This window comes from Eulemur rufifrons, chromosome 3, assembly GCF_041146395.1.
Source record: "Eulemur rufifrons isolate Redbay chromosome 3, OSU_ERuf_1, whole genome shotgun sequence".
Taxonomy (NCBI): domain Eukaryota; kingdom Metazoa; phylum Chordata; class Mammalia; order Primates; family Lemuridae; genus Eulemur; species Eulemur rufifrons.
The window spans coordinates 33,450,187-33,522,275 of record NC_090985.1 but is presented as its reverse complement, the minus strand read 5'-3'; the positions used below and the strand labels follow the sequence as shown (position 1 = coordinate 33,522,275).

General features: G+C 40.7%; 1 protein-coding gene across 1 annotated transcript; it reads right to left on the bottom strand.

Moving 5' to 3' along the window:
• Window positions 1–21,469: 21,469 nt before the first annotated feature.
• TMEM71 (transmembrane protein 71) lies at window positions 21,470–71,656 on the bottom strand. Its single transcript, XM_069465596.1, has 10 exons — window positions 71,617–71,656; window positions 70,318–70,378; window positions 65,332–65,544; window positions 63,101–63,273; window positions 48,942–49,127; window positions 44,918–44,993; window positions 39,013–39,074; window positions 38,851–38,911; window positions 31,609–31,811; window positions 21,470–21,744 (listed from the first exon to the last, which is right to left on the bottom strand). Exons 1-10 carry the CDS (start codon window positions 71,654–71,656, stop codon window positions 21,470–21,472), a joined length of 1,350 nt encoding a protein of 449 aa, XP_069321697.1.
• Window positions 71,657–72,089: the final 433 nt, after the last annotated feature.

Here is a 72,089-nt window from a genome sequence, read left to right as displayed (position 1 = left end):
TTACAAATCAAAGAATCTTTAAACCCACCTATAACCTGTAACCCTCTCCCACAATGCTCCCCCTCCCCCACTTTGGAATAGCCCACCTTTTCGGGCCAAACCAATGTATGCCTTTCGTGTATTGATTTATGACTTTCCCTGTAACCCCGTCTCTCTGACATGTATAAAATCAAACTGCAACCCAACCACAGTGAGTCCAGAGTTTGGCTTCTTTTGCAATGACAGTAAGAATGTTGTGGCATAGCAAGAGAGAACCCTCTTCTTCCCCCCATATCTCTCAAATCTGTCCTCTTTGCCTTGGTCCCGAAGGAGGCAGTGTGCGGGGGTAATGTGGGATTCAGTGGATATCTTCACGGCTTCAGTGCCCAGCCCTGACAGTTACTGTGTGATTTACTCTCTGTGCCTCAGTCAGCTCACCTAAAAAATGCAGATAATAGTAATCCCTCTCTGCCTTTAAAGGCCTGGGGAAGATTAAACAAGAGAACGCATGTAAAGCACTCTAACCAGGCCTGGCACATCAGAGTTACTCACGGGAGGAGTACTTTTTATTTCTCTATCCTGCTGCCGCAACGTCGTTTCAGATTGTTATCTTCCACTTGAACTCCTACATGGCCAAGTCATGCCTGTGAGCAAATCCTTTTGGCTTCGCCACGGCTCTTTTGACAGATTTCTAAATTCTTAGTACAAAACCTATATGATCTGATCCCTGCTTACTCGTCTCTCAGGACTTCCTTCTCTCTTCATCCTGCATCCCTTATTTCTGTCCCTCCACCCACCCCCCTCCAGTTAGTGACAATTTGCCTTCAAGGGTTCCTGCTCTTTCTCACCTCTAGGCACTCACAGGACTTCCTGTTTTCTTTCCAGACAACACTTCTTACTCAGAGAAGCCCCCACCTTTCCTGGGGTTAAGTCCCCTGCCTGCCGCTCAGGGCTCAGGCACCCCTCTCCCACCTGGCTGTAACCACTATACTAAGTGTTCCCCTTCTCTCTCACTAGGGAGGTTGACCCACCTCTGTCTTGCTCCTCACCGTGTTCTCCATGCCTGACTCAGGATAGGCACTCCAATACACGTTCGATAAGTTAATATGTCAGCCAAAAAGGAAAAAAAAAAAAAAAAGTGGGCAGGATTCAGAGAAGGAGGGTGAAGGATAATCCACAGAGAAAGTTTTAAAAGAAACAAACAAACAAACTAGGGTGAGGCCAGGGGATGGGGAAGAAGCCCTCACAGGAAATGTAAGTAACTAGTTTTGGAAGGAGTTTTAACATTTACAAATCACTGCTTCCGCCCCCCCCCGCCCCCCCCCCCCCCGCCACTACCCGGGGCTGTGAGGTCCTCCAAGGCAGAACTCCAATCATCTGACATAGTCTCTTGATGGAAAAATATTAATTATGACATTTTTACAATGTAAGTGATAAATTCGGTGGAAGTATACAAAACTGCCATTTGGGGAGGTCAAAAACGTTGTTGACATCTGAACAGTCAAACGAATATAAATGTTAGTCGCATTACCTTGCAGTCTCTTAGTACATTTTTAAACAAACACTTTTACAACACTTAAAACAATGCTACTATTGCCTTCATTTTCCAGATGAAGACGCTAGGACCCAAAGGCGTGAAGTCATTCAGCTCAAAGTCACAGAGTTAGCAGGTGGAGGAGGGAGGATTTAAACCCTGCCTCTGGAGTGTCACCCTCTATCTCCAGGCTACACCGCCTCCTGACAAGCCTGAAAGTGGCGGCTCAGATACAGAGACAGCCCACGACCGCGAGGCATGAGGGAGACTCGCGGGCCGGAACCCAGTGCGTCTGATGCCGAACCCACGCACTTTCCACTTTTCATCAAGTCCAAGGCCTTTCTGTCCCCTGCTCCCCGACCTCCAGCCCATTTTACAGATGAGGGACCCGAGCCTCGAAAAGGCCCGGCTGCCTGGCCACTCTGCGCGGGAGCTGCAGAGGGTCTGCGGAGGGCGAAGGCCCGGGCACGACTGGGCAGGAAGGGGCAGCGGTGGCTGGTGCCCGCAGCGAGGGTCCCAGGACCCGGGACGCCGCCCGCAAGGCGGATGATCGAGGGCGGAAAGTGGGAGGGGGAGCTTACTCCGGCCCATGGCGTCTCTCGGGTTTGCTGACCTCTCAAGTCTGACCGGGACCGCACCCCAGAGGACTCCTTAAGCCCTTCTCAGCCGCGCCTCCGAGCGTCCCCGTCGGAATTCGGGCGCCATGGCAACGGGGACTCTAAGGCGGCCGCGCAGGGTCAGAAGGCACCGCGTCTCTTAAACTCGGGAGAAGCGAGGCAGTGAGACTGCCGTGGAGGGGGCTCTGGAGGGGAGACAGGTGGCTCTCCCCAACCCAAACTTAGTCTTCGTTGGCGTCCCCACCCTCGACCTTCCGCAGACTGCTTCCCTGTCCCCAAATCCATAGTCCAGACTGAACAAAATCACGGGACGCTCTTATTTCCTGATGGGATCTGCCTCCTGGGCGTGCCTTTCAGACTGCCCTCTACGCTTTTTTTTTCCTCTTTGTTTTTTTATCTAAGGCTTCCAGAGCCAGGAGATCGGGATTTGACCCCCACTCTACCAGCAGTGTGACCTTAAACTTCCTTAGCCTCAGTTTCCACATCTGTAGGATGAGTAATAATAACCTCAGAGGAGTGTTGTGAATCTTTAATGAGATCATTTGAATGCATGAAAGACTTTGAAAACCACAGGCACCGTATAAAGGGCAGATATCATTGCTATATTCCACCTCTTTAAAGTCACCTCCCCACACCAGTCAATTTCCTGCCAACAAGTTTTGTAAAGTCACCACCCATTATCCCCTCCACCAATTTCCCTACCTAGGGAAACTAGGAAGGACATCAGCAAGCTCAGATGTTAAGGTGTTAGCACTTTAATGCATTACACCTCCCAAGAATTTTTGATGTATTATTATTACAAAAGCAATTACTCTGTACCCATTTTAAAAAAAAAATAAAGTGTGATATGTAAAAAATAAAACCTCCTCCCTTCAGTCATAGTAAACAGTATGGAGTGCATGCTTATTATCGTATGTGTACGGTATTATCTTTGCATTTTAAAAGAAGACTCATAGAGCAATGCTGAATGCAAAGAAATTCTTTCAGCAGATAGCTGTTAAACATTTACTGTTGGCAACTACTAGGGTTTGCCAGGTGGAGATGGGGTCATGAACTTGGGCAGAGAGTCAGGAAAGTCAAATACAGTGGAGTGAGGGAGGGGTTGGGGACGCTAACCAGTTTGACAGTGTAGAAAACTGCATGGAAGAGAGTTTTGAGCAGCAGTAAGCCTGAGAGATCACATCCAGGTAATGGAGGCCCTAAATGCCAGGCTGAAGGAACTAAACTGAAATGGTGGAATTCCAGACACTGTGTCCCCACAGGGGGAGAAATATTTGGAGTTCCAAGGAGTTCTTCAAAGCCACCCAAACTATAAACTTAAGCGATATCCACTATTTAACTTTCTTTTTGAAAGCAGGACAGTGTGAGGTGAAGAGTAGGATCTCTGGCGTTGGAAATGTGATTCAAATACACAGATTTATTACTGAGTGGCGTTGGACAGATGACTGCACCTTTCAGAGCTGAAACTTCTTCATTTCCACATGAAGATGACAATATGGACAAATATCTATTGCTGTGTCACTAAAAGGTCTGAATGCAAGTGTCTGATTATTCATGTGGGAGAGTAAATGCCATGAACAGAAGGTGCGTTTAGCAAATTTGCCTGTGCTTTAACTTTTGCATTTTGACAGAAGGGGGATCATGGAAACTAGAAAAAGACATAGCTTCTGGGAAGAAGCAGGTACCAAGGGGTATTGCAGGTAGAAAAGTTAGTTTCTAAGTTTACGGAGGCATGTGGGCAAGCCCTGTATAAAGGATCTCAGCCTCTGGATCAGAAGAGACCAAGGGAGGCAGTCCAGGACCCTAAAACATTCTCAAGAGCAATTGCAACCCAGGCATCTGATAGGTTGGTTCTGAGCTTCTATCCTCCCCCTCAGACCTACTCATTCTTGAACTCTCAACCTAACTTTTAAACTGTCTAGTTGTCAAAGAGACTGCTATGCTTTGAATGTTTTTATCCCCTCCAAAATTCAAGTTGAAACTTAATCCCCTATGCAGCAGTACTAAGAGGTGTGGTCTTTGGGAGGTGATTGAGTCTTGAGGGCTCCACCTTCGTGAATGGGATTAGGCTCCCATATAAAAGGGCTTGGTTGAGGGAGTTTGCCCTTTTTAGCCCCTTCCGTCCCTTCTGCCATGCGAGGACACAGCATTCCTCCCTTCTGGAGAAAGCAGCAACAAGGTGCAATCTAGGAAGCAGAAACAAGACTTACCAGGTGCTGAACCTGCCAGTGCCTTGATTTTGGACTTCTAGCCTCCAGAATTATAAGATATAAACTTCTGTTCTTTATAAATTACACAGTCAGGCATTTTGTTATAACAGCACAAAGTAGGACAGGGTCCTTGGATTTTTCCTGTGACACTTAATATCTGTGGGACCAGCGTATTCTATTCATTTATTCATAAGTGAACAAACAATGAAGCTGTCATTCTTCTGGGTTAAAATCTCTAAGATGTTTTTAGACATGGTGTTCTCAACACTACCCACATGCTTTGAAAGCGCAAACCAAATTCTCACAGTAACCTTCGGGTCATGTTATCATCAACATACTACCAATAAGGAAACGGAAGTCCAGGGAGATTATATTACTAGAGCAGAGTGAGCCAGGATTTTGTACCCAAACCTGAATTCTTCACTGCATCATTTTCTATACTGATGGCTACTTGAGGGCAGAGAGGGAAGTGGTTTTGTTTTGTTTTGTTTTTCCATCTCTTAATCCTAGCTCTCAGCATAATTTCTGATACTGATTGGTTGCCCAATAAGTATTTGTTGAGCAATTAATGAATGAGTCAGTGAGCCAATCTCTCTGTGTGTAAGGACCACATCTTGTGACCTCAGTAGGGTCACCACAGAGATGTCCGTGTTGTAAGGAGATCTGGCAGGCTCCCCAGGAAGGGCGTCCTATTCTTCTGGTCATTGGACAGTTCCTCATCTTGGGAGGAACCAAAATGTAGGGTAAGATCTGGTTCCAGGGCAGAGTCTTGACAGACTGTCCCAACCTTCTGGTGGAGCAGGGGAAAACTTTGGATGATAAAGCAGAGAAACCAGGAATATCTTCTTTATAATTTGTCAGGGGCCAGGCTGGGCTGGTTATACTGTGTCCTTCCTTAACCCAACATCACAATCACCGTGTTTCTTAGAAACAGAACACCCATGGGGTATGAAGGACATGTGTGCAATGTGCTGTGATTGTTACAGTCCACTGACAGGAAGGAAAATTGGGAAATAAATCACAATGTGACAACTCCAAGTAGAGTCGAGTTCATTTCACTCAAAGTGAATGAAGTCGTTTAAAGTGTTATGATGTGTGTCTGTTTATGCAAATCATTGTTCCAGATAAAGTTGTTTCCTTAGCTCCTGGAACTATAACAAGATGAGCAGTGCTTCCTAAGAAAACTGCTGCAACATTTTTGTGTATATAAGTAGAAGAAATAAATCTTGAAGATAGTTTTTTTTTTTAATTCCAGTAATAGTAATATAGGCCTCTTACAGTCTTTTGTGCTGGTTAAATTCCAGGGACATTGACTTAGAAAGAGATTTGGTTCATTTTATTTTCACTGTTATATAAAATTTAGTATTTTATGATGTGTAACCAATACTAAGGTTACAATTCCATTGTACTTGCCTTAATTTACCTTTAGAAGGGTTTCTTTATTGCCACTTTATGACAAGTAAACCAAGCTCTCAAGTTTACCAGCACCTCTACAATGTCAATTTATTCCTTCCATCTCTCTCCCTCCCTCCCTTCCTTCCTCCCTTCCATCCATCAGCAAGTATCCAGTGTCTTCCATATACCAGGCACTGTGAGGACAAATTGACACAGTACACATGAAACCCTTAGAAGAGTATTTGACATGTAGGAAGTACTCAGTATGAGCTAACTACTCATTTTTGGAAACAAACTAATCTCTTCCATAAATAGTAACCCTAAAAAGTGGATACCATTAGTATCCTTATTTTACAGATAAGAAAATTCTACTTTGTAGCACTCTAATGAAAAAGATTGGAGAAAATCAAACTAGACTGCTTTGCTTGTCTCAGGGGAGACTGGAGTAGGACAGCATCATTTAAGTTGGTCTGTTGGATCTGTCTGAGGAATGACTTCTTATCCCATCTGGTAATGACAAGAAATGAGAAGAGAGTTAGAATAGGAAAACTAGATAATTTTCCCAGAGTTTTGTTGACCCATTTCTATAGGAATGAATTTGTGTTATAAGATAAGAATTCTCCAAATATCAGACACTCTAATAATCAAATGGAAGTACAAAAGCACATCTCAAAAGTGTAAAATGAATTTTAAATGATTATTTTAATTTATTTGTCCAAATTTCTGCCCATCTCTATTAGTTTAATAAAGGCACAAGTTGACATATTAGGAAGGACTTTTACTATTATAATTTGAATGTACTCAGAGGAGAGTAACTAGGATGTCCCACTTCACCACTGGGGGATCAAGTACAGTGGCCTTAAGCAAATTACTTAACCTCATGGTGTCTCAGTTTCCTAATCTGTAGAATGGGAAAAATTAAAATGGATTTTAACAAGGTTTAAAAAAGATGATGTATAAAGTGTTTGCCCATAATAAGTGTTTAATACATCTTGGTTTGAGATGTGAAGGTTTTAAAACACGACTACAAATTATTTGACATTCCACTCAATTGAATGATTATGGCTTTTCCCCTTTGCTTGAATCTGGAAATGCTTCTGAGCATTTTTACCAATAGCATACAAAGGAAGAAACACTGAGTGACTTGCAAAGCTAGTTCATAAAATCCTTGCAGCCTCTGCTTTGCTTAACACTGGCTCTTGGGGCTCTGAGCCACTGTGTCTGGAGAAGCAAAGTGTAGGTGCTCCCTCCAGCCAAGCCCCAGCCTTCCAGCCCTACCTGCACAGGCACCAGACACAGGAATGAGGTTGTCTTGCGCCCTCTAAACCAGCCCATCCATCAGCTGAATATCACTAAATGACTGACCTCCGCCAATGCCACATGAAACGGATGAATCACCCAGCTGATTCCTGCCAGAATTCCCGACCCACAAAATCATGACTATATTCAAATATTTGTTTCAAATTTGTAGATAGTTTTAATACAGCAAAAGGTAGCTGAAATGTTAGAACTGACTGCTGTTGGGAAGTGGACAAGTCCCTTTTACTACTGTGTTTAATGGGGTGAACCACCTCTGCAGGATGGTGATGCCTCATTTAGGTAGGAAGCCAGATTCAGATTCAGTTGTTTTTAAACTTTATCTTAGCAGTTGAAGTCTTTTGTACAAAATTACTGTCTTATGACAGTCTTACTCTGTCACCCTGGCTAGAGTGTAGTGCCATGATCATAGTTCACTGCAACCTTAAGCTCCTGGGCTCAAATAACTCAATTCTCCTTCTTTAGCCTCCCAAGTAGCTGGGACCATTCCTGGCTAATTTTTCTATTTTTTGTAGAGATGGGGTCTTGCTCTTGCTCAGGCTGGTCGTGAACTCCTGGCCTAAAGCAATCATTCCACCTCAGCCTTCCAGAGTGTTAGTATTACAGGTGTGAGCCACCACACCTGACCTACTTCCGTACAAATTCTAATACATAAGACTCATAAAAAGAGGATCTTGTCAGGTTGAAGCAGCTGTCAATGACCCTGAGCACCAACCTTAGGGGAGCTGAGACAATCCAATCCATTATTTGTCTGTGTAGACCTGGGAAAAGAATGGTATGAATTTGATTGTGTTTGATGTTGAAGGTAGAACACATGGTCCCAGCTCATGGGGAACTCCACAAAAGTAGGGCTTGAAAACCACTGAGCTAACATCTCCCTCAGACTCCCTCTGAGCCTACTGAGCCCATTCTCTATGTGTTCAGGGCAACCAGCTGGCATGCCCCGACCCCCAAGGTGGTCCCCAGAGTCCCTTCTCAGTCCAAAATTCCATAACTATAGATTCTCTTCCTGCTTAACTAAGTCAATAGTTATCGGCTGAAAAGCAGAACAGCATAAAATACTGGAGTATTAAATCCCATTAATTAGAATCCCATTAATTAAACTTAAACCCTTTACTGTCAAAGCAGATTATTACACTTCTGTTTGAGTAAATCCTCCATTACACCCCCACAACATTGCAGGGAAAAGGCTCAGACCCAGTTAGTCATTGCCAAAAGGAACAAACTCTTACTAGTGGTAAATCTCTAATGCACCCAGAGTCCAGGGGATGGGACAAATGTTTCACTTCCCATCAGGTCAGACTGTCTTGGATGGGCACCTGGAATGCCCTCTTCCCTTTTGGTCTCCCAACCTGTTTCTTTATTTGCTGGTCATCCCAGCCTTCTCCTCTGCCTCCCAGCTCCACCCCACCAGTGTCCCCAGGGATCAAGGCATTGGCTGTTCTGGCTCCTACCCAGCCTTGGTGGGAGATCAAGTCTTCAGATTCTTCTGAGAACAGCTAACACAGCATGGATTCTTGCTCTTGTTGATCATTTCTCACAGTGTTACTTTTGAAGTGGACATTTGCCATGTTTCCCGCATCTATTCCCTTGTGTCTTGTTGAAGGGCAATTCCAGTTACCAGTTTCCTACTACGGAAGCTGGAAGTGATCTACACTGTTTTTCTCCTACCCCAGAATAACAACAATATGGGGACACATGACCTAAATTTGCCCATATAGACCTTCTCCTGAGAGCACAGCTGTGCACAGAGACAGTAGGGGAGGCCATCGCCATGGTCCTGGCTGGACCATTTTTCCTGGAGAATGGTTTGCATGCTTCCTGCCTCTAGCTTCTCGGCACTCTAAAGTACCTCCAGTTTTCACCCATTGCAAATTTTGGTGACTTTATGGCAAATTGTTAAGGCCAACTACACACTTTTACAGGGAACTTTCTCCTCACAAGGCTGCCTTCACTTCTGACACCAACTATAAGTTCAGGGAGTTCCCCAAACCACTCTCAGTTTCAACAATTCATGAGAAGGACTCACAGAACTTACTGAAAGCTGTCATACTCACAGTTACCATTTATTACAGGGAAAGGATGCAATTTAAGATCAGCCAGAGGAAGAGACACATATGACAGAGTCCACAAGCTTTTGTTTTTCTCTCCCCATGAAGTCAGGGCATGTTACTCTCCCAACACCAATGTATAACTTACATATGGAGTACTTCCAACCAAGAAAGCTCACCTGAGCTTTGGTGTCCAGACTTTTTACTAGGGCTACTGGGGCTTCATAATGTTGGCATGGTTGACTGATTGCCCATGTGGTTAATCACAGTCTCTGGTCAACTGATACCATGTGACCCAGAGTCCCCATGCCCCCCACCAATTACAGTATTGGTCTTTCTGGCATGGACAGCCCCCACCGTAAGACTACATGGGGGTAGTCAGCCCCTGCTCTAAATCATATCGTTAGACTAACCACTGTGATCCAATGTTTCCAGAGAAACAAAAACTCCAGAGATTACCTCCCAAAAGCTGAGGACAGGTCAAGGCCAAATTCTTTACTACACACCTACTCTGAGTCTCATAATTCCTAGCTCTCCCCAGTATTTTTCCAATCCTTTTAATTCTGTTGCCAAGGCTGTTTTCGTTGCTAGCAACAAAGAATCCTAATTGATGAAACATTGATGCCTTATGGTACTAAAAGATACCCTCCCCATTGAAGGAGGAAGAGTAGAACCACAGGGTGAAGGAGATAGAGAATTCAATGCTGCCCCTGTTGCCAGGTGAAGTCTTACCCATTAGCACACGTTTCTGAAGACTCTACTGATCTGAGAAGGGTTTTCTTTGGTTAATTTATTTGCTTCAGGAGTTTCGTCATTTTCTCGCACTTCCTAGCAGACAAGTAGTAGCAGGTGCAGAAAGCCTAAAAAGTATTACAAGAGGAAAAAAAAAAAAACACCTTAAAAAATGTATCCACTAATTTTATTTTCTCTGAGAATTGAGTAAACAATGGCTTTATTCAGTTTTAGTGTTAGAACACCTGAGTCCAGCTCATAGAAAGCCTGGTATCCACAAGATTATTGTTTGAGACACATTGGGTTCTACTATGGATGGAGACATGAGTAAATGAAATCCACAAAAATTAAAACCGTGTCTCCAGAAACATTAAATCTTCCTAATATAATCTACTAGGATAAACTTGAAATGAAGCCTCTGGGGAAATTGCAAGTAACTGCCAATTTTGCTAATCATAATAAGTTTATTTTAATTGCTAATATATTCCTAATTACTCTGGTTCTAAAATGTTTACTTCACTGTCAGTCATCTTCTTTGATTTATGTTCTTTGTGAAAAGACTTTGTCATATCAATCAATCCTTTTCAAGTTTGGTGGCAGCTGCTGAAAATGATCTCACCTTTTTTGTCACACAGCTCTGCTGGGTAACATTTGTCCAAAACCAGAAAGCGGCCTTACCCACAAAATCTTTCAGAATTCACGATTGCCCCTTTTAGCTTAGAGAGAAGTTGTATTTTCAAGGCTTTGATTACATGCCTGAAGAGGACTGACATTGTCTGTTTGGAGCTCTATTTTTTATCTACCACTTGCCTTGTAGCTCACGTACCTGAATGTGTGTATGTGTGTGTATAAAAATAAAATCACATTTCCGGAGGATGATGTAGTTAGTGTAAAGGTTCCTAATTTGAGGTGGACATAAGAGTCTCATTAATCCGCTAACTTAATTTTTCTTTCAGCAAACAGTATGGGGCCCCCAGGGGTGGGGATAGAGTGGTGATCAAGATTGAAAAGATTTCAACCATTCTGGAACTTCTCCACCCATGGGGGAAACAGACAATAAACAAATAAATACTACATGAGGAGATTGCAGATTATGACATGGGCTAAGAAAGAAAAGTGGGGTGATAGAATAAGTGTGGAGGAGGGCTGCTTTGCGTAGTCAAAGTAGGTCATCAAATATCATCTTTGAAGAGGTGACATTGGGATGAGACCTGAGGAGAAAGAAACAGTTACATGCAAAGCTTAGGGAAGGTCTTTCCTAAGGAGATACAAATGCACAAGCTCTCAGACTGGGGAGAGCTTGAGCTACTCAAGGAGCAAAAAAGGGAGGCTGGCATGATGGGGCAGGTGAGCAGGGAGGAAGCTTAAGGGATAGTGGGGAGGCAAATAATCATGTTCATAAGGAGACAGGCATCATTCCAAATGGGATAGGAAGCCTTTACATGGCACACAGATGATTTGTTCAATTCACATCTTTAAAAGATTGTTTTGGCTGCAGGGTGGAAAATGGATCATGGTGGGGTGGGGCTGGGGGCAGCAAGCCTGGAAGCAGTGAAGGCGGGAAAGAAGCTTCTGCATGGATGATGAGGAAGATTATGGGCCGGCTACGAAGATAGCAGCGGGGATGGAGGGAAGTAGGCATGTTCAGGGCAGTTTTGGAAGAAGAGCTTCTGGAACTTACTGACAAGGGAAGGGGAGGAATTGATGATGCCTCCTAGTTTCTTGCTGATAGTGTTTACTGAAATGAGGAAGATTGAAGGGGAGGGATGGATTTGAGGGTGTAAAAATCTAGATTTTTGGCATGTTAAGTATGTGATGCCTACCTCTGTCCTCCCACCAGATCCCATATTGCTGTCCTTTTATGTAGCATGGGTCACATTTGTTTTATTAATTATCCCATGCCTAGTCTGTCTCTCCTGAGCTGTGAACTTCATGACAACAGAAACCATGTTTTTTTTTTTTTTTCCATTTTGTTTCCCGAGCACCTAGCACTGTGCCTCAAGAAATCAGGAAACATTTTTGAAACGAATAACTAAATAAAGGAATACTTAGAGTCTACTTCCAATTCTAGAATAACTGTTGCAAAGCAGAGATCAAGGAGGGAAAGTTGATAAAAATCACAAAGGATAATATACTGACAATATATTAAAACTTTGGGTATACATATTTGCTTAGGTATTTCCGTTTAGTGCCTGCCTACATTGGTGACCAGAAGTCAGAATGGAAATGATTCATTCAACAAATAGTTTTTGAGCCACTCCTATGTGCCAGGCTCCTCTGTGCTAATCACTTGGGTGAGTCGATGAAAAACGTGAAGACGGCTGCCCTGTAGAAGCTTATATTCTAGCAGAATAACGAGGTCACCATCCCCCTGCTCTCACCAGTGAATGTTTTTCTTATCATACCTAATGATGCCAGGGTGACTGTGCCTTTCCAGAGCAGGGGCTACCTCATTTCGTCTCTTTAGGCAGGCATCTGTGACAGACTGTCATTGGTAGATGGACCCACCCCTTCATTAAGTTCTTGCCAGGTGCTATGAGCTTCCCGTGCATTCTCCTATTTAATCCTCACCTGCCTAATACAATTGACGGTGTTGTCCCTATTTTATAGATGAGGAAATGGAACTGTGGGGATAAGTGACCTGCCGGAAATGGGAGCCCAGGGCCTGAATTCAAGTCTGCCTGACTCCCAAGCTCCTGCTCTCAATCCCTGAATTATGACAACACCCTCTTTTTGGAGGGTATTTAAGCCAGGTACAAATCATACAGGATATTAAGTTACTACTTCATTTTGATACTAAATGACTTCATGTAAACTATGGAACAATATAAAAATGTAACATCCCAATATCTACCCCAAACCAAACACACTTCTAATTCTATTTTTTCTAATTCCTGATATGATACAAAACATAAAGTTTTGGTTCAAATCTAGTTCAAATGCTTCGATAATGGCATTGATCCATAGAGCCCTCATAATCTGATGGGCTTTTTTTTTTTTTTTTTTTTTTTTGAGACAGAGTCTCACTCTGTTGCCCAGGCTAGAGTGCCATGGAGTCAGCCTAGCTCACAGCAACCTCAAACTCCTGGGCTCAAGCCATCCTCCTGCCTCAGCCTCCTGAGTAGCCTCCATGGCCGGCTAATTTTTTCTATATATATTTTTAGCTGTCCATATAGTTTCTTTCTACTTTTAGTAGAGATGGGGTCTCGCTCTTGCTCAGGCTAGTCTCGAACTCCTGAGCTCAAACAATCTGCCTGCCTCGGCCTCCCAGAGTGCTAGGCTGATGGCCTATTAAAAGTCCCACCTCTCAATGCCGTGGCATTGGGGACTAAGTTTCCAACATGTAAACTTTGGGGACACATTCAAATCATAGCACTTTCCCCTTCACAGCCTAGATATTACTCAACCTGAAACCCTAGACCTCTGGTTTTCTGTGGGGAACATTTTACATCCAGTACAGAAGGCATATTTTGGCTCTGCCTGGCCAGCATCCATTCTTTCCTCTTCTGGTAACAGCACCCTGAATTTTCACCAAGGGGCTTCCCTTCTGCTCTCCAGGGGTCCGGGTACAGCTGACTCCACCTCCAGGCTGCAGAATGATGCCATATCTGAGGTCTGGCCAATGAGAATTCTGCCTTCCTCTAACCACAGTGTTCGGTTCACGGATAAAAACATGACCCAAGATGGCCAACAAGTCAAACAATGACAACCAATGAGCATCAAAACCTACGACTACTGGCTAGAACTCTCAGAGACACTCTTATTTTCTGCGGAGATAGCTGGCAGTTCTCCAGCCACTGTACGAACTGTATTCGTGTTTACCACAGAACCCATTATACACCTATGGGGAGGAGCCTGAATGAGAATAAAGTAAATATCTGTGAGAAAGGAACAAAGAAGTGGAGAGAGATCCCTGAAGGCACAGTATGTGCATCTGGATCAAGCTGTACCTGAAAGTGGACCCTGGACTTTTTGTACGTATGAGACACTAATTTTCCTTTTCTTAAGCCAGCTTGAGTTAGATGTCACTTACTTGCAACTGACAGAACCCTTATTAATATACTCAAAAACACTTAAGTTAAAAGTAGTGTATAAAAGACTGGTGGATATATATTCTAATGCATGCAATTGGAACTAAGAGAGTTTTTGCTAATTTCCATACAATTTTAATTCAAGATAATTTAAAATAGTATGGCCTGTTTCCTCTAGAAGATTTTGAATCTGGCTCAAAAATCATTCTTTATATTCTGTTGTATAGGCTATAAGGAGGTATCCATGCCCAGGTAATGTGATCAGAGGGGAAGCATGGCACATGGCCCAAGACCTAAAGTCATTCCTCATTCTCCAGCTGATGTGCTGTGAAACTTAGAGCAAGCCCTTGAACAGCTCTTTGTCTCTTCTTTAAAATGGGATGATAATAAATGCTATCTTAAGAACTGCTTGAACATCAAACAAGAACATCTCTGTTAATGGGTTTTGGAATCTATGAAGCTCTTACAAGTATCAGCTGCTCTTATTCATACTTGAAATGCAAATGCCATAGATGTAAGCATGGAACTTTGGTGCCCAAACCTGATCTTCAGAATCATCAGAGTTTTGCTTTCTCTATTGACTTTAAAAATTTTATACTTGTTGTAGTGATATACTTGTGATATACTTGTTATACCATGTCAACCATAAAAAGATACATAAAGAAAAATTTAATAATGTCACCCCAGCAATCAAATGCCACTCCCTGAAATAAATGTCATTAGCAGTTTCTTGCACACTTGCCATACTCTTTTACGCTCATTCTTATATAAGTGTATTTTCTTTTTATTGCTTTTATAAAAATAGAAATATACTAAAGACATTGCTCTAAAATTTGCTTTTTTGAAAAATTAAGATATGCCATGACCATTCTCTGTGACAATAAATAGTGATTGGACTCATATTTTAAAAAAACTGCATAGTATGGGTTACCTAAATGATTTGGGAAATTTTTTTTAAATTGAACTTTTAATTTTTAGATTTTCAGTTTGAGATTTTCAGAAAAATTGTGAAGATAGTATAGAGAGTTCCCATGTACCCCATATCCAGTTTTCTCTATTGTTAGTATCTTACATCAGTGTGGTATATTTGTTACAAGCAAAGGATCAGTGTTCATATGCTATTAGAAGCAAAGACTATCATTTATTTAGATTTCCTTAGCTGTTACTTAATGTCCTTTTCCTATTCCAGGAGCCCATCCAGGACACCACATTGTATTTAGTCATCTCCTTAGGCTTCTCTTGGCTATGACAATTTCTCAGGCTCTCCTTGTTTTTGATGACTTTGACAATTTTGAAAAGTACTAGTCAGGTGTTTTGTAGAATGTCCTTCATTTGGGATGGTCTGTTCTTTTTTCTCATGATTAAACTGGAGTTATGGGTTTTTGAGAGGAAGCCTACAGAGATAAAGGGCCATTTTCATAACATCAAGGGTATGTGTTAGCCACGTGACGGATCACTGTTGATGTTAGCCTTGCTCGCCTGGCTGAACTAGTATTTTTTGGGTTTCAGCACTATACAATTACTCATTCCTCTTCCCCGCCCCCAGCCTTCTCTCCATTCTGTACTGTTTGGAAGTCATTTTGCGCAGCCCACACATAAGGAGTAGGGAGTTATGCGGATTATTTGGACTTCTTCTGCACAGGAGATTAGTGTATTCTCCTCCATTTATTTATTTATCCAATTGTTTATTTATATCAGTATGGATGCATGGATATTTATTTTATATTTTGGGTTAGAATCCAATATTATCTTATTTTCTTGCTCAAATTAGTTCAACTTTGGCCATTGGGAACTCTTTTTAGCTGATTCCTATGTCATTTTGACATACACCCATCATTGTGTTTTCTTATTTGATTTTTGGTTTTTTTTTTTTTTTTTTCAGCATGCCCCTAATTTCTGGCCTTGGCTCATATTGTATATTTTATATCCCTAGTCCTAGAATCGGTCATTCTCTAAGGAGCCCTGGTTCCTTTTACTGGATAATGATATTGGAAACCTAAATGGGTTTGAGGAAGGTTCATCCAGGGATTGACACACCCTAGTCATTAGGCAGCCAAAACCCAGCTCTGGCCCTCTGCCTCCTGAAGGCTCCCAAATCCTGGCACCTGATGGGTTTCTGTCTCCAACCGGGCCTGTCCCCAATTCCCAGGCACCCTGTTCTCAGGTCCTTTTATCAACCCTGACTTTGCCAAAGGCAAACTTCTTACTTGCCTCTCCTCCCTGTTTCCCTGGGGGAAAGAAGTTTCCCTTTGAACCCATCGTGTATGGGGGCAGAAGAACCAGGAAGAAGCTGAGATGATTACAACACATGAGCTTATTATGGCTCAGAAGCAAATAACTAAGCACCCCCTGTTTCTTCTCATCTACAAATATGTTCACATAAAAGGAACAGCTACCAATGATGAAAGATGGGCACATCAACATTCTAGAACAGAAGCACGGCACGCCCTGGTAACTGAAAGCCCATGATGCTGGCAAGTGAGACAAGTGGGGAAGAGTGTTTGCAGCAGGGGCCTGGAAGTGGCCTCCCTCCAGTAGCCAGTAGCCTGGCAGAACTGCAAAGGAGAGGGGAGGGAGAGAGGAGGAGCCAAGGGGACAGAGAGAAAGCAAGGCATGGGAAGTGAAGAAAAGTCGCAGCGTGAGAGTCAGAGTGAGAGGGGAGTCTGCACAGAAGAGAAAGTGTTTCATTACTATTGCTCCATTCTTTCCATATGGACAGATGCTATTACTCTGTTCAACAAATACAGAATGTATATATACATACACACACACATATATATATAAATGCATAGTATGAATATATACGTATATAAAAATAAACTTAATATATAAATACATATGTACATGTTTATATGTGAGTGTACATATGTGTGTGTGTTTGTACACATACTCATACTAGGTACTGAGCACTCTTTTTGGCGTTGGAGATAATGATAGTAAAACAACAACAGCAGCAACAAAAGAAAGTGCCTGCCCTCATGAAGCTTATATTCAAGTAGGAAGATACAGCAAACAAACCAATAAATAGGTAAATATATAGCACGTCAGGTAATACTAATTGATCTGGGGAGGGAAAGCAAGCAGAGGAAGGAGATGGGAGTGCTGAGGAAGGGTTGCTTCCTTATATGGGAGGAGATGACATTTGAGGGTGGACTGTGTGGATGTCCCAGGGGAGAGGGTTCCAGGCAGGGGAGCAGCAGGTGAGCATGGCAGATGAAGAGCGTGCTCAGCGGGGCCAGGAAGGCGCATGTGGTTGGAGAAGAGCAAGTGGGCAGGGGGTGAGGGCAGAGACAGAGCTGAGCCCACAGTGTGTGGAGACTTGGAGCCTGAGAGGAGAACTTTGTGGCTTTTCCTTGAGGGAGATGGGAGCAATTGGAGGGTTTTGAGCAAAGGAACGTCATACCTTGACTTTTAGTGTAACAGGACCACTGTGGCTACTGTGTTGACAGTAGGCTGTAGGAAAATAAGTCAGAAATGGGGACATTGGTTAAAGAGGCAATTGCAGTAAACTAGTAATAAGCAAGAGGGGATAATAACACTGAAGTTGGTAAGCAGGGGTCAAGCTTGAGCTGTATTTTGAAGGTGGACTCAACCGAAGGATCCTGCTGATAGAGAGCATGCAGATGGTAAGAGGTATCATCATGGATTCATTTGTGTCCTCCCCACTCGAATATATATTTGTATAGAGGTAATGAGGTTAAAGTGAGGTCATTAGGGCATGCCCTAATCCAATGTGACTGCTGTCCTCGTACGGAGGAGAAGTTTGGACACAGACACATAACAGGGATGATGACATAAAGACACAGAAAGAGAACAGCCATCCACAGGCCAAAGGGAGAGGCCTCAGAAGAAACCAGCTCTACTGACACCTCAATCTCATACTTCTATTCTTCAGAACTGTGAGACAATACATTTCTGTTGTTTAAGGCACTCAGTTTGTGGTACTTTGTGACAGTAACCTTAGCAAACTAATAAAGGAATCAAGGATGAGTTCTGGATTTTTTATTTGAAAAACTAAAAAGATGGCATTGCCATTAACTGTAAGATAGTAAAGACAGCAGAGGGACAGGTTTGGAAGAGGTAGGAATTATGAACTCTGTTTTGGATATGCTAAATCTGAGATATGTGTTAGACCCCAGGTGGAAGTTTTGAGAAGGCAGTTGGGTACATGCATGTGGAGCAAAGGTCCAGGCTGGAGATGTAGATGGAGAAGTCATGTCTTGCAGAGGTGTTTACACTCATGAGCATGGATGAGACCTCTCTAGGAGTGAGTGCAGACAGAGGAGAGGCCTAGCATACCCCAAAATTTCAACATTGATGAAAATGTGGAAGATTTAGCAAAGGAGACATAGACCCAATGAGGTAAACCAAGAAGCCAACTAGGAAAAGTGCTTTGAGAAGGAAGAGTGATGAACTGCATCAAATACTGCTGCAGGTCAGGTCAAATGAAGACTAAAAATTGATTGTTGGACTTAACAACATTGAAGGTTGTTGGCATCTTTGACATGGGCTATGTTGGTGGATGGTAGGAGTGACATCCTGATGGGGTGGGTTTGAGAAAGACTAGAAGGAGAAGAATTGGAGACAAATAAGCATAGAAGACAAATTCACCAAGGAATTTTGCTGTTATAATAAGCAGAGAAATGGAGGAGGGGAGTAGTTATAAGTGATGTGGAATCCAAAGAGACTCTTATTTAAGACAGGTGTTATTACAGCGTGCTGGCAGGCCGCTGCTGTGGGAGAAAAGGTACAATTCATGGAGCAATTTCCATAAGTAGAGAAGAGAGGGTGGGCTGCAATGCATGAGTGGTGAATTGGCCCTAGACAGCAGCAAAGACTCTCCTTCCATAGAAACAGGAAGGAAGGCAGAGTAGGAACAGATGCCCGTAGGTGGGATATATGTGGCAGCAACAGCTAGTTGTGTCTTCATAATTGCTTCTATTTTCTTAGTAAAATTGGAAGGAAGGACATCAGCTAAGAATGTACTGGGAGAGGATGTACTGAAGGTTGGAGGAGAAAGGAAAAGGTATGAGATAGTCACCTGGGGAATGGGAAAATGAATAAACAGGACTAGATAAGATATTGCCATGTACCACCAAACACATTTTGAGGCATGTGGTTATGAATTTAAAGGAAGGTTTGGATGTGTGTTTTTTCTCAAGCCATGCTCAGTGTGGGGGTGAAGTTGCATAATAGATATAATGTTAGATTCCACCAGAATTATAGTTTTATTAGGAAAGCACAATGAATGGAGAGAGGTGCATGGGAATGATTTTAATGATAGCCACGGAACCTAAGCTGAATAAAAACACAAATGAAGATATGATAGAGGACGAGTGAAAACGTGTCTGGATCAATAGAATTGATCCCAGTAGTTGAAAATTGTTGGAGGTGGAAAGGGAGTGAGCTGGAAAGATGGTAATGGTTAAGAGTGTTCAACATTGATAGTGCAGGGAAGGTATAGTTACTGGCAATGACAAGGTCCAGGGTTTGACTGTGAGAGTATATGTCTAATTTAGAGTGGAAGACAAGATCATAAGCAGAAAAGAATTAAAGAAAGTGGGTGGCCAGACCAGAAGCATGTGAAGAGTTACTCAACCCCGTTAGCCACCAGAGAAATACAAATGAAAACCACAATGAAATACCACTTCACACCCATGCAGAGCTGGCTGTAATAAAAAAGATAGACATTGTCAAGCATTGAAGAGGATATGGAGAAACTTGAACACTCATGTACTGCTGGTGAGAATATAAAATGGTACACCCACTTGGAAAAGCAGTTTGGCATTTTCTTAAAAAGTTAAACATACATTTATTTGATCTAGCAAATCCATTCCTGGGTAGCTACCCAAAAGAAATTAAAGTATATGTCTCCACAAAGTCTTCTATGTGAATTTCATACCAGCATTTTTCATAATAACCAAAGAGTAGAAACAACTCAAATGTCCATCAACGGGTAAATGGATAAACAAATGTGGTATATCCATATAGCAGAATATTATTCTACTATAAAAATGAATGAAGTAGTGATTCATGGTACAACATGGGTGAAACTTAAAAACATTATGAAAGAAGTCAGACACAAGACCACATATTTATGTGAAATGTCCAGAATGGGCAAATCTACAGAGACAGAAAGTAGATTAGTGGTTGCCTGGGGCTTAGGGATGGGAATAAGGAGTGACTGCAAATGGCAGGAGGGGTCTTTTCAGGGTAATATGAATGCTCTAAATTGGAATGTAGCAATGGTTGCATAACTTCGTAAATCTAAAATATCATCGAATTGTACACTTGAAACAAGTGCATGTTATCATATGTAAATTATAACTCAGTAAAGCTGTTGTTAAAAAAATATATATCCAAAAGTAAAAATAAAAGAAAGAAACTGATGGACCAGAGTATTGTTGAGATCATCAAGAAGAATGACAGGAGTTGTGCTGGAGAGAGTGACAATGACGGAGGTTCTAAAACTTTCAAGAAATGAGGAGACGGTAGTTGACCACACCAAGACGTGGCAGCAGATGGTACAGTCTGGTGTCATGAGCTCCAAAACTGGAGGTTTCAGGCAAGGAGAGAGGAACAATTTACCCAATGGCAGCAATAACAAGAAGCAAGGAGGACACCGATCCTGCCTTCAGGTCCAGTGATACAATGAGTATGAGAGAGAATACAGAATGTATGTGCTTATAGTTTATAATTATTTAACACAAAAAGGCAAGGAAGTGCAAGCAGAAAGTGTCCTGGCCTTAGATCTTGGCTCCTCCAATTGTTGAAAAAGTGACCTTGGGCAAGAAACTTACCCTCTTGGATACTCAACTGTCAAATGAGAGTAATAATCTCTGCCAACCTCACAGCACAATACAATGTGCATGAGAAACCTGAACTTCAGAGAAGTTAGGGGATTTGCCCAAAACCACACAGCACTGAAGGAGAACACAGGTCTTCTGACTCTTCCCAGCAATGGTGCTGCCTCCCCGTTGCAAAGCTGCCTCTTAGGAACAACTTTCTGAGGGTTTTTATGCTGACTTTGAGACAGAAATAGTAAGCAAGTATTCAGTTCCCTACAGTGCTATAAAACAGCGGTCCCCAACATTTTTGGCACCGGGGACTGTTTTCATGGAAGACAATTTTTCCACAGACTGGATGGGGGTGGGGGTGGTTTCAGGATGATTCAAGCGGATGATTCAAGTGCACTACATTTATTGTGCACTTTATTTCTATCAGTATTACATTGTAATATATAATGAAATAATTACACAATTCACCACAGGTTGGGCACCCCTGCTATAAAATAATCACACCAGAGAATTTCTAAAGCTAAATTAGGATGAGCCTGGTATAATGAGGGCATCTTGGAAAATCTGGACACTGTTGATATTTGCACCACACCTGTGCCCCTGAAGCTCTCTTTTTCTGCACTAGACACCACATATTCCCTGCCAGTTCTCCCGTGGGCCATGCCAGCCATGGGCTCATAAAAAATTGTTTATTGAGTATTTTCTATATGCCAGGCACTATTCTGGGCATTAGGGGGACTTATTTGTTGGGGCTTCTGTTCTGGTGAAGAAAAGAGGGAAGAGCAGAGAGAAACCAAAAGCAAAAACTAAATCAAACTAACAAAAATCACACTGCAAGCGAACAAGAAGGGTAATTTCTGATAATGAGATAGTTGAATGACAGGGGTGGTGACGGTGAATGCCCCTAAGGTGGTAGAAACAGCCTCTCTGTGGAGGTAGCGTTTGCACGGTAAGAGGAAGCTGGCCTTGACAAGTTCAGGGAGAAGAGTGTTTCCACCAGGGTGTCCCGCAGGTGCAAATGCCCTGAGGTGGAGCTGAGCTTGGCGCACTGTAGGAACAGAAAGGAGGGCAGCGTCGTGGCCTTAACACAGTGAGCAAGAGGCAATGTAGAGGGTTGGAGTGTACTTAGCAGGGAAGTGAAGAGACCTGATGTGCACTTTAGGAAGATCATTCTAGTTGCTGTGCAGAGACCGGACTGCAGCCTGGAAGAAAGTGGTAAGAGTGGAGTCCAGGTAGGAAAATTTCTCTGCCCCGGAATAAGCTGTTCCCTTTCCTTTAAATGTCCTTTTTTGTTTTCTTTACCTGCCAAACTCATACTTCTTCAAGAGCATTTCAGAACTATTCACAATAGCCAAAAGGTAGAAACAGCCCATGTGTCCATCAGCGAATGAAAGAATAAATAAGATGTGGTTTATCCCTACAGTGGAATGTCCTTCAGCCATAAAAAGGAATGAAGTGCTGGTACATGCTAGGGTGTGGATGAACCTTAAAAACATTGTGTAGAGGGAAAGAAACCAGACACGGAAGGTCACATATTGTATGATTCCAATGATATGAAATACCCAGAATAGGTCAATCCACAGAGACAGAAAGCAGACTAGTGGTTGCCAGGGGCCAGAGAAGGAAGGAATGGAGAGTGCTGCTAATGGGTACAGGGTGTTCTTTTCAGGTGATGACATTTTGGAGCTGGAGAGAGGTAATGGTGTACAACACTGTAACTGTGCTATATGCCATTGAATTGTACATTTTTGAGTGGTTAGTGCTATGTTATGTGAATTTCATCTCAATGAAAATTGTTAAAGAAAGAGGAATATACTAGGTATATATACATACAAGGGCTGCCCAGAAAGTATACAGTCATGTAACTATTCTCATTATATTAACAAAGGCTGGATACTTTCTGGGCAGTCCTTGTATTTTTTTTTCTTTTTTATAGCAAGCAAGATAAATTCAGTGTTCTGACTAAATTAAATTAAAAGGAGCAACCTATTGGAAAAGCACTGAGGTTCCTCAAAGATTCCCCGAAAGACCCGGACAACCAGGCTTTGGGGAAGCCAGCGGTAGGAGTGAGGCTGCGCTCAATCCCTGGGCTTACTCACAGCCTTCCTCCCAGCACCTTCTGTCCCTGGGGGAAAGAGAATCTGACTGGTCCAGCTTGTGTCTCATGCCTCCATTGTTCCCAGGGCTTGAGATCTGAGTTCAAGATGAGTAGCCCCACTAAAACCCAGGGACTGAGGGAGGGGTAATTACCCAAAGAAAGGGATGTTGTAGGCACCAGAATAGGGGAGGAAGGGACATTGAGTGTCATTGTCTGCTTTGTGCTGCTAGACAGAACACTATAGACCGTGTAAGTTATAGGTTTCCAATTCTGAAAGCTGAGAAGTCCAGGATCGAGGGGCTGGGATCTTTTGAGGACTTTCTTGCTCTGACATCCGTGGAGGAAGGTGGAAGGGTGAGAAAAAGCAAGAGGGGCCCAACTTGCCCTTTTATTATAGCACCAATTCCACCCCAAGAGTGGAGTCCTCAAGGCCTAATCCCCTTTTAAGCATCCCACCTCTTCATACTGTTAAAATGGCAATTAAATTTCAACATGAGTTTTGGAGGGGACAAACATTCAAACTATAGCATTAGAATACAGAATAAGAAAACAGCTGTTCACTACAAACACCACCCCGCTCATGTATTTTTTTCAGTGGCATCCATCTGGTCAACATTTACTGAGCACCTCCCCAGGGGCACTGGAGATAGAGTGACAGGCATGACTGTAGTGGTCTCTGCTCTCCTGGAGCTTGTAGTGGTGAGGAAAGACAGACACTGGACCTAGACCAGTAGGCTCAGTTCTGTGCAGGGAGGTAAAGGGGATGCCTGGGAAGCCTCTCTGCCTGCCTCTCGGTTATCCAGGCACAGGCGAAAATGGCCACCTCGAGTCGCCTCCTTCTTATTGCCTGTCACACTGATGTCACCTCTTTGACTACCTTGCTCTTAAGTCAGTGAGCCCCTGAGCTCCAGGGACCACAAAACTAATAACACAGCAGCTGAAAGAGGAAAGGAAGGAAAGGAGGGAGGGAGGTATACTGAATGCACTTGATTTTTGTTTGTTTCCTGCTTCCTGTGTGATAAAGTGTATTTAAAACTAACTTTCATTGTGTGTCCATCTTGCCCCCGTGTTGGGGGTGGGGAGTAGGATGACACTGGCACAGTGTGACAGCTGATGGCACTTCCCTTGCAATAAATCCTAGCAGGGGGCTGGGCCTGTCATCTGCTAGAGCCCCCCACTTCCAACAGGGCAATGGCCACATGATTGACCCCAGATGGTGGATGCTCCTATGCCCAAAGTTCTTCTCTCTAGGCGGCCTGCTTTCAAATCTCATCAACCTCACAACCAAGACCCTTTTCCTGGATGAACACCAAGATGTTGGCAGTGACTGTTCTTGAGTTGAGGCATGATGGGTAATTCTTTCTCTTTGCTTATTTGAATTTTCTCTTTTTGAGCAAATAAAATGATGAGTCACTTTCAAAATAAAGGAAATTGAATTAAAGAAGTTACTCTTAAAGTCAATCCTTTCCCATGCCTCTATATATGCTCACTTTCTCTTATTTGGTCTTCTCTATGACAATAAAGTTCTATGATGCCTCCATACTGTAGCTAGCACTTCAGAGAAGGCCACAAGATATGAAACCATGCTTGTTTTATAGATGAGAAAAATAAGGTTTAAAGAAGTTAGGTGGTAGGTTCAATATCACAAAGATAGAAATGGCAGAACAGCCAGAAGTCTATGTCTATGTCTATGTCTATGTCTATATCTGTGTCTGTGTCTATAGGTCTGTCTGACTTCAAAAAATCCATGTTTTTGCCTTTATACCACTCTGCCTTATGTTAAATATTGAAAGAAGTATATATTCAGCTAGATTAACACAGCCTTGGCCAAACCTCAGCCCACAGCTAGTTTCTCCCTTCTACCATCTCACCCAGTAAATGAAAAATTCCCAGTGTCCCCGGAAGTCATGAATAGTAACTACGACTTTTATCACCACTACTACAATGATAAAAATAGTAATAATAATAATAATAATAACAATGGCAGCTCCCACTTTGGAAGAGCTTACTATGAATATAGTACTCTGTTAAGTGTTAAGCACTTTGCTTGTATGGACTCATTTCATTCTCATAAAAATGCTATGAATTAAGTAATATATTTATCTCATTTTGAAGATCAGGCAATTAAGGCTTAGAAAGGTGAAATAGCTTATCCAAAGTGACGCAGCAGTTAAGCAGCTGGGTCACAGCCTAGCCGCAGGTCCAGTCTGACCCCAGAGCTGGAGTATCATGCCGCACTGTTATGCTTGTGTTCAAAGGAGGAGAACAAACAGGAGGAGAAGAAACAAGGAAGACGGGGAAGGGGGAAGGCTCTAGAATGTGGTTCTTGATTTTTTTTCTTTTACTGAAAAAAAAGGAAGAAAAAAAATAAAATGGAATTGCTGGCACTGAGTTTCAGCTATCTCCCCCACAGCAGATCATTTGCAGCCTGAACATGAGCTTCACCCACACAAAGGTATGCTGTTTCAATTTGGATTGGGCTGGAGGATGGAGATGTCTGCTCTCTCCACAATGCAAATGAACAATGTCATTTTGCATTGAAAATGCAAGTCCTGATACACCAGGCTTTGTTTTTCCTTTGCATTTTCTTTTCTTTTCTTAAAATTTCATTTATGGCTACAAAAAGATGAGAAAATTTTTGTAAAATGGTTGCCAGCTTTTAGCATCCACCTGCTAAATTGCCCCCCACTCCCAAGGTAGCCAGTCTGGCTCTCTAGCAGGTGTAGCTTGCAGCTGTAGCAGATTTCACCCAGCATGGGACAGATGGAGGGGATATAGTCAGCACAGTGGGATAGATTTTTTAAAAAAAATGCATGATCAGACCTTCATCAAGGCCTGGTAGGGAAATGTGGCATTGATACAAAGTATGCCAAGTTGGCAGGTGTCTGTGTCTGCTGCATCATGTGAGCAATATTGGGATTCCTTCTGGGGGTGGTGGTTGGCACCCCCTGCAGCACAGGCAGATCATTTTGCATCTGAGCTGTTTTGCAGTAACTACAGTAGATATCTGCTTGGAGAATCATTGCAGCGGAGGTGTAGAGGCAGGGCGGAAGTGGCCTTAGACACCTGGGGTGAAAAGCCCAGCTCCACCTTTTTTGAGTTGTATGATTTAGGGCAAGCTATGCATCCTTGCTGAGATTGCCTGCCTCATCTTTAAAATGGGGGTGGGTGTGGAAGAGCTGCTAAAGCTCTCCAGAGATCCATGTGCTTACCTACTTTCCCCACTGCCTTACAAAAGCGGGGTCATGTGACCAGCCCTGTAAGGAAAGAGACATGACACTCCCCAGTCTGAATCTGTTATGAGAGGGCACACCAGGCAAGCCAACGGCACGGTTACAGATGAAGGAGGGCTATCTGGTCCCCTCAGATATTATGTGGGTTTGCCTATTGCAGCAGCTGACCCAAACCAAGACTAGCCCTCAGTCAGACTATGGTGAGGACTGCAGGCAAGGAAGATAAAGCCTCTGGCATGTAGTAGATGCTCCATCAAACGGCAGCTCTCTTTATGAGCTGCTGTAGCTACATAAGCCTCTACAAGCAGAGATCCTAAAGCAGGCCGGACAATGTGAGAAGATTCCTCTCTTATTTTGCATCTTGTTCATGCCAAATCTCCAAGAAACTTGATTTGAGAACCTTGAGATACAAGACAAAAGGTAAAGGGCACCATCGTCTCCGAAAGATGGCCATTTTTATGTAATCTTTTGCCTCATGGAAAACGTTCTCCTGAGTTAACCATTTCTGGCAAGAGTGACTTGTGCAGCATTTTATCTTCACAGCACCAGGCCCCTCTCATGTAACCTCAGGAGCAATCAATAGTGGGAAAGCAAGGCCTGTGGGTTAGACAGACCAGGCTTTGAAGCCTGAATCTCCCACTTACCCCCTTGGGAAAGTTATTAAACCTCTGTAAGGTTATCTATTATTAGATATACAAAATGGCAATTATCATACCTGCTATATTAGTCATGATTCTGCAGAGACACAGACCCAGTAGAATATGTATGATACATTTATAATATATCATATATCCCATAGGTTCTAATATAATGTATTACAAATATATGCTTTATGTATATTACATGTATAATATACATATATCTACATCATATCATATATCCTATTGGTTCTGTTTCTCTGGAGAACCTTGACTAATACAGTATATATAGAGAGAGGGAGGGGTAGAGAGAGAGAGATTTTAAGGAATTGACTTACACAATGTGGGGGCTGCCAAGTCCAAAATCAGTAGAGCAATCTGGCAGCCTGGAGATTCAGGCAAGAGATGATGTTATAGATTTGAGTCCACAGGCTGGAAACTCAAGCAAAATGTTTATGTTGTAGTCTGGAGGCAGAATTCATTTTTCTTTGTTCAACCTCAATGTTTGCTCTTATGGCTTTCAACTGATTGGATGAGGCCCACCCACATTATGGGGGGTAACCTGTTTTATTTAACATCAACTGTTTGTAAACGTTAATCACATCTACAAAAAAAACCTTCACAGCAACATCTAGTGTTTAACTAAATAATTGGGCACCAGAGTATATCCAAGCTGACATCTAAAATTAACCATCACACCTGCCTAGAAGGGTTGTGATGCAGTTTAATAGAACTTGCAATGTGAAATTCACAGGGCAGGACTGCGTACAGACAGGTAAGTTCCCCAATGACTGTATTTCCTGTTACTGTTCACTTATTGCCACTGTGCTCATTTCTTCTATTTTCTCTTCCCCTCTCCCTGCTTTTGATACTTTTCTTTTTCTTTCATGCCTCATCTCCTTCTGTTCTCAAGAAGAGAATACAATACCACAATTCCTGTAAACCCAGAAAAAGAATTCATCTAAATTACTGAAAATTCTGACTTAGTAAATGTTTTCAAGGAAACGCATTTTTTTGGCTCCTAAGTATATTTGACACTTGCAATTACATGCTCAGCCAGTTCTCAGTCTGCCATGACATCTGCTCCTTGAGAATACGATTGTATTATTCCCTTCATTTAAAAAAATTCCTGGTTCCTAGCAAGTACCAGGTAATTATCAGGTGATCAATAATTATGATGATTGACAGAATTATGGATGGATGAATGAGCTACAAGTATAAATTATTTGTACTTTCTAGAACAACACAATAATATCTCTAATGAAAGTCTTTACAAGACCTGTAAATCAAAACTGTGATGTTCAGTTCAGCAAATATTGAATCTCTACCATGTACTGGGTGAACATTTTTTGTGAGTATTATGTACTGAATGTGTCCCCTCCCCAAATTCCTGTGTTGAAGCCCTAATCCCCAGTGTGACAGCATTTGGAGGTGAGGCTTTGGGAAATGATTAGGCCGGGAAGGTGGGGCCCATGAATGGGTTCACATCTTTATAAAAAGAGGAGGAGACACTGGATCTCTCTCTCCAATATGTGAAGATACAACCAGAAGACTGCCATCTGCAAACCAGGAAAATGGTCCTCACCAGACACTGAACCAGTCAGCGCTTTGATCTTGAACTTCCCAGCCTTCAGAACTGTGAGAAATAAATGTGCATTACTTAAGCCAAGAAAACTACAGTACTTTATTCTAGCAGCCCGTGCTGACCATGACAGTGGGTGAGTGGGAAACCTCTGTCCTCCTTCAGCACCTCCCATCAGTACTGGTCTTGTGGTTCTCACCCTTCTCGCTTTAGGTGACGCTTTGTTCCCCCTATTAGAGATCAAGTTTCTTGAGGGCAAGCACCAAATATTAGTACATCTGTACCTGGCTCAGTTTATATAGGTGATACGCTGTTAAAAATAAATGCAGGTTGAATTTTAAAAGTTGAGTTACTCTCTGTGCATTTTTTCAACACTTAACTTACTTTCCCAATCTTTTCATCATCTTGGTGAGATACAAAGTACATAGAGTTTGGGAGCTGGAAGGTATGATTTCTGAGCAAATCTGTATATGAAACATAGTTTCTTCATATATATAGAATGATGATGATACATAGCATCTTGGCCAGCTTTGAAAGAATAAACTAACTCCTTGCTTTGAAAATTCGTAAATAAAGGATAATCTCATCCTTCTTTTTCTTTTTTTTTTAATATTTTTTTTTCAGCTCATTATGGGGGTACAAAAGTTCAGGTTATATATATTCCCCATGTCTCCCCATCCCCCCAAGTCTGAGCTTCAAGTGGGTCCATTCCCCAGGCAGTGCGCATTGCACTCATCAAGTAGGTATACACCCATCCCTTCCCCCCAGCCCCTACCTCTGTCCGATACCCAATTGCTGTTATTCCCAAATGTGCACTCAGGGAAACCAGTTTGCTGGTGAGTACATGTGATGCTTATTTTTCCATTCTTGGGATACTTCACTTAATAGAATGGGTTCCAACTCTCTCCAGGTGAACCAAAGAGATGCCATATCGCCATTATTTCTAATAGCCGAGTAATAATCCATGGTATATATATACCACATTTTGCTAATCCATTCATGAATTGATGGGCATTTGAGTTGTTTCCACATCTTTGCAATTGTGAATTGTGCTGCTATAAACATGCGGGTGCAGGTGTCTTTTTTCTAGAATGACTTTTGTTCTTCTGGGTAGATGCCCAATAATGGGATTGCTGGATCGAATGGTAGGTCTACTTGAATCTGTTTAAGGTATCTCCACATTGCTTTCCACAGGGGTTGCACTAGTTTACAGTCCCACCAGCAGTGTATGAGTGTACCTGTCTCTCCGCATCCACACCAACATGTATTGTTTGGGGACTTTTTGATAAAGGCCATTCTCACTGGAGTTAAGTGATATCTCATTGTGGTTTTTTTTTTTTTTTTTTTGTTGAGACAGAGTCTCACTTTGTTGCCCAGGCTAGAGTGAGTGCCGTGGCGTCAGCTTAGCTCACAGCAACCTCAAACTCCTGGGCTTAAGCGATCCTACTGCCTCAGCCTCCCGAGTAGCTGGGACTACAGGCATGCGCCACTATGCCCGGCTAATTTTTTCTATATAGATTTTTAGGTGTCCATATAATGTCTTTCTATTTTTAGTAGAGACGAGGTCTCGCTCAGGCTGGTCTCGAACTCCTGACCTTGAGCAATCCACCCGCCTCGGCCTCCCAGAGTGCTAGGATTACAGGCGTGAGCCACCGCGCCCGGCCGTCATTGTGGTTTTGATTTGCATTTCCCTGATGATTAGAGATGTTGAACACTTTTTCATATGTTTGTTAGCCATTTTTATATCTTCTTTTGAAAAATTTCTATTCATGTCCATTGCCCACTTTTTGATAGGGTTGTTCCATTTTTTTCTTACTGATTTTCCTGACTTCTAAATAGATTCTTGTTATCAGTCCTTTATCTGATGTGCGTATGCGAAAATTTTTTCCCATTCTGTAGGTTGTCTGTTTACTCTCGTGACTGTTTCTTTGGCTGTGCAGAAGCTTTTTAATTTGTTCAGGTCCCATTTATTTATTTTTAATCATATGGCAGATATTTCTCTGTACAAACAAATAAATGATGACATGATGAAATTGGAATATCACCATTATTTAACCCCTAATAAATTAAAAATCTAAGCATTGAGCAGAAATAGCTGCTGACAACACAAAAAGATATTATGTCCAAAGACCATGACACCACCCATGAAGCAGTTATTCCTCATAAAGCTCAACACTAAAAATGATTAAGCCTCTATAATCTACCAGCAGTTGGCAGGAAATACAGAAGACTGAGGGAAACATTAAACTTTACCACAGGAATGCAATCAGCAAAATTCTGATGGAGTAAACTCTGCAAGACAAATGATCCAGTTTTCACAAGAAACAAACTTGAAAAGTCAGGGAGGGATGGACGTTGGAGGAAGAACCTATTCATTGAAAGAGACCCCAAAGACATATTAAACAAACAAACAAAAACAGGCAGAGCTATACTATAGTATTTACGAATGTACACTGGTAAAACAAAATTTACAAAGCAAGGTACAGAGGTGATTATCATAAAATCAGGAGAGTGGTTATTCTGAGAGTGGGAGAGTTGGGAGGGGCACCTGGAGGGCTCCTGGTATAGCCAGCAAGATTTTGTCTTTCTATTTTAATGTTTGTTCTTAAAAAAGACACGCTTTTTTGGTTTGAATGTGTTCCCCCAAGTTCGTGCTTTGGAAATTTAATCCCCAAGGCAACAGTGTTGAGAGGTGGGGTCTTTAAGAGGTGATTAGTTCATGAGGGCTCTGACCTCGTGAATAGATTAGTACCGTTATCATGGGATTGGGTTAGTTTTCACAGGAGTGGGTTCCTGATAGAAGCATGAGTTCAGCCGCCTTCCTCTCTCTCTCACCCTCTTGCCTTCAATAGTGGGATTATTCAGCAAGAAGGCCCTTGCCAGATCCGACAACTTGTTATGGGACTTCCCAGCCCCCAGAAATGTGATAAATACATTTCTTTTCCTTATAAATTACCCTGTCTATGGTATTCTGTTGTAGCAACACAAAACAGACCAAGATAGGGTATTTGCGTTATAATAATGTATTAAGTTCCATTTTTGTTTTACATCATTTTCTGTATTTTTGGTATTTTAACAATAAAAGTTTTTGCGTTTTTTTTTTTTTTTAATGGCTTCTTTGCCTATTTCACAGAGTTAAAGAAGTCTACATAAACATGATGTCTCATAAGTGCTGGAATCTCATCTTTCTTCATTGTTGTATCTCCAGGGCCTAGACTGGGTCTTGGCATGTGGTTGGACCAAACATGTATTTACTGAATGAATTAATAAGTGAAACTGTAGAATCAAATACACACATACTGTCATATTCTGATTATTACCATAAACTTCAGCGAAGTTACAGATTCCAGATCATTGGGAATTTCTTGTGTCCTTCAGACAAGTTTCTTTATACCCGTGTTGCCTGCTGAGAGGGCTGCAAAGACAAATAGGACCCTCCGAGGCTGGTCGTTGGCAGAGTGACGGCATCCAGTGATGCACAGTCTTCCCGGCTGCAGGTATGTAAGCAGTCTGTCACAGGGGGATCTGCAGAAGATCAAGGTCATAATAGCTGCTCCAGGTGGTGGGGCTCCAGAGTGGCCATCTGGCTGAAGGCCACTGCCAGGGGACAAGTCCTAAAACCATTTTTCACAGCAGCACACTTCGTGAGGTAATTTGCAGAGGGTTCACGGATATTGTGTTCGGTATCTACTCTAGAGTAACAGTATCAGCACAGCCTAGTAGCTTAGAACACACATTTATTATCTCACAGTTTCTGTGGGTTGGGACCACAGTTTAACTGGGGACTCTGCAAAGCTGCAAAACAAGGCATTGTCCAGGGATGGGCTCTCATATGAAGGCTCCACTAGGGAAGGCCTTAGCCATTGGGTCACAAGAACTGAATTCTAACGACCACGTGTGCTTGGAAGTGCATCCTTCCCCAGTTGAGCTTTTAGATGATGAGAACCCAGTCCTGACTGACCTCCATTGCAGCCTCATAGAGGATGCAACTAAGCTGTGTCCAGACTGCTGACTCACAGAACCGTGAGACAGTAAATTTGCTGTTTCAAGCTGCTAAGTTTATGCTTATGGGGAGGAGGTTAAAGCCATCTCCCAAAAAATACATTATCAATAATTCTCAGTGAAACTCTGTAAAGTAGAAATTTTTGTGTCTGTTTTATAGTTAAAGCAACTGAGGACTCAAATGTCACCAAGTAAGTGGAGAGCAGGATTCAATGCTAGCTTTGTGTCTCCACAAAGCCCATGTTCTTTTTATCTCAGGATTATGCCTCTTCACAAAGCTTTAAATGAATCTTAAATACTAAAGGAAAATTGTATTTCTCTACTTATAATGCTTCTGACACCAAATGTGTGCATTTTCCACACCAAACCATTTTCCAATTCTCTGTAGATACCTACTAGGTGTCCTACAATTTAGTTGCATTTTGGCACTAACTACCTGGAGTTCGCACAGATCCCACGGGGTAAGAGCTCAGTTCCACAAGACTGTCCTCCACCTCTGATGCCAGTCGCAAGCAGTTACCCAGTTACCCACACTTCTGTCTGACTCGGCAGCAAATTGAGGCTTGCTACAGCTCCCTCCACAGGTTCGGTAATTTGCTATGATGGCTCACAGAATTCAAGGAAACACTTCACTCACATTTACAAGTTTTATGATAAGGGATATTATAAAGGATATAAATGATCATGCAGATGAAGTGAGGTCTGGAAGGCTTCTGGCCCTGTGGAGTTGGGGTATACCACCCTCTCAGCATGCGAATGTGTTCACCAAACTGGAAGCTCTTCAAACCCCATAGCTTAGGAATTCTCATGAAAGCTCCATCATGCAGGCATGAGCAATTATTAACTCTATATCTAGCTCTTCTCCCCTTCCCAGAGGATGGAGAAAAGTTCCTTGCACACAATAAATTATTATAAGCATATAACTAATTATTATTATTTCAGCATCTTATTTTAAAAGACAGTTAAATCAAGTGACCCTGTAGAAAAATGTGTGCAACACAGACACAGGACACATAGCAATTGTCCATGGAAGCTCTCCTTATAGAGACCAAAGGAAAGGCTCTCTGTGCATTTAGTTCTCCAACAAACCCCTCTTCAAAGCATTTATAGATGTGGATTGAGGGTCACCTTCTTCTGATCTCTTATTAAAAAGGCAAATGTATGGAACACATCCCAGACCTACTAAATCACTGTACAAACCTATTTCAAATATGACTGTGGTAGGCTTACTAAGGGTCCCTGAAAATATCCAGGTTCTAATCACAGGAAACTATAAATGTTACTTCTATGGCAAAAGAGGCTTTGCACAAGTGATTAAGTCAAGGATTTTAGATGGGGAGATTACCTCGGATTATCAGAGTGGGTCCTAGATGTAATCTCAAGTGTCCATTAAAGAAGCACGCAGGGGGAGATTTGCCTGCAGAAGAGGAGAGGATGTGATGATAAAAGTAAGGGCTTGGAGTTGTGTGCTTTGAAAATAGAGGAAGGGGCCACGAGCCAAGGAATACAGGCAGCCACTGGCAGCTGAAAAAGGCAAAAAAGTGGATTCTTCCCTGAAGCCTCCAAAAGGAAAACAATTCTGTTGACATCTTGCTATTAGACTTCTGACCTCTAGAACTGTGAATAACTTTGTGTTGTTTTAAGCCGCCTGGTTTGTGGTGATTTGTTAAGGCAGCAACAGGAAAATAATAGTGTTCAATTAATGACTTTCCTCCATGATTGCTTATATATATATAATTTCTCCAAGACTCCATTTATTTATTAGTAAAATTTCTTTCAACCTCAAAGGCACTAGATACAAATGATATAAAAAGTGATATTTTGGGATTACCATTTTAAGCAAGGATAATTTTCTCCATACAGAATTTCTAGTCAGAGAATACCACATGGAGCAAATCTGAATTGCAGGCTGTGTTTGCTTTGTGAACAACGCTGAGTGAGAGGGATGGAAAAAGAGCACCATCTACAACCCTTCAGTAGTACACCTGCACCATTTTCACGCATTTCAAAGCACTCTGGTGTTTTGCCTTTATTTTGCCCTTAAAGCATTTCCTGTACTACATCTTTATTTTAATTGCAATTTGAATGAAAGGAATCATGAGCCCCAAGAAGGGTAAAAACCTGGTAAAGAAAATGGTTCAAAAGAAGAATATACCTTCCAGAAAACGACACTTTTCTGCCTATTTTCTATCAATCATCACCCACTGTCAGCACCTGATATTGAGCCACTACTTTTGGGGAAATAATGAACTTTTCCAACATGATATTTTATGTACAAACTGCATTTAATCATATTCGAGTTGATATCGATTACACAAACTTGATTTCATTGTTCAATTAAAGCAGTTCAGCAAGGGATGGGTACATGCGGGCAGGCCCAGGGATCTGCCCTGTTGCAAGTTTTTGGCAGAATTCTCTAATGAAAATTAACATCTGAGAACCACTGCCTTAGGGAATAATAGAGGAACTTGTACTCCAGTTGATCTATCCCATTCCTTAGGCCTTTCCCTTTCAACTGCTAGTGTTTGCAAAGGAAAGGCAAATTAATATTATTTTCATGAGAATATTACAATTATGAGCGAAAATTGAGATTTTTTTTTTAAATCACATAGTCAAATTAAATTTTTTTTCTCAATTATCCAGTTGCTCATTCCCTTCCAGTGAAGCAGTTGATTCCAAGTGGACTGCTAGTCGGACAATTTCTGGATATTCAGCTTGAAGGCATTCATCAGAGGCATTGCTAAATGGTTGTCAAATTTTAGCTAACCTAGATTAGAGAAAGGAGAAAAGAAATGCATAATTCATCCACATACACGTGAAATGCAGTGTCTAATCACTGCATGCACATGCGTACGCACACACAACTGGCTCAAATCATCACAACTAGGAAAAGTGGAGGCTCAAATTAGAGTAACTTTGTTTTTGTTTTTACCCCAGCAGTTCTTAGTGCTCGCTTTCTTCATCTGAAATGCTCTAGAGGTTGTAAGTTCTCAGCACCGTCTGGTACTTAGTTAACTACCATTTCATATCGTTTTCTCTTTCCCTCTATACCACCCCAAGGATAACAGTCTTTAGGGTAACACGTTGGTTTTCTCCATATTCTTATTCTCCAAAGTTTATTCATTCATTCACCAAGTATATGAACATCCATTCCTCCATCTAAGAGTAGAGAGAACAGGTGTTACCCATTTTGTTACTATGAAGTCAATGCATGTGCAAAGTGTGCACTACTGATGGTAGAACATTATTGGCAGCACGGGATATTTGTGGTGACTTTCATCTGTAAGAGGCACTCAGGGTGACAGTGAACAAGATTGGATAGTCCCTATGCTCACAGACTTCAAATTTAAGGAAGACAGTTGAAGAAGAATTGCATCAGGTTATAAAAAGGGATATGACTTGAGAGGTAAGAAATGTCAAAGAGGCACCTGATCTAACCTTACCCTTGCACAGTACAGGATGGGTGGGGGAGGCTGCTGCATTAATGTTTGCTGAACTGAAGTCAGCACTTGCTCTCCACTTCCTTAGAGTCTCATCACTGATTGTTAGAGACTCATGAGTCATTCTTGACTTTTGAGATGAATAACCATATCTTTGGCTTATTAGCTTCTGGATATGTTTATATAAGAGGGAGAATGTTGCAAAATCTTTAATATACGGCAGAGCTCCTGGCTATCAAGGAAGTACTTCAAGAAATGATGCAGCAAATATATTCAATTTAATGAATATGTATGAAGCACCTACTATTTTCAAGGCATTGAGGTGGATACAAAAATGAAGTCAATTGTCCTTGTTCTCACAGGTCTTAAATGCAAGTGTGGGTGTGTATATAACACTGGGTGGGCAGAAAACAGGAAAAATGGAGTGGGAACAAGAGAAGGACAAGTTAAAGTATGTACACAAAAAATCAAAGAAGGAATTTTCCTCCATAAATGAGGTGGTAGATGAGAGTGTTTATTTAGGAGAGAACAATGAGCTTGGAACAGTGGAAGGTGCTGAAAAAACAACATGTGATATGACCCCTGAAGGTCAGATATAGGCTCTTCCAAGAAGCCCTTCCTGCCCACAATCCCCACCTCTCCTAGTCTGGGGAAACCTCTCTCCTGGTGTTTCCCTGGCCTCTGTGCTAACCCTGTATTTGCATTTATCATATTAAACTGCAACTTCACCTTGCCTTTTGCATACCTGTTGCTCTAAGGAGACTCTTGACATGCCTTGGCATTACCACCCTGGCACCTAGCAAGGGTGTCTAACCTATGGTAGGTTACTCTTACTCACTTTTTAATGGGGTTGTTTGTTTTTTTCTTGCTGATTTACTTGAGTTCTTTGTAGATTCTGGTTATTAGCCCCTGATCAGATGTATAGCTTGCAAATATTTTCTCCCATTCTAAATGTTGTCTGTTCGATTTGTTGATTATTTCTTAGCTGTGCAGAAGCTTTTTAATTTAATCAAGTCCCATTTATCTATTTTTGTTGTTGCTGTGATTGCCATTGAGGTCTTCTTCAAAAACTCTTTGCCTAGCCCGATATCTAGAAGAGTTTTTCCAACATTTTCTTTTGGAATTCTTATGGTTTCATGCCTTACATTTAAGTCTTTTTTCTATCTTGAATTAATTTTTGTGAGTGGAGAAAGATATGGATCTTGTTGCATTCTTCTGCATGTGTCTATCCAATTCCCCCAGCACCATTTATTGAACAGGCCTTTTTTTCCCCAGTGTATATTGTTGTCTGCTTTGTCAAAGATCAGTTGGCTGTATGTGAATGGTTTTATATATGAGTTGTCTGCTCTGTTCCAGTGGTCTATGTCTCTACTTTTGTGCCAATACTATGCTGTTTTGATTACTATAGCCTTGTAGTATAGTTTGAAGTCTGGTAATGTGATGCCTCCAGATTTGTTCTTTTGGCTTATTGCTTTGGCTATTCAGGCCCTTTTCTATGAAGCATAGAATTATTTTTTCTAGATATGTGAAATATGACGTTGGTATTTTGATGAGGATTGCATTCAATATGTAAATCACTTTGGGTAGTATGGACATTTTAACAATGTTGATTTTACCAATTTATGAGCATGATATGTTTTTCCATCTGTTTGTGTCATCTATGATTTCTTTCCTCGGTGTTTCATAGTTCTCTTTGTAGAGGTCTTTCACCTCCTTGGTTAAGTATATTCCTAGGTATTTTATTTTTTTGTGGCTATTGTGAATGGTACTGAGTTTTTGATTTGACTCTCAGCTTGACTGTTACAGGCGTATAAGAATCCTACTGATTTGTGCACATTGATTTTGTAACCTGAGACTGCTGAATTTGTTTATCAACTCTACTCTCTTGATGGAGTCTTTGGGGTTTTCTAGATATGAGATCATATTGTCAGCAAAAAGTGACCTCCTCTTTCCTATTTGGATGCCCTTTATTTCTTTCTCTTGCCTGATTGCTCTGGTTGTATTTCTGATTAATTGTATATGCCCATCTTAAAACCCAGAGAGAAGGAATTTATGTAATTCACATTACCTGACAAACCATAATAATGTTTTCATTTCTGAAAGCTAGGTAACAAAATGGCTCTTTGGATGGAATTTTTTTTTACATTATTAGCCCAGTCCTGACTAGTATATTATCACAGCCCATGAAGCTAAGCACACATGCAAACCTGTAGTAATGTTGCATAAAATATGTCTGTAAGCCTCTGTACAGACCTAGGGAGCATCCTGTGTCTGGAGGGAGGGAAGTTGGTATCTTAGAAGAGTTTTAAATGCATGTCATTAATTTCAAAGGTCAAAGAATAAGTATTTCTGAGATTACCCCAAGATCCAATATTCTAAATATCAGGTTAAACAATACTTAGCTATATCAATGCCCATCACCAGAAAGCTGGAATATGTAGAAATTACAGGAAACATCACTCGAAGTGTAAGTCAATATTGACTAGAGTCCTAAACAAAATAAATCTTCACTAAACCCTGTTGTGATTTCAGAATTAACACAAAGATTTCATAAACAGGGAAACATAGTATCAAGAGTATCATAGTGAATTATAGACCTCGATTTCCAAGACAAGGGAGTTTGCCCCTGGAAGCCATATTGAAGTGAAGGTAACTAACACAGTTCATCTTGCAAGAGGATGGTGCCTTGCAGACTGTTTGAAATTCTGTGAGCATCTCACCCAGACCTCAATAACCCTTTGAAATATGCTGAACCATGGCACTCGGCACCCAGAGGGATCATAAAATGAGTAAGACAGGGCAGAGAAATCACAGTTTGTAACTGAGATCATTTCATTGGCAGTTTGCCAGCTATTTGGGAAACTATACCATAAAGATCTTCTTAATATGAGGTATTTATGAAATGCCGTACTATGAATCTATAAAAGCCCATTTAAAATGATTCGAAAGGACACTTCTTTTCTAAGTCCTGCTGCCTTAAAAATTAGTTCTATCTATTTTGATATAAGAATTTAGGATGCAGCATGATAATACTATTAGATTTTAGCAGTAACAGAAAGTAGTCTTTAGGATGAATGATCAGGACATTTCCTGTATGTAGTCATTGCCATCTATTATGCAGCAGAAACCATTCTCAGATATCAGATTATGGTCATCCTTGTCCAGACAATGATGATAACATAGGTAACACTTACCAAACACATGTGGTGACTTTCAAATAGCTGGCAAGGCTGAGAAACAATGATTTCATAGCATCTTAGGTGAGAAAAAGAAAATATTTAAAAATTATTTTAAAATGGCCAAAATTGGAACAAAATACAGGAATCATAGCAATATTTTTGGGAACAGTTACTTACAAGCTATAGTTATCAACAATGAGCATATGAAGACGCTGGCTAATATTCCTTCCATAAACCATCTGAAACAACAGGATTGCTCAAGTTTAGCATACTAATGATGCATTTCTAACCCATGCGATGTTCTTTTAGACTTACTATAGACTTATGATTTCAAGGTTTATTATAAAACTGCAGTAATGAAAGTAGTATGGTATTGACAAAATAACAGACATACAGATAAATGGAGGAGAATACGTAGCCCAGAAATAGACCCACCCAGACATAGTAAACTGATTTTTAACAGAGGTACAGGAGCAGTTCAAAGGAGAAAGGAAAGGTTTTTTAACAAATGGTATTGGAACAGATATTCATATGCAAAAGGATGAATCTGCACATATATATCATATCTTATACAAAACATAACTCAAAATAGGTCATAGACCAAAATGTAAACCATGAAAGTATAAAACTTCTAGAAGAAAACATAGGAGAAAAGTCTACATGCCTTTGTGTTTGGCAGTGGGTTTTAAAATATAGCACCAAATGCACAATCCATGAAAGAAAAAATTGATTAATTGGGCCTTATCAAAATTTTTTTTTAATTTTCACTGTGAAAGACACTGCCAAGAGAATGAGAAAACAAGGTATAGTCTGTGAGATATTTTCAAATCACATACCTGATAAAGAACTTCTATCCAGAATAGAAAAAGAACTCTTAAAACTCAACAATAAGAAAATAAGCAACCTACTTAAAAAATGAGCAAAAGATCTGAACAGACAGATACTTCACCAAAGAAGATATACAGATGGCGAATAAGTGTAAAAAACATATGTTCAACATTATTCATCATTAGAGTAATGCAAACTAAAATAGTGAGATACGATTACACACCCATTAGAATGGCTAAAACCCAAAAAGCTGACAATCCCAAATGCTAGGGAGGATGAGAGCAACAGGAACTCTCATTTGTTGCTGGTAGGAGTGAAAATTGTGCATTTTGGAAGATAGTTTGGCACTTCCTTACAAAGTTAAACATAAACTTACCATACAACCCAGCAATTGCAATTCCCTGGTATTTACCCAACTGAGTTGAAATGTTATGTCTATACAAAAACCTGCATGTGATTCTTCATGGAAGACTTGCCCAAAATTTTCAAAAACTGGAAACAACCAAAATGTCCTTCAACAGGTGAACGTATAAACAAACTGTGGTATATCCACGATGTTTTCAAGGTTCATCCACATTATAGCGTGTATCAGTACTTCATTTTTATGGCTGAATAATATTCCATTGTATAGATAGACCATATTTTTGCTATTTTATTTATTCATTCATCGGTTAACCATTGTTCCCACTATCAGACCGTTATGAATAATGCTGCTGTGAACACGGTTGTACAAGCTTTTGTGTGAACATACGCTTTCATTTCTCTTGGGTAAATACCTAGGAATGGAATTTTGGGGCATATGGTAACTCTCTGTTTAACATTTTTAGGAACTACTGAAATGCTTCCCAAAAGGACTGCACCATTTTACATTCCCACCAACAATTTATGAGGGATCCAAATTCTCTTCATCCTTAACAATACTTGTTGTTGTCTATATTTTTGGTTAGAGCTGTCCTAGTGGGGTGGTGTGAATATAGCATATTTCCAGCATCTTATATTGTTCCTTTCTCACTGTAGTTTTGATTTGCATTTCTCCAGAGGCTAATGATGTTGACCATCTTTTCATGCTAAGTGATTGAAACTAGACACAAAAGACCACATGTTGTACGCTTCCATTTACATGAACTATCCAGAATAGACAAATCTGTATGACAGAAAGTAGATTAGTGGTTTTCAGAGTTTTCTGTTGAGTGATGAGAGGGAATGGAGAGTAAGTACTAATGGGTATGGGGTTTCTTTTTTCAGTGATGAAATTGTTATGGAATTATAGTGGTGATAGTTGCACAGCTTTGTGAATATACTAAGAACCACTAAAAAGTATACTTTTAAAAAATAATTTTTTGAAAATATTTAAAATGCATCAAATACCTTCTACATGTCATTTCACAAATGTGCTAGTGTATGTGCAAGATGAATTCCTAGAAAGGGTATGGCCAGGTCAAAAAGGACATGCAATTTTAAATTTAGTAGAAATTGTCAAATCTCCATAGCTAGGGACCTTAATTATAAATTTTTAAAAATTTTACCAGCAATGAAGGAACATGTCTGCTACTTTACAACCTTGCCAAAAAAAGTGTGATATCAAATATTTGGATTTTTGCTGATCTGAAGGGTGATTTTCTCCACAAGGCAGATTACTTTTTTAAAAAAAGATGCTTCCCAAAAGGACTTTATTGTTTTTCCTTTCTTTTCTTTGTTTTTTAGGTCTTATGGGCTCTTTTTATTAGAATCTATATTCAGTTAACATTTGGTTATAATATGTTAAAAATAAATGTATTTAGAAAAAAAGAAGACTAAAAGGTAGAAAGTAATCTCATGAAGTTTATGATTGGTGGGAAGCAGGAAAGAAAACTATGAGATTCAAATCATTGAGAGGAACTTGACCTGTCATTCTTAGCTTTGGAGGGGGCCATGAGCCAAGAAATGCAGTGGCCTCTGGAAGCTTAGAACTACTCTTGGATGACAGACAGCAAGAAAACGGCAACCACAGTCCCACAATCACATGGAACTGAATTTTGCCAGAAGCCTAAATGAGCCCAGAAATTACTTCTTCTTCTCCTGACCCACTTTTGGTGCTTCCCATTGCTTCCCTGGTGAATCCCAGCCTTCTCTCCTGGATAATCTATTCGAAATGTGAGAATCTGCTTCCTCTCCATGGAGGAGGCACACACTACCTGTGTCTAGTTGGCCATCAGGATCCTATCTCTACTGACCAACTCTTTTTTTTTTTTTTTTATTTCAGGATATTGTGGGGGTATAAACATTTTGGTTACATGTTATGACTTTGCCACACCCAAACCATGATTTGAGGTGTGCCCTTTCCCCCTTACAATGCTCACCGGGTCCATTAGTTATGAGTTTACCAACCCCCAACCCCCAATCCCTGAAGAATGTTACTACCGTGTGAGCACCATAGTGTCGATCAGTTAGTGCCAATTTGATGGCGAGTACATGTGGTGCCTATTCTTCCATTCTTGTGTTTTTATTTTCAAAATATGAATCATTGAAAGATATTACAAATAAATAAAGAAGAGAAAGGAAAATATGATAAAGAAATCCCACCATCCATAAGCAGTAATTACTAAAATCTGATGAATATCCTTTTAGACATCTCTTTATGTGCAGCTTTAAAATTCTTTTTCTAAATTGAGCTCTAACATATGTACAATAAAGTATATAAAGTACACATACTGATTTTGATTTTTTTACATAAACCCCCATAATTGCCATATCAAGATATAGCATATTTCCAGAACCCTATATTGTTCCTTTGTTGTTTCTTCCAGTCTATACCCCTATAATTAACCACTATTCTTATACCTATAATAACTGATCAGTTTTGCCTTTTCTTGGAGCATCCCTAATCTGAAAATCTGAAATGCTCCAAAATTTAAAACTCTTTGAGTGCCAACATGATGCCACAAGTGGAAAGTTCCACACTTGACTTCATGTGACGGGTGCATAGAATTATTTAAAATGTTGTGTAAGATCACCTTCAGGCTAAGCGTATAAGGTACATGTAAAACATAAATGAATTTTGTGTTTAGACTTGGGTCCTGTCCCCATAAACATAAAATCATGTATATGTAAATATTCTAAAATTCAAAAAAAATCCAAAATCCCAAACATTTCTGGTCCCCACCATTTCAGGTAAGGGATACACAACCTCTGTGTGCAATCATACAGACCCTCGTGTCTGTCACCTGTCACTGACATATCTGTGAGAAAATTCCATGCTTTTATAATCTTTTTTACCTAAATAACCTTTTTATTTAGAGTAATTTAGATACGCAGAGAAATTGCAAAATATGGTGCAGAGGGTTCTCATGTGGGCCTCAGCCAGCTTCCTCCACTACCAGCACCTTATAATTACTGTGGGACATTTGTCACCATTAAGGAAACAACATTGGTGCATTACTGTTATCTCAGTTCTGTATTTCCTTTGGATTTTTCAGTTTTTTCCTTTTTCTGTTCCAGGATCCCACCCAGGCCACCACATTACAGTTAGTCATCCTGTCTCCTTAGGGTCCTCTAGGCTGTGACAGTTTGTCAGCCTCACCTTGGCTTTGATGATCCGGACAGTTTTGAAGAATTTTAATCAGATAATGTATTGAATGCCCCTCCATGTGGGTTTTTCTGCTGTTTTCCCCATGGTTGGACTGAGGTTTAGAAGACCACAAAGGTGAAGTGCAATACTCACCTTGTTACATCCAGGGTAATACAATCAGCATTACTGCTGATGCTGACCTGCTCACTGAGGTAGTATTTGCTCAGTTTCTCCACTGTGAGTTTACCTATTTCCCTCTGTTTCCACACTCTTTGGAAGAAAGTTTCTAAATGCAGCTCACACTCAAGGGATGGAGAGTTAAGCTCCACTGCATAAGGGGAGTATTTACAAAAACTAACCTGGGGAACATTTCATTAATTGTTGTGTGAAATAAAAGAGAGGGGTCCACGATCAACTTGGAGGTTTGGAAAACACTAAGTGAAATAAAGCTGACCATTTTCTTCACTACGCTCTTTCGCTGAGCCTCTATTATACTAACGCACATTATGATCGTCCAACTTGGAATATAGAATGCAGAATTTTGCAAATTTATTTTTAACCATAGGACCTCCCCCCTTTTGTTCTTTTGGTCCCATTGTGATCTAAAAATGCTTTTCAAACCCCATAATTATCTGGGAAGCTATTTTGAAGCACCGATTCTCACTAGATCTAAATTAATATCTCAAGAGATAGGATCTAGGACTTTGTATCTAAAAAAGCAACACCTCCAAGTGGTGCTGAGGTATTTGACCCTCAGAAGGTGGGATTCAGGCAGGTAGCGCTTGCTGGTGAGAGTTCCAGAACCATAAAGACCTCCGGACTGAACTACTTAGCCTTGTTTCATTGATGCAACAAGTATCAATGAACCCCAGCACTGAGGATAGAGCAGTGAGGGACACACACAATGTCTCTGCTCTCAGGTAGTTCACATCCTTGAAGGGAGAGCTAGATCTCTGATGTTTAAACAAGCAAACAGATAACAGGTTAGGGGTGATAAGTGCTCTGAAAAAAGGAAAAGCAAGGTATGTGTGACAAAGAGTGGTGTGCTATTTACAAAGAGTTGTCAGGAAAGGGCTCTCTGATGGTGTGACATTTGAACAGATTTCAGCAAGAAGTGGGGTCACATGTTTTGAGGCTATCTGCAGATGGCTTGTATGAGGCTCCGTAAGCAGCAAGTGCAAAGGCCCTGAGGCACGAGTGGGCTTAGCACCAAGGAGTATCATCACTGCCCTGGAGACTTGGGCAAGGAAAGGACAAGAAGGCAGAAGAAGGACATGAGGACAGAGGGGAAGGCAGAAACATGCTTATCATAAGCATAAGCATCATAAGGCATGAAGAGACACTTTACGTTAGGATATGCAAATATAGCGGGAAAGGTGGAGTCTCAGCAGGGACTCCAAGTGCCCTTGAACTCCAGACGGTGTGCTTAGACTGTACCTATAACAGGAGTCACTGAAGCCTTACTCAAAGGATGATACATGGTAAAATCCAATTTTAAGCAAAATGCACTGGCTTTTGTATGCTTTGTGAGAAGATAGGAGGAGGTTGATGTGAGATAAAGGGGTGCTTATCATGAACAGACAAATGAACCAATCTTCACAACATAGCTACCTAAAAATTTCTGTGGAAATATGCCAGGAAGTCATCAACCAATTACAACTTTGGTAAGTATGAAATCCCACTGCATGAAAACAAAATCTGAATTACCTTGCACATGCAAAAATGATTAAGCACACAGCAAGCAGGATTGCCTGAAAAGGGAGCTCTCGCAACAAACTGGTTTCTAATAGAAGAGGCAAAAATAAATGAATTAGAAATCATTGCTGGTTAAATAATCTTGGAATAACAAAGTAATACTAAAACTTACCTTCTACACACCAAAAAAAGTAGTTGTCAAATGTACTTCAATTTAAGCAATTTGGCGTAAATAACAAAAATAATATCACCTAATGTTATACAGGGTCATTCATCAGAAAATTTCCTCAATTTCTATCGATTTCTTCTACCACTATAAAATAAAAGACTATGCTATTTATACAGTTTGGGGCTTGCCTTTTGCTTTAGGGTTGGGGGAAAAGCTTTGTAGGGTTTATGCTAATGTCAGAAATCTAACTCTGATGAAGATGATAACAGTGACAATGATGTCTAAAATTTGTAGAGTGCCTTATAATTCGCAAAGAGCTTTCATACATGAGTTCGTTTAATCAGCACAGCAATGCTGTGAGGCAGATACCATTTTCTTCGTTTTGCAACTGAAATAGACCAAGACTGAGAGAAATGATGAAATTGTCTAAGGTCACACAGCTAGGAGGTGTGAGAGCCAAGATTTAAAAACCACATCTAGACGGAACATAATGTTTTGTCTGAAGTGGGGCAAGGATGGACAATTGCAACTTTGCATACCGGAAGTCTCTAAGGACCAAAAAAGAGAACATATATTATGAAATATTCCTCTTTGCAAAACTCTTTGCAATCAGTAAAATATTTCCGTGCTGTCAAGCTACAGTAGAAACGCCAAATCCTCCAGCAAGTATAAAAGTAAGAGTTAAACCAATAATGAACCTGAGTATTGGCTCTAATTACCTCAAAGAAATCAGAGCTGGCTTAAGGATTACCACATAAAGACCTAAAGAAGAGTATAAACGGACCTCAACTTAATTTTTGCCAAATGCTTCAAAAGCTCAATTTTGCAACAGTTCTTTAAAACTTGGAATGACTTTATGCTATGAATGCATTTATTTTTGCTATTTATGCTATGAATGAGGATTGAGTCAGCAAACAAAACCTATTTAGCCCACAATGCGGTTGGAATACCGAAGATTGGCAATTCAAAACATTGCCGTAGTAAATTATGTGACTGCAAATGTACAGTATTTCATGTACACTGTGAACTAAGTGTGTTATTGTGAGTTCAACTGAACATTCAACAACCCTTCTAAACTATGTGTCTATTCTTAGCCTCTCTCAATTTCATGTGGAATTTGGAAAACATTTCCTCATAGAAACAAATCCAGCTTGAAAAATTGCAAAGAGCACTAGACTTGGATAGTGAAGGATGAATGGGTTTAAATTTGAGTTCTACAAAGATATGAGTTGTGTGATTTTGGATGAGTTATTTGCTGATTCCTTCCTTCAGTAGCCATTTATTTATGACCTGTTGGGCTCAGCTCAAGTGTAACCTCCTTCGGGAAGCCTACCGTGATTCCTCCAGCTCCTCCATAGCTCTTTGCTGCTCCTCCCTTGTGCTGTCATTGTACCTTGCTCCTGTCTTCATTAGCTCTCTTTTCACACTGTTAAAATTTCTGTTGTGTTTCTCTATATTCCCCTACTAGACAGTAAGCTTGTTGGAAACAGCTATCTATTTCTTGTTCTCTGGTGGCAATGCCCATATATTCCTTGGGGAATCACCTCTCTCCCTTCTCTTTGTTCATGGTTTAGGTGGAGTGATTGATTTCTCTGATTTTCCTCCCAACATTTGATTCCTTCCAAGCCTTTTGGAGTTTCACATACTTATTGACAAAGGTTTGTCGATATCAATGGGGCACTGCCAGAGCTAATGAATCTCAATTCTGGGCCTCTTATTGTAAGTCTAGACAGATACAATCTCTTTCTGCTCAACTGGAAACTGGAAAGGCTGAAAGGTTTAGGCACAGAGCCACCAGAACCCACCATGGAGATATAGCCTTTTAAAAAGCAACATGACACATAAGACAAAAGGCAACAAAAGAGACTGACATGACTCTGAACTCTATACCTGGAATTTTCACTAATATGAGTCAATAAATTTGGCTATTGATTAATCCACTTTGAGATGAGTTTCCATCCATTGGAACTCACAAAGTCCTGACTGATATAGATGATGTTATACATGCCCATATGCTTAGCACCTGAAACATCACCTGGAACAGAAGAATACACACACAAAACCTACATGTGAAGGACTGAACCAAAGAGGGAGAGCTTGTCCACTCAGGACTTCAGAGCCTAGTGAGGAAGAGTGAAAGAAATAGTTTCAACAGAGGTACGTAAAGAGTGCAAAGGAGTCATGATAAGTAAAGTACTGCCTCCACCAGCCAGAAGAGGACAGAGCTGCCACGGAGGTGGTGCTGTTTAATTTGGGCCTTGAGGAAGAGTAGGGGCCATCCAGGTATAGCAGGTAGGTGGGAGAAACATTCAAGACAGAGCAAAGAGTGTGTATGTCTTCTTACAAAACTCTTTGCAAAGAGTACAAAGGCTTACTTGACCTGTCTGCATTTCAGTATTCTTATCTGTAAAATAGAGATAGCACACTTATTAACTGTTCCACCAATAATCTGCTCCGTGCCTATGTGGCAGTTTGGAATTCACAGATGACTTCCCTATAGTGCCCATTTTTAGGGAGCTCATGGCCTGATGGGAGAGACATGGAGGTAAACATGCAACAGCAGTGCAGACAGTGGGTGTGAGAGACAGAAGCCCTGAGAGCCAGAGAACACCAGGAAGGGTGGGCTCCCTGGAGGAGGTGGCTGTCAAGCCATCATAGGTGTTGATAACCCAGAAACTATCTAAACAATAAAATCTGCTTTCTGTGTCATCCCAACACCTGGAAAGGAAACTAAAAACATAACAAAACAAAAAACAACCTTTAATATTTATCTAGTAGCTATACTGGGGAAAAAAAGATACAGAGCATATTGGTCTTTGGGAGTAGAAGAGTGATGGCGAGTGAAATGAATATTCATGATGTTGTGAAAGCAAATAAATAGAGGAGATTATTTTTCCATTTAACCTCAATCTTATGTAATAACAGCTTCACATTTACTGAGCATTCATGTAACATGACACAGTAGGCTAAGTGCTTTACATGAGTTATTTTTGTCATTACAAGACAGAAGATCTCCATGTAGAGATGAAAATGTTAAGTTTGAGAGAGTTTGGTAAACTGCTTTTGAGTTATAGCTAACGAGTGGGGAGATGGGCTTTGAATCTTGGATGATGACAAGCTGATGACAGAACTTCGACCTGATGCAACATCACGTCCAAACACGATTAACCTAATGTCAGCAAGCTAGAGATTACGGGCCATGCTTGTTGAACGCATTCCAGATTTACTCCTCACAGGAAATACCAATACCTTTATATCTTCTGACTTCTCCTTGCCAGGGGCATAGCATTAACTGCCGGAAAATAAGAAAGCATACTAAAAATGTATTGAAATTTCTTTCAGATAAAATATGAGTATCTGTCATAAGTGACGATAACAATGGCCAAGGGTTGGGAACACACATAAACCAGAATTATAAAATATCTATTTTCAAGCAGTCAAAAGTATGAATAAATGCTACATTTTTAATAATAAAAAAAGTGTTCTTTTCTTCTTTGCTTTCTTTCTTTTTCTTCTTCTTATGTAGTATGTCAAACACACAGCTAAATATTAAGAGCAAAATAGTAGACACCTATGTACCCTCTACTCTGCTTTATTAAAGCCTAACATTTTACCAAATGTTTTCAGGATTTTTAAAAAATAAAACACCACAGACCCAGTGCACAGATGACCCCCAAAGGCAGTCATCTCCCCTGCAAAGGTGACACATGGGCTCTGGCAGAGGCCCCGTGTCCTCCCCCCCTCACACAGGTCCATACCAGTTCCTAAGAGCACATTAGTCATCTCTAAGTCATCCTCAGGCCCCGAAAGGAAGGATTCTTTGGGTGTGGCAAAGATTAAAGAATAAAACAAAAAACCTGAACTCACTTGAACGATCCCAAATGTTCTCTTGGAAATGTTCAGACGCCACCAACCCGGACTGAAGCGAAGAATCGTGGGACTCTTCCCTGGCAGGCTGAGATACGATGTGGCTGGAGGAGAAGGTTACCACAGTCTCTGCATTCGGCATCTCTGGCTCCCAGGCATCAGTCAGAGAAAAACAGTCAACATCACCTCCTGGAAAAGCAGAAGGTTCATAATGTGTGTGTGTGTGCGCGCGCGCGTGTGTGTGTGTGTGCGCGCGCGTGTGTGTGTGTGTGTGTGTGTGCACACGCTTGTACACACTCACGTGCATGCATCCCTGGTGTTCAGGGACTGTTCAATGCGTGGTCCCTAATAACCACAACAATAGTAACACCGATACACTATTGGAGGAGGATGGGAGAAAGATGTCTGGCTGAGATGACGTTTCAATTGTCCTTGTCTTTGAAGGTTGAAGAGAAGTATCTACAATGCAGAAATAGAGGCCAGAGGCACCCCCAAGTGATGTTAGGGTTGTATGAATGGATTTAAAGGATGCGTAGTGGGTATATGAGCCTCATTTCTTTATAGCACCAAACTTTAGAGCAGAGTCAACTCCTTCTTCTACTTCTGATTCATTTATTCATTCATTCAATATTTATTGAATGTGACAATGTATCAGAAACTGACCTAGCTGCTGGGATACAATGGTGGATTAGACTGAGGTCCCTGCTTTCCTTTGGTTTACATTCTGGTGGGGGTGGGGCAGGGGAGAAAATATCTTGTAATTAGTGTCATGAAGGAAATTCTTCCTCTATAAAATACATTGGAATGCTAGACAAAACATAGCAAGCATCCATTTACATATATTTTTCATTCAAAGAGACTATTTTATACATACGTAGTTTCAAGAACATGGGCCCATTTTCTTCTATGATGGCTCATACACAAATATATTTTACTGGCCCTAAAATTAACCTGACATTCTCTCCAAAAAACAGTTGAGTTCATCTCAAAAGCATGCATGCAATATCAAGTTTTAAACATGCTAAGATAACTCCTAGTGAAAATTGACGTCTTCAATGTGAGGTAACCAAATAATGATAATTAATCTTTGATTCTTGACTTGAGTCAGGAATGAAAGAGTCCAAAACTCCCCAAGTGAAAGCTTCATTGGAAAGGACGAATTGTTAAAAATGTCTTTCAACCACAGGGAAAGTTAAGCACTGTACCTTTGACTCAACCACTGGTAGTCTCCCATTTGGTCCATCTGGAATAACTATGCCTAGAAATTCTCTTGGTTCTGTCTTTGGTGATCTGTGTGATATGCACTCAAGGTTTAACTTTGTTCCTGTGCCCTTTGGTAAGAATTTGAGCCAGTTTAGAGTTCCCTGACTTGCAGGCAAAGCTACTCGGAAAGAGTAGCCAGAAGTCCTGCCTTGGGATATAGGTGTTTCCTAGGCTGGTGTCTAAAACACTGCACATACCCATCAAAGGTTTTTTAACTCTGTGGCTGAGCTCAAAAGAAAGGGCTAGTCCCAGAAGCCATGGCTAGGAAACCTAGAACTTTAAACATGAACTGTAGCTAGGGCTGCTCTGATGGGTGGAGGGGGGACTTAGAGAAGCCATAGTAACCAGAGGGCTGTGGTTTAAATAGCACTATAGGGAAAGAGAAAAGGCCTTGGTCTCAAGAGAGGAAGAAAGTTGAAACTGAATCCCTGCAGAGATTCAAAATGTTATTTCCCTAATGAAAAGACAGGCTAGGGGGGAAAAAAATCTGCTATTTCCAGGAGAGGGCATGAAAGCTTATCTGTTTTGGCTTAGGCAGTGAGTGGCAGGAAAAGTTCTCCTCTAACATTTTATAAGTAGTTTTAAGTTAAAATGTATACTAATCTGAAAAGTCAATATTTTAAAAAGTCTCAGGCTGGTACTAGCCCTGTGCTGTCTGCCAGAAGCCAATGTAAAAGCTCTGTATAGAAATACATTCTTAGCCCAATCTGCACAGATTTCCTCAGATAAAGCCCAAGGGACATGAGCTCACCTTCCACAGCTGTAAATTACACAGGGAGATGATCTTCCAAGGGTACAGAGAATAAATATGGTGTTTGCGGAAAGGATGGTCCTGCCCTGGGACATGATTGGGTGGCTGTGAGGTTACCGCCTGGCTTTAAGCATTGAGCAGTGAGTATGGTGTTTGGAGAAATTGCTCTAATTTGCTTTACTTTGGGGTAACTATGAAAGGGATCTATAAACTCTAATTTTTTTCCACCCATATTATCCCTTTATTTTTACTTTCTATGTCCCATGTGAGTCTTACCTTCATAACTAAGGGAAATACTCAAATCAACTGGATAAATATTTACCAAACTCATACACTGTAGGACACTTAGCTAGATGGGAGGGATACATGGGAGATTAAGACACAGACAGTTCCTCAAATGAGGTTAAATCCTAGCGGGGGGGTGTGTGTAGGGGTGTGTGTGTGTAGGCGGGTGGGTGTTTGTGCATGCACACGAGCCACCAGCAGGAGGCAGTAAGGAGGACACTGCTCATGGATAGGGAATACATGTAAATAGACATCATGTGTTAAAAAGAGATAAAATGTAGTTTGGTGGAAACTTTGAGGACTTAGGCTTCAAAAAGATTGGAACATGAATCCTAGTAATAGTAATGTAGGCAATTTGCTTCGTTTTTCTAACCCTGAGTTTCTACATCTGTAAAATAGGACAATGGCGTCTACTGTCACAGTGTTGTGATAATTGCATGAGACAAGGAAAAAATGCAGACATCCTGACACATAGTAAAGAAGGAGAGGCCAGGCGTGGTGGCTCACGCCTGTAATCCTAGCACTCTGGGAGGCCGAGGTGGGCGGATCGTTTGAGCTCAGGAGTTCGAGACCAGCCTGAGCAAGAGTGAGACCCCATCTCTACTAAAAATAGAAAGAAATTATATGGACAGCTAAAAATATATATAGAACAAATTAACCGGGCATGGTGGTGCATGCCTGTAGTCCCAGCTACTCCGGAGGCTGAGGCAGGAGGATCCCTTGAGCTCAGGAGTTTGAGGTTGCTGTGAGATAAGGCTGACGCCACGGCACTCACTCTAGCCTGGGCAACAGAGTGAGACTCTGTCTCAAAAAAAAAAAAAAAAAAAAAAAGAAGGAGGGAACTGGGACGTCTATCATGAACAGGGATTATAATAGATATACTCCCCAGTTCTATGACCAAATGGATAGTCAACTCCATGGTGATAGGGGCGGATGCCAGCTGTCATCAAAGGCATGTTTCAAGGTGGAAGGGATTCTTAAGAATTTAACAACCTATAATAAAAGGAGCTTATTACTTGACCTTGGGAAAGGGAATTTTTGACTTTGAATTGGATATATACAAAATTGCTATACCATGAAGGATTCCTTAATCTGTTTCTAGACATTTCTAGACACAGTGTTTATCTCACATGGCTGCTTTATTCCCTTGGCTTCACTGTGCAACAAGGTCCCTTCCTCTAGAAAGTGTCCCAGGGGAGTGAAAGGACTGTGGCCTCTGCCACCCTTTTGCAGAGCTGAATACACATAGCAACAGGGTCTCTGGGAAAGACAAACGACCTGTAGTGGGGAATAGTCACAGCTCCTGAGGGTTTAGAGACAAGGACAAAAGAGCAGAGGAGAAGAAATGAAGGAGTCAAGGTTATTTTTACAGTTTAAGAGAAATTTCAAGAGAAAGAAGCAGGAGAATCTTAGCAGCTCCAGTTGATAAATAGCAAGAGTTCCTCTGCTTTAACTTCTGCAACAGGATGTCTGGAGCATAAAATGATTAAGGAAAGGTACCAGCTAGGAGGAATGACTGAGGCAGCCAACAGGTGACATCCCCAGAGAAGACCTCATGCCAGAGGATGTGGGGAAATGGAGCAAGAGTAGAAGAGTAGGCAAAATCTGCCTGGATACAGGCCAGGCAGATCTATTAATATTTATTCATTCAATGCAGAGTTATTGTATATATCGCACACATTGCATTGTGCGAGGAGCTGGAGGAACTGAGTCAAATTAGATACTGCTGTGCCCTACTCGTGGTCTGGAGGGGGACAGACATGCAAGTGAGCAACTGGAATACAATGAGGTCATTGCCGTGATAAAGGCTGGCAAGAGTTGCCCAGTGGGAGTCTAGGAAGGAGGCTGAGTCTGTCTGAGGGAATCCAGGGAGGCTTTTCAGAGGAGGCAGTACTTAAGTGGGAACCTGAAGGGTGAGTAGGAGTTCTTCCAGAGAGGCAGCAGGAAGAGGAGAGGCCAGGCAGAGGCAAGAGGAGGACGGGGAGGAAGAGGACGAGGAGAGGGGAGCGAGTTCTCTAATATGGCTATACAGGAGTGTGTGTTGGGGAGTCCCAAGAGACGATTGTGGCTGAACTACTGGGAAGAGGCCAAATCATGAAGGGCCTTATGTCACACTCTGGAGCTAAGATTTGTGGGCAATGTGGAGGCATTAAAGAATTTTGAGCATGAATGTCACATGAGAAGCTTTGTGTGCTAAAATTCTCACTCTACAGTGAGAGCTTTGAGAAATTCCTAGTTCTCCATTTCAGGAGCTGAGCAGCTGTGGAACTCCAAGAGATACTTGGGGTGTTTATTAACAGTGGCTCTTAATGGGGGCAGGATTCTCCTTCCAGGGGACATTTGGTAATATCTGGAGACATATTTGGTTGTCACAACTTGGGGTGGAGGGAAGGGTACTGCGGGCATCTAGTGAACAGAGGCCAGGGATGCTACTAAACATCCTATAATGTACAGGAGAGTTGCCACAGTGAAAAATCATCTGGCCCAAAATATCAATAATGGTGAGGTTGAGAAACCTTGTCATTGAGAGAGCAGACCGAACCGTACACAGTGTCTTGATCACTGGACTTCTTTGAACGACTCTGGTAAGTGTTTAAAGTAGGGATCATGTGTCTGCTTTTTCCTTGCTGTGTTTACTCTCGTCAAAACACCTGCTTTCTGCCTTCATAGGACATATCGCAATTTATGATTTTATAATTATTACACAAACACAGACTATAGAATATGTAATTTATATGATTTTTGCTTAATGTCACCTCCCTGACTTGACTAAAATCTCCATGAGGAAAAGGTCACCTCATCTGTCCCAGACACCAGCAATTAGTATCCAGCTCATAGTTAGCACTCAGTAAGTCTCACTGTGTTAATGAGTGGAGAGTTCCAGGGAAGGGTGCGAGGTTAACACATGTGACATTGCTACACGCAAAATCTAAGCTGGGCTTGTTATAACAGGGCTCCAGTAACCATAGAGTCAGTGGGTCACTTTTCACCCCCATGGAGGCTGGGGCCCACCTAACACTGAGAGTTCAGGTGAGGGGTGTGGCCTCCTTGCCCAGGCTGGTGGTCCCACTCAGCCTGGAGACTGAGCCACTGAGCTGGTGCTTTTGGACCGGGGCATTGCAACAGCCCTGCAGGTTTCCTCACATCGTCCTTCCCTTAACTTTCGGCCACTTGACAAAGCAGTCTGTGGTAGCATTCCTGCTGGTTGCCAGGGAGAAAGGAAGGAGCAGAACGTGAAACATACAGATCCCCCAGGAACGACCAGGCTGCAGAGGAGGTTCTGGACCATGTGCATTGCAGCACTGTGCACAAGAGCCACGATGTGGAAACAACTCAAGCGTCCATCTACAGATGAATGAGATAAAGAAAATGAGCTATATACGTACAATGGAATGTTACTCAGTCTTAAAAGAAGGAAGGAAATAATGTCCTTTGCAACCACATGGATAAACGGGGAGGACAGTGTGCTAAGTGAAACAAACCAGTCACAGAAGAATATATACTACATGCTTCCACTTCTATGAGGTCTCTAAAATAGACAAACTTATAGAAGCATAGAAAAAAATACTAGTTGCCAGGATCTGGGGTGCTGAGGGTAGGAAAAATTAGGAGCTGCTGTCCAATGGATATAGTTTCAGTTATGCTGGAAGGATGTGTTCTAGAGATCTGCCATGCAACATAGTGTCCATAGTTAACAATATGGTACTTATTAAGCTCTCGTGATAAATATACTGAACAGCACACATACATACACAAAGGGACACAAAGAACCTTTGGGAGGTGTTAGATATGTCTATTACCTTGATTGTGGTGATGCTATCATGCATGAGTGTTTGCATACGTCCAAACACATCAAATTGTATACATGAAATATGTGCAGTTCTTTGTATATCAGTTATGCCTCAGTAGAGCTGTTAAACGAAAAAGGAGGCTAAATGATCAAATTAATGTGGAAGTGACAAAGAGCAGGGAACCTTCATGGCTAATTATGCATTCATGAGTGGCTCTCAGCTACGATCCAGGGAGATGTGGACTAGACTGCAACAACATTTAGAAGATCCCTGTGCTATTTCCCAAGGCTGCCCGGTTGAACTTACAGCTTTGCCACTGGGAGTTGGATGAAATAAAAAATATATCCTGTGTGGAATACTGGAAATTTTACACAGAATTTTTGAAAGAAAGGATAGCATTCAACAGGGAAGCCACAAAAAAAGTGGTTTACAAAAATGATCAAGGAGTTTTTTCATTTCTGAAAAGACCTAATTTGCCTCCAACTCACATTTTTCCTAACTGACATTAAATTTTTTCTCCAACCTTAATACTAAATGAAAGAATTATGATGCAGAAAACATTTTAGCAAATAGCTTTCATTGTGTTCGATTTGAATATATTAATTTCATTCTGTTTTGCCTGATTTTTTAAATTCAAGGTAGTTGACTTCTATTGGGAAGACTCTGTATCTTCCAAGCACCTCTTCCATATCTTTGCATGTAAAATGTGCATTATTTGTTACAGAGAGAAGCACAAAGCCACATACAGATGTTGCCACCAAAGATATTTATGGACAAGGCATTAGTTCTAGAGAAAACTGAGGACCTCAAGCTCAGGTGACTTGCCTGGGGTCATCTTGCCTTTTCCAGGGCTGCAGAAACAGAACCAGAAAGTCCTGTTCAGTCCTCCCTGTGTGAATGCTCATTCCCTTCCAGTATGACTCACAGGCTCTGGGAACACATCCTGAATTGCAGTATTGGGGTCTGGGGAGCTGCAAAATGCCATGGCTAAAGCATGAATTGCAACTAATGAGGAAAGGTGTCAACACAGCTGGGGAAGGGGTGAACCGAGGACAAACAAAACAGGCAAAAATCCTCTCTTGCCTAAAAATGAAGCAAGAGAAAATCAGGGGAAGTAAAGTTTGATTGCATCCATTGCATAGAGAGAAAACAGCAAAACAATTTAATTTTGATTTCTTCTGGAGTCTTCTAACTAGGCATTTCCAGAGAAAAATAAATTGCTGGTAAAAGTCATGGGGCCTTGCTTGAGTAAATCCGGAAAACAAGAAGTCTGGGGAACATTTGATTACCATTGACAGTAGAGATGAGAGATGTTCAAAGTCCTCTGTGCATCCAGGTTGGCTAGTTACTGATTTTGGAGGGGGCTGGTTTGATTTGTTATATTTAGAAAGTATTTGGAAACCATGAGAATTTTAATAAGATACCTAATGTGCATGCAGCATTGCTGTGGCCCAATTGCTATAAAATTGGACGTATTTTGAAGAGGCAGCTATGGAAAAATTAGATATTAATTTCCAAAAACTGTGAAATACTGCCTTTAGAACAGTGATTCCCAAACTTTAGTCATCCAAGCATCATTTTCTTGATTTTTGCCATATCTTGGAAACTGCTTGCTCTTAGCCATTTAGTATTGTCCTCAAATTGTCTCATTTTAGATTGTTACTTTACAGGTAATTTTGTATTAATCACTTAAATGTCCTAAACAGAAAGTGAATGTAAAAATAAGTACAATGAAAATGTAACTTTATTCAATTTGGATGAAATACTAGTGTAGCAGAAAGCTCTGATACTGTTTTTTTGTTAAAAAGAGCTTTGTTAAAAGAAAAAGTAGCAAGTATTAGAGAGTCTGAAAGCCCCCGAAGCCTTAAACTTAGCTTATGTTCTTGGTTTTATCAGGATTGTAAGGGGATTGGAAAGGGAGCCACACCTTCTCTCTCACTGTGTGATTCCCTGTTCATTTCTGCTGTGTCCTAGAGGCATTTCCTTGTCCATCCCTCACTTTGGTAAACATTGCTTTAGAACTGGGAATAGACTTGCCGAGTTGCTCCACAAAACCAGTCTGGAATCAATGGATGGACACGTGAAAGAGCACATGCTAGGTAGGCCTAAGTAAGCCATTTCTGCAAGCAGCATTAACCACTGAGAGGACAAGGCAGCCTCAGAGAGTAGGGATGGAGAGATGTTGGTCACAGGGTATAAAGTCTCAGTCAGAAAGAATGAAAAAGTTCTGGAGGTCTATTGTATAGCATGGTAACTGTAGTTAATGACCATAGATTGTATACTCAAAAATTGCTAAGAGAGTAGTTCTTAGATGTTCTCACCACAAAAAAAATGGTAAATGTGTGAGGTGATGGATATGACAATTAGCTCGATTTAACCATTTCACAATGTATACGCATATCAAAACATCACATTTTCCACTTTAGCAACAATACTTTAATTAAAATTGTTTAAAAAAAATAATGAGAGTCCAGACTAGGCAAATCCACAGAGACAGAAAATAGATTAATGGTTGTCAGGAGCTGGTGGAAAATAAGGAATGACTGCTAATAAGTATGGGATTTCTCTCCAGAGTGATGAAAATGTTCTGGAATTAGAAAGTAAACTACCTTGTGACTGTACTAAAAATCACTGAATTGTACACATTAAAATGGTAAATTTTATGGAACGTGAACTATATCTCAATTGAAAAGTAATGGGAGCTCCTTATTATTATTGTCAGTATTTGTGCCAATCTGTCAGGGAGAGTAAGAGAGATGTCCTCTCCTTTGCCTTCTGAGTGAGGCTTCCATGCATAACGCACTTACCAGAGACTTCTTTAAGGCTACAGAATAATTGAATTGACTTCTTTATCAAGCTATATGCCATTAGCCATTTCTGTATATTCTTTTCTTGCATAACACCACACTCTTCTGGTTCCTTGAATGAGAAATTTTCCTCCAAAGAGCCTTGTCCCCATGTGACCAAGTGATTAAGAATGCACACTCAGAGTCTGAGCTTTCAATCCTGGCTGTGCTGCTTGCTCTAGGTGTGTGGCCTCGTGTAAAGCATTTAATGCACCTTAGCTTCCACCTCTGGAAAATGGGTTTGGAGAGAAGTGATGACATGACATGTGGATTTGTTGAAAGTGAGCTGGCCCCTGGCACTCTCTGCTGTTAAGGGTTGAGACTACTGGGGTTTCTGTTCAACCTCCTGAATTTCTTTCTTGACTCTCCTTTCTGCTCATTCCCTTGTTTTCCATAAGTACACTCCTTTATTCCAAAGAACTCTATTGCTTCTCAGGTTGGCTTCCAAATCGACACCTCTAGATCCTTCCTTACTCCTGAACTCCTTTCTCACATTTCCTAACCTCTATTGGTCATCTATTTCCTGTAGGTACCTCATATTCAACCCATGTGAAATAGAATTCATTGTCTCTTTCTCTGACCCCAATCTGTTCTTCTTCACCTTTTTAGAGCTAATTTACCTTAAGCAGGATAGCAGCCTCTGTGTTGATATGGTACTTTTTATGAATTATTGCATTTTATCCTGACAACAATTCTATATGCAATTATTTTTCTTCTTTTAGATATGAAAAACTGGAGGATCAGAGAGGTTAATTAACTTGCAAAAGAACACTCAGGTATCAAAAGGTGGTTCCAGGACTTAAATGAAGGTTCATCCAGCTCAAAAGCTCATTCTCCTCCCCACTCTGCCGTAGTATCTTCCAGCCCTTGGTGAATGGTAGAATTTTTCAGGCAGTCTTCCAAATTAAACAAGTCTATTTTCTTTGATTCCCCTTACTTTCTCACTACTCCATTCAATCTATCACCAATATGTCGATTCTACCTTGAAAAATATTCTTTAAATTTTTCCCTCCCTTTATTTCCAGAGCCACTTCCTTAGGGTGCTTGTTGGTTTTAATTGCCTCTAAGTTCCCATGAACTACTCTTCATCCAATCCTCACATCATGCCACTGCAAGGGTAATTTGGAAAATCAATATCGGATTCTGTTATTGCCCTGCTTTAGATAAGCATTTTTGATTGTTTAGATCATTAGATAAAACCCAAACTCCTCGACATGGCACAGAAGGCTCTTCAAATGTCTCCCGTCTATCCTTCCAGTTCTGTCCCCTGTGTTCCTGTCTCTTTCTCCTTTCCTTATCCTGCTGATACATGCTTGTTATTGTGGGGAACTAAAATACACTCAATTTAATTAATCATATAAGGAATTGTTTCCTCATTTAACAAGCACTTATTGTAGTTTTGAAACTAATCTAGTATTACACATTACCGAAAAAAAAAATGTGGTATCTGTGCCGTTTTCCCAGGAAGCAGGTTGAGAAAAATAGCAGGCATATAATTAGTATACACTTAAATTATAAGATTATTGCATTATGTGACCCCTTTAACTTGCACTTTGGGGCTGGGCTATGAGATACATGCTGGATTTCTCCTTGGAAAGGAGAAAAAAACCTTTCCTGGTAGTAGAGAAAGTCTGGACTTTCAAATGAGACAGACCTAGGTTGAATTGCAACTCTGCTGTTTATAAACTAAATGAACTTGGGCAACTTACTTAACCCTGAACCTCAGTTTCATCATAATTACAATAAATATAATAATATGATATACTTCCCAGGAGTTTTGTGGATATTTAAATAAGGTAATGTGTGTAAACAAGGTAACATTTTTAAAAACAGAATGTAAAGTGTTCAACATATAATAAGCACCCTTGAGCTCTCTTTCTCTCACAGCCCACATGGGCAAATCCTGTTGGCTTTACTTTTGAAAGAAATCCAGAATCCTATCACTCCCCACCACCATCCTGCTATCACCTTAGTTCGAGTCACCATTAATCTCCCACCTGAATTACTCCAACAGCCTCTAAGCCAGTTTCTTGCTTCTGTTCCTAGTACCTGACATCTCATCTGAACCCAGCAGCCAGAGTTATCTTCTCCAAATGTGAATTGAATCATATTTTCCTCGGCTCCAAATCCTCCAATGATTTCTCCTCTTGCTCTGTGCAGAAAGCAAAACCTTTGAAATGGCCCCACAGCTGTCCTTGTCCTTCCCCACTTGCACCCTCCCCAACACCCACATCTCTGAGCTTCTTCCTTTGTGGCCCCCTTGCTCTCTCAGCCTCATACAGGCTCCTAGTCCAGAACCTTTGCTCTAGCATTTCCTCTGCCTGTACTGTTCCTCCCCCAGATGTCTGCACAGCTCTTTTGTTCCTGCTTTTAAGTCAATGCTTAAAAGTCCTCCAGGAAGCCTTCCCCAATCACCTTATTGAAACTTACAATCCCCATCACTTCCCTTTATTGTTCTTCATCCCACTCGCCACTTTTTAACATGCCATATAATTTATCCATTGTCTATCTCCCCCTAGAAAACTGCAAGTTTCAAGAGAACAAGTTGTTTTGCCTGTTTTATTCACCACTATGTCCACTGCAAAGAATGGTGCCTGGCACAGAGCTCATCCTCAAAAAATCTTCCAAATGAATGAATGAATGAATTCCAGTACAGTGAGCAACATTAGCAAAGCCATAGCTGTGTGGAACAGCACAGTCCTTTCAAAAAACTGAGAGCAGATCAGTGTGATCAGAGTGAAATGCACATAAGGAAAAGGAAGAAGATGGAGTCGAAGACAAGACCAGCAACATGGGCAGTCAACAAGTGCCATACACAGGGATCCATGCTCAGAAGGGTCTCATGTTTGGTTTAACACTCTGCTGTCGACACGTGAAATTCTTAAACATTTTTGAATGTGGGGTCTTGTAATTTATTTTGCACTGGACATGTAAGTTATGCGGCCAGTTCTGGTTGAAGAATTAAGAAATATTCAAAGGACTTTGTGTGCTTTGTTAAGGAGTGACAAGGCCACATTTATGTCTTAGAAAGCCGACCTCCCTCCAGTTAGGAAGATGGGCTGGGGAAGCTGGGAATATCACTCTAGGTCATCTCTGCCTAGCAATCCTACTCATCCTTTAAGACTCACTCAGATGTTGCCTCCCCCTGAAGACTTTCCAGCCTCCTCCAGGCAGAGTTAACACTGCCTCCCCTGAGGAACCCACTGGCACTCTCTTCACATATCGCTCATAAATCTCTTACAGAGCTTCAGGCATTATACTCAAATTATTTGCAAATATTATTTATCTACCTGTTTTAAACCAGGGCTTCTCAAGGTTAGGGTCATGTCTTGTTCAGCTTTGAAGAACATGTGATTAGCACAGTGGCTGGCACGTAGCATGTACTCAGTGAGTTTGACGAGTGAATGAATAAATGAAAGAATGACTATTAAATGAGTATATATTAATAATATGTCAAAGTAAGTAGATCTGTTAATACAAACCTACTTTTATTTTAGGCCTGCTGTTGATGAAATGACAGGTGCTCAAATTTTCCCCATTGATGATAGAAGGAGGAGAAAGAGGAAGAGGAGGTGGCAGAAGCTCACTCAATCTTCTCACTTGCCTCCACCTCCTTCCCAGCAGACATCAAAGAGTCTTCTACAGGATATGCCTTTATTTTTTCACCTCCCACTCTTCACCCTATTCCTGGTTATCTTCTGCCACCTTCACTCCACCATCAATAATCTCCAGGTCAATGAATCCAGTGAACAAACACTCTCAGTGCCCATCCTACTTACCTTGTTAGTGTGATTTGCCACTGAGCTGCTATTGTTCCTGGACTGTCATTACACAACACTCTTGGTTTTCCACTCACCTCTCCAGATGCTTCCTTCCTATCTCTTCTGCAAGCTATTCTGCCGTATTCACCCATTCAATGTTTGAGTTCACAGAGTTCCATTCTAGGCTCTCTCTTCTGCCAACTCTATGCCTTCTTCCTAATCCATCCCATCCACTCCAAGGCTTCAGTGACCACCTAGACTGAGATGACTCCCAGATGAATAACTTTAACTCAGATTCCTCCTCTGAGCTCCAGATTACAAATATCCACACCACCTTGACATTGCCCCTTGGATGTCCCAAAGGAGCTTAAACTCGACATGCTCCAAACCACACATGCAGTGGTCTTCCCTCACCCAGCAAACCTGCTCACTAGGTTCCTCAGACTCTAGCCTTTTTTGTCTCCTCAATCCAGAATGTTTTTGCCTTCCCTCTTTGCCCAGAAAACCCCCCTCTCCTTGTCTAGCTCTCAGCTCCATTGCCACTTCCATGGAGAAGCCTTCCTTGAGTTTCCAAAGGGGTCAAATTCCTCATTATATACACTTTTTCATGGCACTTACCACAATTATTATATCATGCTTGTGCAATTATTTGACCAAAGGCTGAAGCCCACCCCCAGTAAACATTAAGACCCAAGAAGATAGGAGTTACATTGCTTGCATTCACCTTTGTATCCCCAGACCTAGCACATGCCTGGGAAATGGTAGGTGCCCGGTAAATATCTATCATTTCCATTGCAGTAATACAAATAATTATAACTACAACTTATTGAGCACCAGGCATTTAACTATGCCTGACAGTCATTTTCCTATTTTAATCTTTAAAATATGTTTTGAGTTCCCATCAATGTGTTTATATACATATATGTATATACATATTTATCTATATTTATATTAATATGTATTATATATCTAACATATACATATTATATATTTCAACAGTTTTTAATATATATTATGCATATAAAAAATATATATATATCTCTTGTTTTAAAAATGAAGACTTAGCGAAGTTAAATACTATCCAAGTGTGCCAAGACTGGGAATTAAACCCTGACCCCAGCACACTCTCTCTAATGCAGATCTTCTAAATCTGACTCCAGAATCCTCTCTCCAGCTATATCCTGTACAGAAAACATACATTGGAGGTGTGCAAATATTTTTCTGGTATAATCAAATTAATAACTTAAACATTTAAATTAGGGTAATTTGCATGACGTGGACACATATGCACTTTGATCACACAAGTAGTGTGGGAAGAACTTTAGGTGAATTTTAAAAATATGGCCCATCTCTGTATCAAAATAGCTGTCATCTCTGGATTTAACATTGGTCCAGAACCGCATGGTTGCCACTACCCATTTGGAAATGACGTCTCACTATGGAAAGGAAGGCTCAAACTCACCATTTCCATTGCAGTGGTCTGTATCCACACTCCTGACCCCTTCCAACCAGACATCCTCACTTGGGGAAGAGTCAACATCACCAAAGAAACTCCCATGCAGCCAGGATTGAGAGGCACTGAGGTTGAAGAGAGAAGGAAGAGAATGGCGGATTCTCTTTTTCTTTCTAAATATCCTGGAGAGAAGTGAAAGCACAGTGAACAATGAATAGCAGTCACCTCGGGTTCAAAACAGAATCTAGCAAAAGTGACTTGGTGCACAGAGTACATCTCTACAATCCAAGTCCATTGACTCCATTAATTCTACAGACATTTCTCAAAATTCTCCTGTGTGCAAGGTCCATGGATCAATGTTAAGAATACTGAGATTTGTAAAAGACAAAACTTTTGTGTGCAAAAGTTCACAATCTACTATGGGAAAAAGACAAGAATAATGCTGACACAGTTAATGCTTTCATAGAGCTTATTCTGTGCCAGGCATTCTTCTTAGTGCTTTATATGGATTAATTCACATTATTCTATCAAAATAGCTCTATAAGATAGATACTATTATTCCTTCATTATTCAGATCAGGAAACAGGCACTGAGAGGTTAAGTTACTTGGCTGAGGTCATGCAGCTAGTAAGTGATATATCTAGGCTGCAAACCCAGAGGAAGAATGGGACTCTAGAGTCTTGATTTGGCTCCTTTCAATTTCTTTTTTGTTTTCTAATATCAAAAAATCTTTAGATGGGACCCATTTTTCTTTAGTTAATAATGTAAGAAAGACTGCATTGATGTGGTTAAATTTCTAAGACACTCAGTTCTTTAGAGATGGACCGAATGGCTGGTATCATCACTTACCAAAGTGTCTTGAACTTGATGGAGCTTATGTTAAGAAATAAAGTTTATATTTTATTTTTATCTTTTAATTCCATTTTTCTACAAACTTTTTGAAGTCCCCTAGTATAAGTCTGGGCATTACCAATGTGGTAAATTGAATTATTGTTCAGGAAATATGCATCAACAGGGATAGAGAGTATTTTCCTGACCCTTACTTCAGCTTGTCCATGTGACTTGAACTGACCAGTGAGAAGTTAGCAGATTGATACACACAGACTTGACATGTACTTGCTGTTGGGGCATGTCTTCTCACATTTATGTGAGTACAGTGGCAAGAACATTCTTCATGTTTGCTGGTCCCAAGAAAAAGACTTATGTGGGACATATTTGATTCCAACATTTAACCAAGGTCAGCCTAGTCCAGACTAGATCAACCTACCCCAACTGACTTCCAAACATGTGTGTGTTCATTGCTATATGTCACTGAAAGTTTGCAGTTATTATATTAATAGTTGACTGACTGATACAGTCAGCATGCGGGTGATTTTCAAGCAAAAGAAAATGAATATGATTGCCCAAATTCACTGATCTAAAATGAACACATTCATCTCCTTTCCTCCAAGCATATGCCTCCCCTATTTCTGATCTTATTAAATGGTCCTGCTAGACATCCAGTTGACAAAGCCAGAGTCCCAAGTTTCATTCAAGTGTCCTCCCTTTGCTGACCTCCCACATTCAAACAATGACCGAGTCCTATCTCTTTACCGTCCCTTTCATCCATTTCCCCAACTCTTTTATCCTTGCTACTGACTTTCTTTCAATCCATGGACGGAAGCCTTCAGTTTTCCCATTCTATTCACCCTCTGCTCACAAATACACACTTCCAACAATCCGTCTTCTACACTGCAATTACTGTTATCTTTATAAGACTAAATCTGATAATTTATCAGTGGATCCTCTTTATCTACAAAATAATGCCCAAACTCCTTAGCCTGAAATTTAACCCCCTCCATCCAGCCCCTGCCTCTGATCTCAGTCTTATTTCTCACAGAGCACGCCTTCCCACCCTAAGTTGCATCCCTACCAAACTGATTGCCATTCCCCACGTTGTATCAGAGTCTCTCAGAACCCCATGCCTGTGCTCTCTCTCCCGAATGCCTCTTTCCTACTTTTATTTTAACTAACATCCTACATTTTTCAAGATTCAAATCAGTCATCATCATTTGTAGGAAGCTTATTTTTACCTATTCCTCGAGTAAAACAGGCCTCCCTTCCTTCCCCTACCCCAACCATGGCACCTATGCAGATTTCTATCCTAGCACCCTAATCCTTGCATTAATTTTGATTGTTTTCTTATTTCTATCCCTTCCCCTTATTTCCCTTTGTATTTCTATGTAATATCCTCTACTCACCTGACTAAATTCTCCTTGTACATAACCCGGGTCTGGGAAGGGTTCAGAGTTACATTGCCATCTTTGTCGCAGAGGAAACTGTCTTCTGTCCAAATGTAGTAGCCGTTGGTGAGCAGTCTGGGACTTCGGCGACAGGTATAGTGAGAGCCTGTCAGGGGATCTATGGAGCAGCATTCAAAGGAACTGTCACCATCCAGGAAATCACAGGCAAAACTAAAGAAGGAAAAAGGAAAGTCCTTTAAACCTCCACCCAGTACATACAGTCACACGAAAACCACATGTCTCCCTACTGTGAAGGAAAACAACCTCTTTGCATTCATGACTATTAATTACTTCTGCCACCATTAAGAATGTCTCTCTTAACCTTCTGGGCTTCATCTTCCCACCTGTGAAAGCACTGAACTAGAGGATCTGTAGTGCTTCTTTCTGTGTTAAACTTTGATGAAAACACTATGGTTAATTAGTTTCACCATATGATGAACCCACACTCTTGACATTAGTCTATTTTCTTGGATGGAAAAATTGCAAAGCAGCCTTTCTGAGATGTTAGAAGCTCATAATCCCCTCCACCCTTTTACTCTGAATAGCCCTCCAGTTTCTATCTCTTCATTCTTGTCACTGTAATAGAGAAATTATAACTATGCTGCCACCAGAAACATATAAGGTATAGGGGGAACAACATGTAGTCAAAGAGATCTTTTTGGCCTTTGCAAATTTCCTTCTAGGTTTGCTGTACAAATGGTCTCCTTCTCTGATTTGATATCCAGGAAAGTCTCATAATTCCTTGAGTAGATCTGTATGTGTCTTAGATTTAAAAAGCAAACACACTGAGCTGGGTGTTGTGGCATGTGCATGCAGTCCCATTTACTCAGGAGGCTGAGGCAGGAGAGCTTCTTGAGCCCAGGAAGTTTGAGGCTGCAGTGTCCTATGATCATGGCTATGAATAGCCACTGCACTGTAGCCCGGGGCAACATAGCAAGATCCCATCTCTAAAAAAATCACATGCCCCTATAATTGAAAGGCAACCAAAATTATTATGAAGATATTTCAGAAATTTAAAATTTCTTGAGATGAGGTTTGGTCAAAGCCTGGTGGCAATAGTAATAGAGCCATATTGGAGAAAAGAATATGTTATTTCCTCAGGCAAAACTACTTGCTTTTCCCTCTCTTCTCCTACAAAAATTATTTTTCTTTGCCCTATACCCTAACTATCACTGTGATTTGTTTGTATGTCTGCCTCAATAATTATTTTATACATTTCTGGAGGGCAGGGCTGTGAGCGTAATACATGTTCAATATATAAATAAATTCAATAGTAGTTGCTGCATGAAATCATATGACAGGCTATGAAAATCTGGTCTTTAAAAAAATAGTGTGTGAACATATTTAAATTCTTAGGGTGGTTTTTTGTCAATCAATACCACTGGTACTGTAATATCTCTCATATACTCTTTACCTTGATATTTTCAAAGAAATTCTACATACATTTATCCTATGCAATTATATAAATCAGGAGCATATGTTTCCAGAGAATCATAGATTCTAAGAATCAGAGGAATTTTAATGGTCATGTCTCCACACCCAATTGTGCTTACCCCATCTGCTGTATTTCTGACAAACACTGTCCCATCTCTGCTTGTACACCTTCAGTGATAAGGACCACACACATACTAAGCCACCCTACCCTTCACTGTGTATGGACTATGGTGTAGTGGAAAATACATGGAATTTAGAGTCATTTCACCCTAAGCCTATAATTTCAACTCTGTCACTGATTAAGTGAGTTAACTTAATCCAGTCATTTAGACTCTCTGGTTGTATTTTTATCTGCAAAATGAGAAAATACAATCATCTCCCTTTATGGTGTTGTCTTGACAATTAAACAAGAAAATGAATAGAATGTGCTCAGCACATAGTATGTGCTTAATAAATGTTTACTTCCTTCCATCTCTTCTTTCCCTTCCTTTTCTGACACTTCCATCTTGCATTTGAGAGTTATTCAGCTATTTGAGGAGACATTTCACAACCTCTCTGGGTCTTCTCTTACCAATACTGAAAGTCTTCCAGTTCATCTAACTCACCCTTGTATGACACAATGTGGTTTTGATCCCTTCACTATTATAGTGTGACTACTCTTCTCTGAGGATTTTCCAGTTTTTAAACCACCCTTTAATGTGTCATGGCAAGTATAGAGCCCAAGCTTTTAGGTGTGTGTCTGTCAAGAGGAGATTGGGACTATCACCTCCTTCATTATAGAATCCATGTCTTTAGGGATGATGCTTAAATCACGTCAGCTTGATTCTTTTCTCTTTTTCCCCCGAGTCACCAACATGTTGTTACACTACTGAACTGATTGCCAATTTTTAGTCTTTTACCCATATATTTAGTCATACTTTCCCTCTTCTGGACTTTCAAACCAATTTTATCTTAGAAAGTCAATATATAATAAAGACTTGGCACCTAGATAGAGCTAGGTTTATACCCTGGGTTTCAATTCTGGTTCTACCTCTTGCTAAATATTTATTCTCTCCAAGGCTTAGTTTCTTATAAATGGGAATCAGTACAATAAGTATTATCCAAAACCAACCTCATAGGGTTGATGTAAATAATAAATGTCATAATTTCATGGAAGGTTATTAATGCCTATGCCTTTCATAGCCTACGTGCTATAAGCTAACTCTGTTGGCTACAATTTGAATGAGCCCATAGGATTGCATTCTTAGAATTTTGAGGAATTTTATTTATATTATATAACATTTTTAATATCTTTACATGATGTCATCCAAAAATGTTATCACTGGAAGCTATGTTTTCTTTCCTTTTTTTTTTTTTTTTTTGAGACAGAGTCTCACTCTCTTGCCTAGGCTAGAGTGCCGTGGCATCAGCCTACCTCACAGCAACCTCAGATTCCTGGGCTCAAGCAATCCTCCTGCCTCAGCCTCCCAAGTAGCTGGGACTACAGGCATGTGCCACCATGCCTGGCTAATTTCTTCTCTATATATTTTTAGCTGTCCATATAATTTCTTTCTATTTTTAGTAGAGATGGGGTCTCACTCTTGCTCAGGCTGGTCTTGAACTCCTGACCTCGAGTGATCCACCCGCCTCTGCCTCCCAGAGTGCTAGGATTACAGGCATGAGCCACCGCGCCTGGCCTGTTTTCTTAATCTAAGTCATTGATGAAAATATTGAGTAGTACAAGTAGACATCTGAGATTTGGGCAACACCAGAAGAGACTACTTTCCAGACATGCACTGACCTACTTTATCGGCACATTTTGGTTATTGTTACCCTATTAACAGATAAGAAAATGGAAACTCCAGTAGGATGTTAATTGCTCAAGATCTCAAGACTTATGGGTGGGAGATGCAAGGTGAGAATCCAAATCTTCTGTCTTCTACCCTAGTACTTTTTCCCTCTGCATCATTTTGTGTCCCCAAAAAGTAATGGGGCAACTATAATGTGCTGGATGCTTAGGAGGGTACAGAGTTCTGCACTTGTATTTCTATCTGCACTCCAGTCTCTGAGGTTTCAACATCCAACAATTATCACCTGCAGCCTCCCTAACCCCCAGCAGTATTCCTTTTTAATGTCCCTAACTTTGTTCCTCCTCTCTTAGTCATAAACAAAATGAAGACACTTTTCCAACACTTGGCTTATAGTTAAAAAGAGATTCCTCTCAACAATCTCAAACTCTTAGAGTGAATAACAAAATTATCTCTAGATATTGACTCTTGCTTCATTCTACTACAATAATCCTAGTAGCTGATTCTTTTGAGTAGGTCCTTCCCAATTGGTTTCAGAAGTCCAACCCCACCCACAGCCCAGCCACTTGTTCAACTGCCCAAAAACAAAGCCCTTTATTATCTTGTGAGGCTACTAACTAGGCCTTGAAAAAGTCTACATCTCATGCCTGCTATGATAGACTGGTTGGTGAAGGGACAAATATCATTAGGACCTTTTAAAAATTTTTATATAATTATTTACACATTGATAGGTTGCAAAATGTCTCTCATCCTTCTATATATCTCCCTCCTGCACTACTGAATTTCTGATATTTTTTTCATTTAAAAGTCTACGTGCAATTAATATATGCACACAAGTTAGTGTTAAAATACTATTTTAAATGAGTTTTATTTATTGAGCACTTACCATGGGTCTGGGCCCACACTTTGTACTTTACCCTTCACAAATCTCTCTAAAAGCTAAGTATCATTATTATCCTCAATGTAGCAAGAAACAAATGAGGTGCAGAAGGGCAAATTACTTGGATATTTTATACAGCTAGTAAGTGGCAGAGATAGGATATGAACCCCAGTCTATCCTACTCTAAAACATGTGCTTTTTCCACATGTTCTATTTGTTCATCTTTAGCTGATTCATTTGGTAATATTAGGAGCCCTAGAATTTACAAGAAAGAACCTAGTCTTAAATTCAATGCATGATCCTTTTATATTACAGGAACATTTCCTAAAATACCAGGGGAAGCACCAACTGATGTCAGCATAAGGAATAAAGGAGAGTCAGAAAAAAAGAAAGGAAAAGAAAAGAGACTCCATTGCAGTACTTGAACAAAATGTCTTGAATCTACATGTCTTAGTGGAGCATAAAATTTGGTCAACTTGTGCATTAGTATAGAATCCTCTTGCTCTTGTAAAATGAGACAGAAAGCACATTTAAGAGAACCTCAATTTGAGAAAACGTAACCATCTATCAGTATTCAATGGTGTGTCACTCACCAGAAAAACAATTCACACCTGCCCACACTCTCTCTCTCTCTCTCTCTCTCTCTCTCACACACACACACACACACAAAATCCATTGTTACATCAGGCAGATTTTCATTCTGTGTATGCATAGAACTAAAAATATATAACCGTACCAAAACTGGATGATAGCTAAAATACTATTTTTAAACAAGGAATACAACAAAATGAGATATACAGGGAAAGAATTTGATTGCTTTTTGAGAAAAGCCCCATGGCATACCTTGGGAAAGTGTATGTGGCAGATAACTCTCCGGTGTATTCTCTCTCCAGCCCAGAAGAACCTACATGAACACATGAGAGGGAAGTAGAAATTTAGCACACTTCACCAGCATGCATGACTGCGAACAGTGGAGCATGTAAGAGGGTGGGAAGAGCGGGTGCCCCAGCTTCTGCAGAAAGACTCCAACTAGAGCAGCTGCCCACTGCATCAGTCTAATACAACTTGTCACGTGGGCTCCATGGGAAGCAAGAAATAATCTAGGAGCTTCTATTTCCTGTCCCTTCTCACACATAACGCTCCTTTAGAAGTTCCTTAGTGCAGAATGAGACAATAATAAATCATTAGCATCAAACTGAGCTCATGAAAAGAAGAAAGAAAACACCTTGTGTTGAGCTGGAGAAAACCCAAATCAATTATCCAATGTGTTGGTTATTGTAGCTTACTCAGTAATCTAAGGAATTCAATCATCATCCCAGATTCTCCCTCATTAGTGCATTTTAAGACACTTCTACTGTAAAATAACGAGCAAAAGACATTAGTGGGGGAAAATAAGGTTTGGTTTTGTTTTATATATGACTTTCCAATGTATGAAGCCTGTGAGTAAGTATTCTTAATTATAAAAAAAAATCATCCATCCATTCATTCCATTTTAACCAAAGGCATGGCAACAGACTTCACTTGGGGAAAGTTACAGTTGAATAATATTCTAAACTTTAAAGCAGAATTTTATAATGTACAGTGATGCTATCAATACTTCTAATAGACAGGCTCTGTGAAACTTGATTCCATTACTGACAATATCTAGGACAAAGAAAGGAATGTAGACTTTCAGATTCAGCGGGTTGATTTGTAAGGAGAAAATTGTGGGTGTGTGAGGGAGAGTTAGAAATGGGGTTTGGGAAGAAAATAACAAGAGGAAGGAAGAAACTTGAAACCACTACCGTTTTAACAACGCCCTTATTTTCTGCAAGTAGCTATCAAAATCATTCAGCATTTTTTATAGACAAACAGTTTTGCATCTTAATAGTAGCTGATAAACAATCTCCTTTCACATTTATGCACAGGCGTCTAAAAAAAACCGGTAATTTTTTTTTCTACTAAAAGGAAAAATACCACATTTCTCTCAAGGAAAGAAATGAAGTCAAAATCATTGCCAAAGTGAACACTGGCATTTAAGAAGCACAAGCTACTGACAGATGGTTAATGGTCTGAGTATCAGCAAAATCAAAGCAAGGAAATTGCTAAAAGGAGTCTAATCGTTCAAAAGATAATTGCGTATAGCAGTTCTTCTACATTTACTTGCTACTGGTGTTGACATCAGTTGAGATATTCGGTACATCTTGGGAAGGCCGCTTGTTCAAACTTCACAGAGTCTCTGCAAAAGATGATAAAAAAAGGTGGACTATATATTAAAAATAGAAAAATTATGCCAAAACAGATGGCATCTACTAATTGCACTAGTCAGATTTGTCTACTGAAATAATACAGAGATAAAGAATTGAAGGCAGGAGACTAGACTGAAGACACAACTTCACTAAGGTTGCGTCTGCCTCCATGACTTTGTATTACATTTTCCATGGTCTCATTCAGTGTATCTAAATAATCTTTTTCTGAAAATAAGAACAACACTTTATTTGGAAAAGCTAGACTTACAAAGGTTGATCTGTAATCCAAATAAAATAATGAAAGTGAGTCATTTGATTAAGAAATATGAAAAATGACTGGTTTTAGAGCTCCCCAAGCTTTTTTGTATTTTAATCAGTCAATGCAAT

Excerpts from the sequence above, each read along its gene's own strand:
- TMEM71 (XM_069465596.1), bottom strand. The coding sequence starts at position 71,656 with ATGTACCGAATATCTCAACTGATGTCAACACCAGTAGCAA. Across the intron at positions 70,379-71,616 it reads GATGTCAACACCAGTAGCAA|GTTCTTCTGGGCTGGAGAGA; the intron begins GTAAATGTAGAA and ends GTGTTCATGTAG. Across the intron at positions 65,545-70,317 it reads GCCACATACACTTTCCCAAG|TTTTGCCTGTGATTTCCTGG; the intron begins GTATGCCATGGG and ends TTCCTTCTTTAG.